Here is a 72,089-nt window from a genome sequence, read left to right as displayed (position 1 = left end):
TTTGCAGATGAGTATGTTGCTTGTGTAAAAAAATATTAATCTAACTTAATTATTTTTTAAATAATTGAGCCAAAACCAAAATGTGTTAGGTTGTGCCCTGCTCTCCCCTACTTTGGGATGTGTTTAATGATTAATTCATTACGTCTCACTTTAGCACATGCAGTAATATGTAGTAAAATGTTGTTTTTATATTATTTTAAACGATAGATAGCGTATTTTATGGCCTCATTTTGATTATTTTATATTATTTACCTTTATATGATTGTACATAATTTGCCATTGGTAATCAAGTGTTTTTGAGTATGATTGTATATGAACTGCTGTTATATAAAATCACAGTTCTTTAGATTGGTGGTTTTCAGCTGGTTTTACTTTAGGACCCAGACCAAAATATTTGATCATCAAAAATCTCCTTAAAGTTGAAAGTGAAGTGCACCAATATTAACAGCAATTGCATAAGCCATGCAAATATATTAATGTTGTGACAAGCTGATTTCAAAAATGGGTATAAAACTGCAGATGTGATTAACACATAAAACAAACATTGTGCCAATTATTGAATTGTTTATTACTGAATATGAGAACCACAGATCTACAAGATGAAACAACTTTAACCGACTCCGAAGAAGCTGTATAATTTCTTTGTTTCTTCCACCTGTTTTTGCTGTTGTTGTAAACGTGTTGTTGTCCTTTAAACAGCTGGTGCCATCCACGTAACGAGACTGATAATGTGTGTCACGGCCTTTGAGTTCCCTTTGGGAACGAGGGGAAGGTGTTTGGATCAGGGAGGTGTTTCTACCTCTGCCGAAACACACAGCTGCCTCGTGCCGGGGTCACGGCCCTCAGAATCACTCAGAGAGCAAGTGCTAACACACGGATGGATACACAGAGATGTGTGTGTCCCACAGCAGGTGTGCTGAGAGCAGAACAACACCTGAACTGAGATTGACCCGACACACTAACCCATTGATCAGAGCAGGGAATCCATCCATCCGTCCATCCATCCATCTGTCCATCCGTCCATCCGAAACCTTGACGCTGCTTTTCTGCATGGTAAATAGAAGCCACACAAGCCTCACTTGCTCCACATGTAGTGCGAAACACTCGGCATTGCCCTCTATTGCTGACTCGATCACCAGCTCTGTCTCTACCGAAACCAAATCCACATGCATAAATATACCAGGTCTTCAATTACTCCTGACAGTCCGAGTGTTGCGGATTGGGAGGTTGGCAAGGTGAGTGTATTTTTAAGGCTGGAAAATTTTAAAGGATAGAAAAATAAGGTGTTCTGTGAGATACAGAGAGAGAGAGAGACAGACAGTGATTCAGCGTTTGTGCTGGAAGCAAAAAACAAAAGCCTGTTTGTGTGTAAATTAAACAATTCTATCATTATTTACTGGCCCCGTTGTACCAAACCTGTCATACTTTTGCCTATAAAAAGGCTATAAAAAGACCATAAAATCATCATAGACGTAGCTCATACTCATTTTTATGTTCAAATGGTCATACACTGGAAATCTTGTCTTAATCCCTGAGATCTTATTTGTATTTCCAATATGCTATTTTATTTTAAATTGTAATAATATTTAATAATATTACTGTAATAATATTATAATATTTTTAAATTAAAAAAAGATGCAGCCTTGGTGAATATAAGACACTTATGAGAGATATAAAAAGACAAAATAAAACCGGAGTTTATATATAATTTTGTGCTTCACAGAAGAAAATTCTGATGAGTGAATGAGGATTTTTTTTATTTTTGGGCAAACTGTCCCTTTAAATAGAATTCTCCCATTTTAATGACCACATCTATTCCACACAAACACTCAGAGACATAAGAAATAATCCCCTTCTTTGCTTAATTAGTTTTCATACATGATTGGGTAACCATCCCCTGAGATTTTGTTACAGGTTAAATTATCTGTATAAAGAGGCAGAAGATGACGAGAGCTAATAATAAACCAAAGCTTATTGGAAGTGTAAGAACGTTCCTGAATATCCCAAATGAGAGTAATTACAAGTAAAACCATCTGTAGACTGACAGAGACCACCGGCACATGTGGGCCGGTCCATGCAAGTTAATAAAAAATGATTTACATTTTCAAAGCTATAATTTCAACATGTGAACCTTTCATCTGTAGAAAGTTGTTAGGAGACCGTAAATGAAAATGAGCGAGTTTGAGTAAGGCTGATGTCTTCTGATGTAGGCTAGCCTACTAATAAACAGAGGTGGAAAGTAACGAATTACATTTACTCGCGTTACGTAATTGAGTCGTTTTTTGTGTACTTCTACTTTTTTAAGTAGTTTTTAAAATCTGTAATTTTACTTTTACTTAAGTACGTTTTGTTTGAAGTATTGTACTTCGCTACATTTGAAATCATATCCGTTACTAAGTAAAAAAATAATAATACAAGGGAGGAAAAAATATCACACTCCGGAAACTACTGCATTGCTTGAAGGGCGGGAGAACAAACACGCAAAAATGGTGACGCAGACCCAGCTGAAGCTGAAAGCGAAGCGCCCTCGAATTCTTATGAAGCGAATTATGGCCAGTATGGAAATACTGTGGATGTAAAAAAGTGTGGTTGTCCTCGAGGATAGATATCCAATTTGCAAAAAATGTGGACACAAAGTGGCTGCAAATGGAGGATACATATTAGGACACCATCCCTCCTGTATGGAGGACCAAACCTGCAGAAATTAAAAATTAATAAATGAATAAATAAACAAATAAATATGCGAATACATGTAAAAATAAATAAATAAATTACTATTTATACTTTTATTTCCTTATTTATGTATAATTATATTTTTTTCCACATTTATTTATTTTTTCATTTATTTATTTATGCATTTATTTATTTTCAATTTTATTTATTTTCACATTTATTTATGTATATATGTATTTATGTCTACATTTATTTATTTATACATTTATTTATTTATACATTTATTGCTCTAGTATGCTAATGAGGGGGGCGTGTTTTACCTAAGGCATAGCAATCGATCTCAGAGTGGCAGTACTGAAGCATTGAGGCCACAGTGACACCTTGTGGTGTGACCAAACAATACGCAAGAGGTTTGTGGACGTGACTTTACAGGTCACGCAGGAAATAAATGACTTAGAGATGGGCAATATGGCCAAAATCTTATAACATGGTTTATGTCCTTTAATATGCCCTAACTACTCGGTTACTCACGTAACCTCAGTTCCCTGAGTTAGGGAACGAGTATTGCGTAGCTATACGCAGTGGGGGAAACTCCTTTTCCTCGATTTACTGAAGCCTTTATGTAAAGCGCATTTGCAGCTGCACAGCTAGAACATGAGCGTCTGGCTCGCTCATAGGCTGCGCTGCGGCAACTGCACATCCAATGGCGCAGGCGCCTCTGACGTGCAACCAATGAGATCACTCTGCGTCATACACGTCAGAGCCCGCCAAGGGGGCGTGACCTCAGTCTATAATAGTCCCCGAATTCGCCATTATAGCAGGTTTAACGACTGAAGCGACAACTTGCCATGTTACTATAGTGCGGCTGGCTACGCAATACTCGTTCCCTAACTCAGGGAACTGAGGTTACGTGAGTAACCGAGTAGTTCCCTTTCGAACGGTCACTTCGTATTGCGTAGCTATACGCAGGGGGGACGCCATGCAAAACGCCGCACTGAGTAACTGGCTGCCACTGCAACTCAGGCCCCTGAGCATACAGAACAAGCCATAACCGCATAATTATGTATAAATAGACCAGACACCGTCAGGTCTAAAATAGTACACATCAGTTAGAAATAACCCAACATACTACACCAATGAACCCAGACACTGTCGGGGTTATTGGTATATGAACATATAACCAGTCAAGTGGGTTTATATATGAAATTATAACCGGCCAAAGCAGGTTTTATATATGTATGGAATATAACCGGCAAAAGCGGGTTTTATATATGTCATATAACCGGCCAAAGCGGGTTTTATATATATGTAAATATAACCGGCAACAGCGGGTTTATGCATGAATACAACCAGCCAGCAGCGGGTTTTATATATATATGTGAATGTGATAGTGCACAGTAATATATGACAAGACCAGCCACCGACGGGTCTTAATCATACCGAAAGCACCTTCGCCTGCAGGGAAGGCACTTCCCTATTATAGAAACTCATAAATGTGGAAGGCGAGGACCAGCCGGCCGCATCACAAATATCACTAATGGGAATGCCAGATGACCAAGCCCATGACGAGACATACCTCTGGTCGTATGGGCCTTGATACCTATAGGGCAAACTTGACCCGCTGCGGTATAAGCCATAGAAATAGCATCCACTATCCATCTAGACAGTCTTTGCTTAGTGACTGGATCCCCCTTGGATCTACCACCAAAGCAGACAAAAAGCTGTTCTGATTGTCTAAAAGACGCAGAAAGCTCCCGATAGATTCTCAGCGCTCAGACAGGGCAGAGAAGATTAACCTCTCCATCCTCTGCAGAAGGAGGGAGGGCTGATAATGTCACCACCTGTGCTCTGAACAGTGTTGAGAGCACTTTAGGAACGTAACCATGTCTGGGCTTGAGGATGACTCTGGAGTCATCTGGACCCAACTCCAAACATGCAGGGCTCACAGAGAGCGCCTGCAGATCTCCCACTCGTTTGATAGATGCCAACGCCATAAGGAGAGCGGTCTTCAGCGAGAGGGTTTTTAGATCAACCGATTGGAGCGGTTCGAAAGGCGGACCTTTCAGAGCCCCCAGGACCGTGGAGAGGTCCAGAGGCGGCACAGACGGAGGCCTGGAGGGGTTCATTCTCCTCGCACCTTTCAGGAATCTTACGACCAGGTCGTTTCTTCCCAGTGACTGGCCAGCCGTCAGAACATGATGTGCTGCTATGGCTACCACATACACTTTGAGCGTGGACGGGGAGCAACCCGCGTCCAGCAGCTCCTGTAAGAATGAGCGAACCACTGATATCACACATGACTCTGGGTCAGCCTGATTTTTCGAGCACCAGCTGGAAAAACCTGACCATTTTGAAGCATACAGGCGCCGAGTCGACGGGGCCCTGGCTTCAGATATAGTGCTTAAAACCTTCTCAGGAAGGTCCTTGGGTACCCGTTGAGGGGCCAAACATGAAGGGCCCATAAATCGGGTCTCGGATGCCACAATGTCCCGTTCACCTGTGTGAGGAGGTCTTTCCTCAGTGGGACAGGCCATGGGATTGTGTCCGATAACTGAACTAGTTCCGGGAACCACGATCTGGTTTTCCAGAGAGGGGCCACCAGAAGGACTGGGCACCCGCTCTCTCTGACCCGTTTGATGACTTGTGGAATCATCGAGACGGGGGGGGGGGGGGGGGGGGGGGGGGAAAGGCATAAAAGGGACGGTTGGGCCAGACATGGGCCAGCGCGTCCCTGTTCATCGAGAAGAACAATTTGCAGTGGGTGTTGATTCTCGAGGCGAAAAGGTCGATTTCGGCCTCGCCAAACACCTTCCATATTAGACTGACCGTCTGTGGGTTCAGGGACCACTCGCCGAGGGGAGTGTTGTCCCATGAAAGCATATTCGCGCCCACATTCTGGACGCCCGGGATATGCGCTGCTCTCAGAGAGCTCAGGTTGGTTTGTGCCCATATAGAGGAGGTCTCTCGCCATCGCATGCAGGTTCCCTGACCTGATGCCCCCCTGGCGATTCATGTAGGCCACCACTGACGTATTGTCTGTGCGGACTAAGACGTAGTGACCTCTGAGGTTCGACAGAAATGCCTTCAGGGCCAACCCAACTGCTTTCATCTCCAGACAGTTGATATGTAAGCTCTGCTCCGTGCTCGACCAGAGGCCGGATGCAGGCATGCCCTCGTGCAGCGCTCCCCAACCCAGGTTGGACGCATCTGTAAGAACCACTTTCCTCCTGGAAATTGTTCCCATTGTCACCCCCTCGTGGTGCCAGTTCTGAGCCCGCCAGGGAATCAGGGTTCTTAAACAACCGTGATTCACCATAACGTGCAAGCTGCCTGACTGCCATGCATGAGTTGGCCCACAGCGTTTCAGCCAATGCTGCATCGGGCGCATGCGCAGTAATCCCATGCGGAGTACTGGCGATGCTGCTGCCATGAGACCAAGCAGTTTCTGAAATTTCTTCAGTGGCGCGCGCTCGCGCAATCTGAAAGTGCCTGCAAGCGCTCGCACCGAGAGCGCGCGCTCTGTGTGAGTCACGCTGTCATAGCTCTCGAGTCTAAAACTGTGCCCAGAAAGATCATGCTCTGGCTGGGGGTTAGTTTGCTTTTTGAAACATTGATTGTGAAACCCAGGCATTTTAGATGGCCGAGAATCAAATCCCTGTGAGCTAATAGCTCGATTCTCGACTGTGCCCGCACCAGCCAGTCGTCGAGATAATTTAACATGCGCACTCCCTGAAATCTCAGAGGAGAAAGCGCTGCATCCATACACTTCGTGAATGTACGGGGTGCCAACGATAGACCGATCGGCAGAACGGTGTATTGATAAGCCCGGCCCTCGAAGGCGAATCTCAAGAATGGCCTGTGACGAGGATTTATTTGAATGTGAAAGTAAGCATCTTTCAGATCCATTGTGACAAACCAATCCCCCGGGCGCACTTGCGCGAGGATATGTTTGATAGTTAACAATTTGAACGGCCGTCTCATGAGAGCTTTGTTCAAATGTCTCAAATCTAGAATGGGTCTGAGACCGCCGTCTTTTTTCGGAATCAGAAAATAGCGGCTGTAAAAACCCATATTTTTTAGCGCGGGGGGGACTAATTCTATCGCCCCTTTTGCTAATAGATTTTGTACTTCGGTGCGAAGCACGTGACCCACGTTGCTTCTCACCGAAGTCTCGAGAACCGCCTGAAATTCTGGGGGTCTGCGAGCGAATTGGAGCGAGTAACCTCGCTTTATAGTGTTTATGACCCAACTCGACACATCTGGGATAGCTTGCCAGGCTAGAACCCGTGTGGCTAGGGCTTGACACACTGATTGGGGCTGGTCGCCTAACGTAGGGGGACCTGATACCCTTATATTGTGATTTGTGCACACATTGAGTATTGGACTGACTGTACAAGCATTTGCGTGTGGGGAAGTCAGTGTTACAACGGGGGATGGGCCACCTAGTGAAGGGGGACCGTGAACCCATATATTGTGATTTGTGCACACATTGAATGTTGGACTGACTGCACAAGCATTTGCGTGTGGGGAAGTCAATGTTACAACAGGGGAGGGACCGCCTAGTGAAGGGGAACCGTGAACCCATGTGTTGTGCTTGTGAAACTGATAGCTAACATTTTGAACGGCCGTCTCATGAGAGCTTTGTTCAAATGTCTCAGATCTAGAGTGGGTCTGAGGCCGCCGTCATTTTTCGGAATTAGAAAATAGCGGCTGTAAAAACCCGTATGTTTTAGCACAGGGGGGACTAATTCTATCACCCCTTTTGCTAATGAATTCTGTACATCGGTGCGAAGCATGTGACCCACGTTGCTTCTCACCGAAGTCTCGAGAACCGCCTGAAACTTTGGGGGTCTGCGAGCGAATTGGAGCGAGTTGCCTCGCTTTATAGCGTTTATAACTCAACTCGACACATCGGGGATAGCTTGCCAGGCTATAACCCGTGTGGCTAGGGCTTGACACACTGATTGGGACGGGCCGCCTAACATAGGGGGACCTGATGCCCTTATATTGTGATTTTTGCACACATTGAGTGTTGGACTGACTGTACAAGCATTTGCGCGTGGGGAAGTCAGTGTTACAACAGGGGAGGGGCCGCCTAGTGAAGGGGGACCGTGAACCCATATATTGTGATTTGTGCACACATTGAATGTTGGACTGACTGCACAAGCATTTGCGTGTGGGGAAGTCAGTGTTAAAACAGGGGAGGGGCCGCCTAGTGAAGGGGGACCGTGAACCCATATATTGTGATTTGTGCACACATTGAATGTTGGACTGACTGCACAAGCATTTGCGTGTGGGGAAGTCAGTGTTAAAACAGGGGAGGGGCCGCCTAGTGAAGGGGGACCGTGAACCCATATATTGTGATTTGTGCACACATTGAATGTTGGACTGACTGCACAAGCATTTGCGTGTGGGGAAGTCAGTGTTACAACAAGGGAGGGGCCGCCTAGTGAAGGGGGACCGTGAACCCATTTGTTGTGCTCGTGTGCTTTATTTGGGTCGCCGTGAAAACGGCGTTTGTTTGCAAAGACGCGCTCACTGCTGCGGGCCTGTTTACAATAATAAAATCCCCAGCCGCCTGAACTGTACAGGGGGCCGTGGGAAGTTTTGCTGGCTTCTTTGAGGGTGGTCCGGCAAGCGCGGGACACGTGCCCTCTCTTTCCTTTGCGTGCTAGGACGGCTTTGGCGGGAAGCGTTCGGCATCAGCCGCAGGGCGGGGCTGAGAGGCCTGTTTCGCGGGCTTTGCTGGTCGGCGCCAGCTAGCACGGTTAGTTCCACTCGAGCTCGAGGTCCGCGACGGCCTGTGTTAGGATCCGAAGCATTTCAGCGTCGGAGTTAGTCCTGCCTCGCTGGGTCCGCCGAAAGAGACGAGGCCCGCCACGTGGTGGTGGGGGGGCGCTGATCTCCCTCGAACGGGACCGGAGATGACTGAGCTGGAGTGAGTGAAGCACGCGGGGACGTGGCCGGCGTGCATTCACAAACGTCCGTGCTCTCTGGATGCCGTTGGCTGCGGCGCTTCTTCTTCCTCGGCTGAAGTAGGGCCGGAGAAGGGAGCGCGGGTGATGCGGCGCCGCCGTCTCGAGAGAGAGCTAACGTTAGCCGAGTTCGCAGCACGGAGATAGGCATGCACGCGCAGGCCGCACATCCGCCGACAGAGAGTGCATTCTCTGCGTGTTAGAGTCCCAGGCATGAATGCAGCTCGCGTGTTCGTAGGCCTCGCATAACACGAGGCATATGGAACAACGCTGATACAGATATAAACACATAATAAACAGATATTGAAAAGGATATCGCCGGATAGCCACAGGAGAGACGGCGTCAGGAGAAACACGGTTGAGATGTGTAGTCTGCTGAACTGTAGCTCGCTCAGGCTGAAGGCTTGTTCGACGGCGAAGGCTCAATAAATGGTCAGAGACGTGAAGTTTGTCACTGAAGGAGTAAAATCTGCTATAATGGCGAATTCGGGGACTATTATAGACTGAGGTCACGCCCCCTTGGCGGGCTCTGACGTGTATGACGCAGAGTGATCTCATTGGTTGCACGTCAGAGGCGCCTGCGCCATTGGATGTGCAGTTGCCGCAGCGCAGCCTATGAGCGAGCCAGACGCTCATGTTCTAGCTGTGCAGCTGCAAATGCGCTTTACATAAAGGCTTCAGTAAATCGAGGAAAAGGAGTTTCCCCCACTGCGTATAGCTACGCAATACGAAGTGACCGTTCGAAAGGGAACTGTATATAGCTATATAGGTTTACCATACATAGGCCTACTCTTTATTCCGGACATGGCCGTAAACATCAGCAGGTCGGGATTTCTAAAATGTCTGGGCACACATGAACAGAATCCGTAGATAACAGACACGGAAGCGGATCAAATGATCCACTATTAACCAAATTTTATTACATGCATTGTAGATCCGTACACAGAAGCTAACTGCATTTTTAATGTAGCCTATCTTCCAAAAACAATGTTGACAGCAACAAACTTTTCCATAAAGAGGTGATATTTCCGCTATAAATTGATTTCCTGGGGCATTTTTTAAAAACCTTATTATAGGCTATATGCATCATCATGTAGCCTATAAGTCCTTAAGTTTAACTGATCAATTCAGTTAATAAGGCACTACTATAGGGCTGTCACCTATGGAAGCTGGTTTCCGCCACAGAATGAAAAATAAAAAAAGGTAATTGCGGCTTTTTATCTCACAATTCTGACTTTATTTCTCAGAATTGCGAGATATAAAGTCAGAATTGACTTTGTTTCTTCAGAATTGACTTTATTTCTTCAGAATTGCGTGATATAAAGTCAGAATTGCGTGATATAAAGTCAGAATTGCGTGATATAAAGTCAGAATTGCGAGATATAAAGTCGCAATTGCGTGTTATAAAGTCAGAATTGCGAGATATAAAGTCAGAATTGCGTGATATAAAGTCGCAATTGCGTGTTATAAAGTCAGAATTGTGAGCAGAGCCGATCCGCCCTATACGCTCACTACGCAAGCTGCGTAGGGCCCCGCAAATTACTCAAGGCCCCGCCTCCCCCTCGTGCCATAGCGCGTCAATTAACGTTTACAACATCCATGACAAAATTTAGTGAAACTATTCTTCTGGTCACGAAAAGAGGGGGGAAAAAACATGAGAGTGAATTGCGGGAAAAACAATCAGGTAAACTTGTGTTCTCTCCTCTCCAAGTTTGATGTCAGCAAAGTTAAGTTTATGTGCATTTCTACTGTGTTTTTTCGGTCTTGCTAACTGTTAGAAATATCTTTCTCCTTCAGCATACAAAACAATAGTCTATGTATGATTTTTATATTAGGCAGCAAAACTGCCACGTCTGTACATTTTTCCTTTTGTGTTTAAGCTAAACATCTGGTATCCGTTAAGAGAGGACTACTTAGCCCCTCCTTTCTCAATGTTCGTTCCTTTCTATACATTGTGTGTTTGAAAAGCTCCTAGGACCCAAAGGATCCTGTGGAACTCTAACAGGATATTGCCCATATTAAGAAGCTGTTATATAACGTCTATATGATATCTATGATGTAATGTTTGATTTTATTGGTTAGACTTGTATTCTTTTGTTTAAGACTTTCACTATATAAACCCTAGACAAAGGATATTGGGTTGAGCTTCTACTCCAACTAGCGCTGGTTTATTGTATTATCTGTTCATAATAAAGAACCAAGAATTGGGGCACTTTTCGTTTGGACCATTTCATTTCCATTTCTAACAATTTGGGTTGCTCGTCCGGGATTTCTCCAGACAGGTAAGAATTAAATTTTTTTTTTTTTTACAAAAGAAAAGGTTGATTCTTCCTGTCTGCTGAGAAAATTTTACCTATAGTGCCGTGATTTTCACCATATTTGGTGAAATTTGTTTGTTTGTCCGTCGTATATGCGGGACGCCTGTCCGTCGTATATGCGGGACGCCTGTCCGTCGTATATGCGGGACGCCTGTCCGTCGTATATGCGGGACGCCTGTCCGTCGTATATGCGGGACGATTTGTCCGTCGTATATGCGGGACGTTTGTCCGTCGCATAAATAAATGCGGGACGTTTGTCCGTCGCATAAATAAATGCGGGACGTTTGTCCGTCGTATAAATAAATACGGGACGTTATCCTCGTGTTTGTGTTTGAACGCGGGAAGATCGGAAGGAAAACTGATCACTTTCCTCCGTTTGGAAATATAGATTTGACACGAGATATTCGGTTTTTCTCTTGCAAATTATATTTCGATTTACCTTTGGTCTTGGTTATGGATAGATAATACATTATTTTATTTTATTATTATTATTTTTTTATTTTTTTTATTTTTTCTCTCTCTCTCTCTCAGTTTTTCTCTTCTCTTATTTCTCTCTTTATTGGCCAATTTACTAACACAATTAATTTTCTACTGCATGTTTTTTATTTTTGCTTTCTATTTGGCCATACTTATTTGTTTAAGTTGCATCACGGAGAAATTTTTGTGTTGATAATGGGGAATAAAATTAGTCCACCGTTAAAAGATGAATCTCCGAAAGACTTTATGATTAGAAATAATCAAGCATTTTTTACGGAGCCATATTTGTCAAATTTAGCTGGCTGGTCAACTGGCAAAACACAATTAGATCCGTTTCCCCGTGACGGCTCATTCAAAGACGCGGATTTACGCGCAGCAAAAGATATGATTTTTGGAAATTGGGGCGACCCCGATTGGGATTATTCTTACATGAAACAATCTTATAAAATTTGGAAGGACATGCAATGTTATTGGAACAAAGGTCCACAAAGAGTTGACAATACAGGCAATAATATGATTCCACAAACTGAATTGGCTGTGAGAGAGAGTGTAGTTTCTGCCGTCCTTTCTTCTCCGGCCGAGAGAGACAGAAATTCTCTGCTAGGGGAGGGGCTCTCGCAGCCTATGGAGGAGAAAAAAAGGCTCTCACAGTCTGTGGAACAGAAAGTTGTCCCGCAGCCTGTTGTAGCAAAAACCCCACTACCTCCAAAATACGAGTGTATTCCGACTCTTTCTGAACCAACAAAAAATAGATTGTATCCCGATCTGACGACTGCGACTTTGTGTCCTTTTGTTGAAACTTCAGAAGGATTCAAAGTTCATCCGTTGCAAATTTCTGAAGTGATGGCAATTTCTAAGGAATTGCCAGACCCAGCACGGTCGCCACATCAATTTGTTTCGATGCTTAAACGCTTAACGGCGTACAGCCAACTTACTGGTCGTGACTATCGTTTTATTTTGACTAAAACGTTGCCTGCCGACATTACAGAGGAAGAATTAATTGCTGAGGTTGATTTGTTAGACCCAGTGAACGACTCACCACCCGTCCGGAGTATTGTGTTTAAAGATTCGGATCCTGTTGATTTGTCCGACCCCACAAGCGCATTTAGGATCGCTGATTACGGGGACTATAATCCCGACTGGATTTGGGCCAGTCCTGGTAAACTGAAACTATTTTTTAAACAACTGACTGCCTTTTTAGTGAAGTTGTCTTCTGCTAAACAGGACATTTCTCACGCAGCGAACACAAAGCAAAAGGTGGGAGAAAGTCCACTTGCATTTTTTAATCGATTTCGAAATGCTTGGATTCACGAATCTGCGATTCCTATTGATGAGGATAATTGTTTGTTGTTTGTGAACACGTTTTTGAATAACATGCACAACGAGACTGCACAAATGATTCGAATCACTACCACCAACATTAGTAACATTTCTGTTGATGAATTGGGCAGACGCTTGCGTGAACTTTCGTCTGCTGGGGCATTTGACCACTCCAGAGGAAAAGTTCCCGCAATGTTTCAAGTTAGTTCCGCTGTCCAAAATCGCCCGCCACCCAATGACGGAAGGGACATAAAGTGTTTTTTCTGTGGGTGTCGCGGACACACGCAACGCTTTTGTAAGAAAAGAGCTGAGAGATTTCAGCGAAATAATGATAAACAGATGTTCAGGCGCTCTGATGGCCCGATGCCAAAACCCCCTCCCTTCATTCCTCCCTCTGAAAGACAGAGACCTGTTTATCCGAACGCATGGCAAAAGCAATGACTGTGCCGAGAAAAGGTGCTGCATTTTTCTGATAACTTTTCACAGATTTCAATGAGTTATGCAAACAAGTCAAATGTTTTGCCCTTTATTGAATTGAATGTTGACCACAAGCCATATGTTTTTTTAATTGACAGCGGCGCCTCCATCTCATCGCTGTCTTCTACTGTGTATGAGGGACCAATTACAGGAAAAAAACTAAATTCTATAGGAATAGACAATGTTCCTGTGGTTTGTAATTTGACACCAACTTTACCAGTTACCTCTAATGATGTACCATCATTATTCAAAATGCATGAGTTTGCAATAATTCCCGATTCTCCATTCTGCTTGTTAGGAAGAGATTTAATGCACAAGATGGGTGTTAAATTGGAATTTGACTCTGACTCTTTGCAACTCATGTTTCCAGCAGCCTTTTCTCTTACGACCGACACAGGAAGTGCTCCCTTCGAGGATGTGTCTGCAACTGAGCTCGGACAGGAAGTTGCTGGGGTAAACCCGAAACTGTGGGCGGCGCATAAGGATGACGTAGGCCTACTCGACATTCAACCTTATGTGGCTAATTTGACAACGAATAGGCCTGTGTTTCAAAAACAATACCCGCTTTCAAAGGAAAAAGAGGAGGGAATTCGACTTCTCATTGATCAGTTTCTGGCTCAAGGCATTCTGGTCCCCACTCATTCACCTTACAACACACCAATTAATCCAATCAGGAAAGCAAATGGTTCTTGGCGCTTAACGCAAGATTTGAGAAAAATTAATGAATTGATAAAACCACTTGCTCCCATTGTGCCAGATGTACAGACTATTATTAATTCTATACCTTTGGAACATACATTTTTTTCTGTTATTGATTTATGCTCCGCCTTTTTCAGCATTCCTGTTGACCAACGAACACAGCCACTTTTTGCTTTCTGTTTTCAGAATTGCCAATACAGCTGGACTAGATTACCCCAGGGATTTAAGGACTCTCCTGCCGTTTTCTCCGCTGTAGTGTACGCAACGCTGAAGGATGTCAGACTCCCTCCTGACACCTGTCTGCTCCAATACGCTGATGACATTCTCGTCACTGGTGCTTCTGCGGACCTGTGTGCTGCTGCCACTACTATTGTCTGCAACGTTTTAGCAGAGGCTGGTTTCAAGGCATCTAAAGAGAAACTTCAGTGGGTGAAGAGGAAAGTCACTTACCTCGGCCATGAACTGTCACAAGGCCAAGTTCGCCTGTCGGCGGACAGAGTCAAAGCTATCGCTTCGTTCAAGCACCCATCAACACGAAAGCAAATGCAAAGCTTTCTGGGACTGGTCAATTACTGTCGATCATGGGTACCGAACTGTTCCATGTATGACAAAATCCTGCGAGATGCTACGCTGGATGACAAAGAGGACATTACATGGACAAGTGAAATGGACCAAGCGTTCAGACATTTAAAGTCCTCCCTGTTAAGGCCTCCTGCCCTCGGCCTTCCGTCCTATACCGACGATTTTCACCTGTACGTGCACGAAGGTGGGGGCACGGCCGCGGGAATCCTGGCCCAAGAGCATGGGGGTACCTTTCGTCCAGTAGCTTATTTGTCTAAAACTCTTGATCCAGTGGCTCGGGGACTCCCGGCCTGTTTACGTGCAGTGGCTGCTGCAGCGATCATGGTACAGGATGCTGAAAGGGTTGTTTTATCACATCCACTCACAGTTCACACATCACACCAAGTGGGAACAATTATGCGAAATATTTCTACTCAACACATGTCTGCTCAACGCCGTTCTGGATATGAGGCTATATTATTAGCAACTGATAATTTAACATTGAAAGTAACTTCTGTTATTCATGGCCCTACTGTACATCTGCACAGGTTGTTGACGGATGGTGAATTTGAGAGCGATGACCACGACTGCTTGACCAGACTCCAAACTTCGACCGCCTGCAGGCCAGATGTGTCTACATCTGTCCTGGAGGAGGGAGATAATTGGTATATAGACGGATCCTGTTTCAAGCCAAATGACAATTTATACTTGTGTGGATATGCTATTGTTGAATTACCTGATCGTGTAATTGAGGCATATTCGTTGCCATATAAATCAGCGCAAGTAGCAGAATTAATTGCTCTAACGAGAGCTTGTAAATTGGCAAAAGGTCAGTGCATCAATATATACACTGACTCCAAATATGCGTACGGCGTTGTCCATGATTTTGCTAAATTGTGGGAAGAAAGAAATTTCAAAACCTCCGACGGAAAACCAATTTCCCATCATAACATCGTGGCTGAGCTCATCAGTGCAGCACAGCAACCATCGAAACTTGCTGTTATTAAAGTACCTGGTCATAAAACAGGTGACTCAGATGAGGCTAAGGGAAACAGGTTTGCAGATGAAGTCGCGAAATGGGCTGCTAAAGAAGTAATACTTAGTCCATATGTAAATGAACAGAGCACCGAGGTGCCTATGATGAATTCGTCGCTAATTAATGATTTGGACATTAAAGTACTACAAGCTAACCCTACGCAAGCCGACCTAATTCATTGGGCCGCGAACGAAGTAAAACCAGATCAAGCTGGTATTTTAAGAGACAAGCAGGGTAGAATCGCTCTACCAGCATCCACCGTTGTAATGCTGTGCAGGCATTATCACGGGGTATCACACGTGTCAAAAGAAAAAGTGATCCAAAATTTGAATCAATCATACTGCATAGCAAATGTTCGAAAGAATACTTTGTTGATATTGGATGCTTGCTTGGTGTGTGCACAAACAAACAGACACAAGGCAACTCGCCATGACGCTTTACCGCATCCTGAGCTTCCTTTTCAATATTTACAGATCGATTTTACACATATGCCTCCATGTGGAAATAACAAATATTTGCTCGTGATTGTTGATCGATTTTCGAAGTGGCCAGAAGCTTTTCCGTGTGGTAAAGAAAACGCGCAGACGGTAGTAAAGGTTCTTGCAAAAGAAATTATACCGCGTTTCGGTATTCCAACCGTTATAGCAAGTGATAATGGAACTCCGTTTGCTTCAAAAGTCACACAGTTATTAGCCAAAGAACTTAATATTAATTGGCACTTCCATATTCCCTATTCTCCGCAATCCTCAGGGAATGTGGAACGGACCAATAAGACGATAAAAGAACGTCTGAATAAGGCGTGTCTAGATACAGGCAGAAATTGGGTTGATTTGCTGCCTACCGTATTGACGGAAATGAGAATGTCTCCATCGGCAACCACAAAAATGTCTCCATTTGAAATTCTAATGGGTAGACCTTTCCCGACCCCTTGGGTCAGAGGTCGCGCTGGCAATCTCTCCACAGGTGACACGGAGGTGATCATTGCAGATTACGTGGATTCCCTAGTTAGAACGTTGAATGGCATAAATGGTGATGTCTCTCTCTCTCTCCCTCTTCCTTCAGAAAAGCCAACGCACCCGTTTGTTCCAGGACAGCAGGTGCTCATAAAGTGTCTGAAGCCCACGAAACTCGGTGAGCCGAACTACTTAGGACCATCCACTGTTATCGCTGTGACGAGGACAGGTGTTCTGACTGATCTCCAGCCCCAGTGGATCCATGCTAGCCGAGTGAAAGCAGCTCCATCCCAGGGGAACGCATAAGCCTATGCGGAAGTGGTGATCGGAAGGAGAACGAGGAAGAGAAGTAGACGAAGAACGAGATTGCTGATTGAGATTAGCAATAATTATAACTGAATCCATTAAGATTCATCATGCTATGAATACTGTTGTATCCTCCCAATATGCTTTGATGAATAGAACTGTTAAGTATTAGTGATTTTGAAGGAAATGTTTGATTGAAGAATATCTCATGTATTATTGTACTAGAATGAGTATGCTGAAAAGTATGTGATACGATAATTCTATTATAATCATCTTATCAAAGTGGCCATTGTTAGAAATATCTTTCTCCTTCAGCATACAAAACAATAGTCTATGTATGATTTTTATATTAGGCAGCAAAACTGCCACGTCTGTACATTTTTCCTTTTGTGTTTAAGCTAAACATCTGGTATCCGTTAAGAGAGGACTACTTAGCCCCTCCTTTCTCAATGTTCGTTCCTTTCTATACATTGTGTGTTTGAAAAGCTCCTAGGACCCAAAGGATCCTGTGGAACTCTAACAGGATATTGCCCATATTAAGAAGCTGTTATATAACGTCTATATGATATCTATGATGTAATGTTTGATTTTATTGGTTAGACTTGTATTCTTTTGTTTAAGACTTTCACTATATAAACCCTAGACAAAGGATATTGGGTTGAGCTTCTACTCCAACTAGCGCTGGTTTATTGTATTATCTGTTCATAATAAAGAACCAAGAATTGGGGCACTTTTCGTTTGGACCATTTCATTTCCATTTCTAACACTAACCTAGCTGGGCAGGCAGTCAGTGCATCTCTTGCATCACTTTGTGCCTGACAAAAGTGAGAGTAAAATACAATTATTTATTACGTTTGTTTTTGATGAACGACAAAGTGCAACGGTGTTTGTTTACTGCAGCTCGGAAAAGATAACCGAGTCGCGTGTGTTATCATGCGTTCATATGCGCCCGCACGAAATGAAACGCGCATTTTTCAAGCAGAAATATATGTGGAGACCACGACCAGACATACTGTACAATATATGGGCGTGAATGATGGCACTCCTCATCAAAGTACACATTATACAGTAAATATACTTTTAAAACAAGACACTGATTATCTAGTCTCAGTCAATGTGTAGTTAAAAACTCTAAACAACTGCACTAATTATACAAGATGGAAAGCAATGTATTGACAATTTGACTACTGATTTATTGGCTATATTGAATTTTAAATGTTGAATAGCTAGCTGGACATACTGGTCAATATGGATGGACCTCCCTCAGTAAATATTAATCATAAATCAAAAATTGCTTCAACATGCATAATAAAAAAAACCTTTAACATGCTATGGCAAGCCATTTTAGATTTTATTCATTTACAGTTCATGCATTTTTGATATCAAGAATTTTTTTTTTTGCAATGTTAATTCTTGATTATTTTTACTATAGGGCCCCTTAGTTACATTTGTATTAACCAATGTCTATTTTTGATATCAGGAATTACATGTTCACTTGTACAAAAGTTAATTTTTTATATCAATGATGTCATCACTCACAGGGATTATTGATATCTGCATCACTAGTTCACTAGTTAAATATTACAAGAGCCAAGTCATAGTATTAATAGTATTTTATATTTGAAAATGAATAAAAGGAAATTGGGAGCCAGTTTGAATGGGTCTGATGCAGCTTATAAAATGAGTTATCTATAATTTGCAGGTGCTATGCTTAAGTTTGTCAGTAGAGGAGATGCTGGATCATCAGCCAATATTCTATAGAAATACTCTATTCAATAAATATTGGTTGTTTGAACCTCATTCTGTTCTATATTTTTGTACTTATTCTTTGACTGTTTTGTTTAAAGGAGGGAGGATTGTATTGGGAGCACTGAAGTGTCAGGTGTGACTGTGTGTAAATGGGTTTACATAGCTTTTGCCAAGTAAGACATGGTCCTGGATCAACATTCCTGTCCCAAAATGTAGTCCTTACCCAATCCCTACCCTTAAACATAACCCTACCCATAACTTTTCCCTAAAATCAGAGGGTAATGATCAGTGAATAACACTGATGTTTAAGGACTTCACCCTGATTCTAAGCCTAAACTTGACATAAACTGTAAACTTATCCCTCAAATCTGATTGGTTGATTGGAAAGTTGATCCAGGATCAACAAAGATGTTGATCCAGGAACATGTGGTACTTGGTGAAATCACGTTCACCCACGGGGTCAGGTAGAGGGCCCCTTAGCAGAATTTTGCTTAGGGCCCCAGGGAGGTCAGGATCGGCACTGATTGTGAGATATAAAGTCAGAATTGCGAGATATAAAGTCAGAATTGCGAGAAAAAAAGTCAGAATTCTTAGTTTTCTCTCTCGCAATTCTGACTTTATATCTCGCAATTCTGACTTTATATCTCGCAATTCTGACTTTATAACACGCAATTCTGACTTTATATCTCGCAATTCTGACTTTATAACACGCAATTCTGACTTTATATCTCGCAATTCTGACTTTATATCACGCAATTCTGACTTTATATATCACAATTCTGACTTTATATCTCACAATTCTGACTTTATATCTCGCAATTCTGACTTTATATCTCACAATTCTGACTTTATATCTCGCAATTCTGACTTTATATCTCACAATTCTGACTTTATATCACGCAATTCTGACTTTATATCTCGCAATTCTGACTTTATATCTCGCAATTCTGACTTTATATCTCACAATTCTGACTTTATATCTCGCAATTCTGACTTTATATCTCACAATTCTGACTTTATATCTCGCAATTCTGACTTTATATCTCGCAATTCTGACTTTATATCACACAATTCTGACTTTATATCTCGCAATTCTGACTTTATATCTCACAATTCTGACTTTATATCACACAATTCTGACTTTATATCTCGCAATTCTGACTTTATATCACGCAATTCTGACTTTATATCTCGCTATTCTGACTTTATATCTCGCAATTCTGACTTTATATCACGCAATTCTGACTTTATATCTCGCAATTCTGACTTTATATCACGCAATTCTGACTTTATATCTCGCAATTCTGAGAAATAAAGTCAGAATTGCGAGATGTAAACTCGCAATTGTGAGAAAAAAGTCAGAATTGTGAGATAAAAAGTCGCAATTATTATTAATTTATTTAGTGGCGGAAACAAGCTTCCATAGTCACCAGTAAAATCAGTTTCAACAAAATCCATCTTCACACTGCAGATGTGGGACTGACGCTGACTCTGAATGGCATTAGATATTATTTACACAGACTGTTAATGCAGAGGAGCCATGGATGCATTTACACTGCAATTACAGTTGTGTAAATAATGTTATGAGATTCATTTTTTAATATAATATTTTGAATATTAAAATATTTAATGATAGAATCGATGAAATTATACTTTTAAGTATAAAACTAAAACAGCCAGTAGGCCACCGTCTTAACGAGTGAGTTCAATCATTAATTCAGACGATTCGTTCAAATAGGCTACTGATTCGTTCAGTAAGAAAACACCACGTGTTGCTCAGAGTCGCAGCGGTTCTGTGGAGTTTGGAACATTTTTTCTTTTTCTGAAGAAACAGCAAAAAATAAAGAAAAAGTATTTTTCAACACTCTTCCCGTGTGCTAGTATATCATATTATGATATATAATAAAATTATCACATACATAGGCTTTTTTACACCATTTTTTATTGGGGCATTTATTTATTAATTTTGTTGTTTGCGAGGTGGCGGAAGTTTTTTTTGAGAAATAAACCAATGTACATACAAAATAGGCATTGAACAAACAATAGGCTATTAACAAAATTGTAATTTTTTACAATTCTCAAAAGGCCGACGTAGTTGCAAATTACAATAAATAACAGCAATGAAGTCTCAAATCATATTTACAACCATGAAAGGCAAGGAAGAGAAAATAAATAAATGAATTAAAATATTATAATTGTAATGTTGTAATACTATAATGTTGTTCTTTCAATGATTTCAATTATAATATTTTTAATTCATTTATTTATTTTCTCTTTATTTACCTTTATTTTAACTCTTTATGGAAAAGTTTGTTGCTGTCAACATTGTTTTTGGAAGATAGGCTACATTAAAAATGCAGTTAGATTCTGTGTACGGATCTACAATGCATGTCATAAAATTTGGTTAATAGTGGATCATTTGATGCGCTTCCGTGTCTGTTATCTACGGATTCTGTTCATGTGTGCCCAGACATTTTAGAAATCCCGACCTGCTGATGTTTTACGGCCATGATTTCCTGCGTGACCTGTAAAGTCACGTCCACAAACCTCTTGCGTATTGTTTGGTCACACCACAAGGTGTCACTGTGGCCTCAATGCTTCAGTACTGCCACTCTGAGATCGATTGCTATGCCTTAGGTAAAACACGCCCCCCTCATTAGCATACTAGAGCAATAAATGTATAAATAAATAAATGTATAAATAAATAAATGTATAGATAAATAAATGTATAAATAAATAAATAAATGTATAGATAAATAAATGTAGACATAAATACATATATACATAAATAAATGTGAAAATAAATAAAATTGAAAATAAATAAATGCATAAATAAATAAATGAAAAAATAAAGAAATGTGGAAAAAATATAATTATACATAAATAGGGAAATAAAAGTATAAATAGTCATTTATTTATTTATTTTTACATTTATTCGCATATTTATTTATTCATTTATAAATTTTTAATTTCTGCAGGTTTGGTCCTCCATACCTCCTACAGATAAAGGTATGTCCCGATTATAACGTAAGGCCGAATGATTTACGTGATGCAAAGGGAATCCTGGAATCCAGTCATGAAAATGGAATTTACATCACAGATGTCACGTAAAACAGGCAAAATGATGGATGGATGAATACATGGAAAGTAGAACTGTGCAATAAATCCAATCGCGACATGGTCTGTGAATATTTAAGCGCAAAAATACTGCTGTGTAAATTTATAACCTGCTTGTTCTGTGAATCGGTGTGAATGAGCTGCTCCACTTTGTCTACTACATACTCAAGTACGCGTGGTGTTTTCAGCGTCTCACAAACATGAACATTTCCAGAGCTGCTCTGAGAGAACGCCTAATGGGCATTTTCATCATTTTATTTGAGAAAAACCATTGTCAAATACACTTTGAAACAGGTCTTCTCTACAACCCGTCAAAATAAAAGTTTGGTTTAACTAGGAGAAATTATGACAGAAATATATTAGCCTACTATTGTAGGCATACAATAGAACGTACTTCTCAAAATAATAATAATAACAACAACAACAATAATACAATTTATTTAAACATTAATTAAGGCATATATTTTTTGTCCATGGTTTAATTTAGTAAATCTGTTTTTTGCAGCTCTTCCCTAAAAAATAAAAGGACACAAGTTTAAATTTTCATTTGATTGCCACCGTTTTTGATAATATATTTGGATTAAATCGTAAAAAAGAAACATTCATTTTCTGAATAAAATACATTTCATTGGACTATATTATTCTTAAAAAAATGCTATAAAAATGCAAAAATAAAATGCTATAAATACAGAAACGCGCTGCAAATACTCACAATGCAACTAAATACAGAAACATGCTGCAAATACTCACAACTCAACCAAATACAGACACACTGCAAATACTCACAACTCAACCAAATACAAAAACACGCTGCAAATACTCACAACTCAACCAAATACAGAAAAAAGCTGCAAATATGCACAACTCAACCAAATACAGACACACTGCAAATACTCACAACTCAACCCAATACAGACACACACGGCAAATACTCACAACTCAACCAAATACAGACACACACTGCAAATGCTCACAACTCAACCAAATACAGAAACACACTGCACATACTCACAACTCAACCCAATACAGACACACTGCAAATACTCACAACTCAACCCAATACAGACACACACTGCAAATACTCACAGCTCAACCAAATACAGACACACACTGCAAATACTCACAACTCAACCAAATACAGACACACTGCAAATACTCACAACTCAACCCAATACAGACACACACTGCAAATACTCACAACTCAACCCAATACAGACACACACTGCAAATACTCACAACTCAACCAAATACAGAAACACCCTGCAAATACTCACAACTCAACCAAATACAGACACACTGCAAATACTCACAACTCAACCCAATACAGACACACACTGCAAATACTCACAACTCAACCCAATACAGACACACACTGCAAATACTCACAACTCAACCCAATACAGACACACACTGCAAATACTCACAACTCAACCAAATACAGACACACGCTGCAAATACTCACAACTCAACCAAATACAGAAACACGCTGCAAATACTCACAACGCAACCAAATACAGAAACACGCTGCAAATACTCACAACGCAACCAAATACAGAAACACGCTGCAAATACTCACAACGCAACCAAATACAGAAACACGCTGCAAATACTCACAACGCAACCAAATACAGACACACACTGCGAATACTCACAACTCAACCAAATACAGACACACTGCAAATACTCACAACTCAACCCAATACAGACACACACTGCAAATACTCACAACTCAACCCAATACAGACACACACTGCAAATACTCACAACTCAACCAAATACAGACACACACTGCAAATACTCACAACTCAACCAAATACAGACACACGCTGCAAATACTCACAACTCAACCCAATACAGAAACACGCTGCAAATACTCACAACGCAACCAAATAAACGCGCTGCAAATACTCACAACGCAACCAAATACAGACAAACACTGCAAATACTCAACCAAATACAGACACACACTGCAAATACTCACAACTCAACCAAATACAGACACACACTGCAAATACTCACAACTCAACCAAATACAGACACACACTGCAAATACTCACAACTCAACCCAATACAGAAACACGCTGCAAATACTCACAACGCAACCGAATAAACGCGCTGGAAATACTCACAACGCAACCAAATACAGACAAACACTGCAAATACTCACAACTCAACCCAATACAGAAACACGCTGCAAATACTCACAACGCAACCAAATACAGACAAACACTGCAAATACTCACAACTCAACCCAATACAGAAACACGCTGCAAATACTCACAACGCAACCAAATACAGACACACGCTGCAAATACTCACAACTCAACCCAATACAGAAACACGCTGCAAATACTCACAACGCAACCAAATACAGACACACACTGCAAATACTCACAACTCAACCAAATACAGACACACGCTGCAAATACTCACAACTCAACCCAATACAGAAACACGCTGCAAATACTCACAACGCAACCAAATAAACGCGCTGCAAATACTCACAACGCAACCAAATACAGACAAACACTGCAAATACTCAACCAAATACAGACACACACTGCAAATACTCACAACTCAACCAAATACAGACACACACTGCAAATACTCACAACTCAACCAAATACAGACACACACTGCAAATACTCACAACTCAACCCAATACAGAAACACGCTGCAAATACTCACAACGCAACCGAATAAACGCGCTGGAAATACTCACAACGCAACCAAATACAGACAAACACTGCAAATACTCACAACTCAACCCAATACAGAAACACGCTGCAAATACTCACAACGCAACCAAATACAGACAAACACTGCAAATACTCACAACTCAACCCAATACAGAAACACGCTGCAAATACTCACAACGCAACCAAATAAACGCGCTGCAAATACTCACAACGCAACCAAATACAGACAAACACTGCAAATACTCAACCAAATACAGACACACACTGCAAATACTCACAACTCAACCAAATACAGACACACACTGCAAATACTCACAACTCAACCAAATACAGACACACACTGCAAATACTCACAACTCAACCCAATACAGAAACACGCTGCAAATACTCACAACGCAACCGAATAAACGCGCTGGAAATACTCACAACTCAACCAAATACAGACACACACTGCAAATACTCACAACTCAACCCAATACAGAAACACGCTGCAAATACTCACAACGCAACCGAATAAACGCGCTGGAAATACTCACAACGCAACCAAATACAGACACACACTGCAAATACTCACAACGCAACCAAATACAGAAAGACGCTGCAAATACTCACAACGCAACCAAATAAACGCGCTGCAAATACTCACACAACCAAATACAGAAACGTGATGCAAATACTCACAATGCAACATACAGAAACATAAAATGAAAACAGTTGCATTAAGTGTGGATGACTGTGTGCTCAATTTCAGGAGATAGAAAAAATTTGCCTTGGACACATTTTCTGACAAGTGATGAATTAGAGGTAAAAACAACCATGCTAATTACAGACGTGTGAAGAGCAGGAGAAATAACCTCAATTTAGCATCAACACCCACTTTTTTTAAAGAGAGAGAGAGAGAGAGAGAGAGAGAGAGAGAGAGAGAGAGAGACTTACAGACCATGAGAGTTCATTCAAAGTTTGTGTGTCGAGTGTGAATTTTCATTATTTTTGTGTGCGTGAGCGTTTCTTTTGATTAATAGAATAAGAATGCATGTATGTCAAATATGTACAAATAATCCCACTGCAAATAAACAGATGTATGTGTTGTACCAAAACAACACAGTACATCCTTTGTTTTCCAAGTTCACATATTGCTGTCCAAATCCATTTAGATGGATCTATAAACTAGAGTTGTGCTTGCTTGTGGAAAAATCATCACTGCAATGCCTTAGGTGTTTCGAGTGGATTTAAGTGTGCTACTATTTTCGCTATTTAGACCTGTCATTCCACAATCAAATAAAAATGTACACGAGATCACAAAAATAATTCACTGACACAAAATTGGCGGACATAGACAAATAGCCTATACTGATCCAATGGCTATGATATCAGGAGTTTTTGTCAAATGTTTTCTTTTTTAAATGGAAGAAACGTTGTTTTATATTATATGAATCATAAATATTTAAGATTCACCAAGGCTCCAATTATTTGATCAAAATGATCAGTAATAATCATTGTACTGTTTTAAATAACTGTTTTATATTTTATTTTGAAATTTTACTTTAGAATTATTTTGATTTTTTGAAAGAAATTAATAATTTATTTCAGAAAGAATGCATTAAATTGACCAAAAGCGACAGTAAAGTAACATTTATAATGTTAAAAAATATTTCTATTTCAAATAAATGTAGTTCTTTTGAACTTTCTAGTCATCAAAGAATCACAGTTTCCACAAAAATATTGATTACAAAACAGACTGATAGTTTGGACTCGATAGTTCGAAAACTAGCTGTGAATCACTAAATTGCATGTTTGATTCAACATGTAGTATTCACTTATATAAAAAAATATGATTATTTTGCAGCTTTCCTTTCATTCAAATTCAACAAATGAATTAAAAAATTAGTTTAATTTGTTTCCATTTGTACATTTGTCTCACTCTAAATCGAGTCAAAGGCGTTGCATTGTGAGATGCACTATTCTACACTCTGCTTGTATGCTGCACACTTTTCAGTAAGTAATCCTAGTATTACATAAATACTGACAATTTGCATTTTGTGCATAGTACACATAATGCTAATCTATCAGGTGTATAGTAGTATGTCATTCTGAACATGTATCCTTTAACGTGTCCAATAACATGTTGCTACCCTGTGAGGAAACATTAAGTCACCGTGAGAATCTGGATCAGATCTCTAGAGAGCGTTTTTCCCTCCCATTCGATGTATCACACCTCATCCTGTCCATCCCTGCTAGTGTTCAGTATTGGGAAGGCGGGTCTGTGAGAGAGGGATGGGGATGGGTTTGCCCAGTGGATATAGAAGACAAACACATGTAACGTTACATTAATCACACTGTATGCACACAGACCCGCCGCATGCAGAGGAAGATGCCATGATAAGGATTGAAAATGAAAGGGTGGGCGTCCACAGAGGAGGACCCAATGGGAAGACAAATACTCTCCGTAACGACAGACAGAAATGGCACAGGAGAGGGAGAGAGAATGAAGGAGGTGCTCTATTTCTGCGGATCTCAGGAGATAGTATGTTTGTATGGGTTCTCCTGGTCACATGACCCTTTTCCAATCTTGGAATGGAGAGAGAGAGAGAGAGAGAGAGAGAGAGAGAGTCTTCATTCCTTGTTAGTCGTCATGGTTTCTAATTTAATTACTCATTATTGCCACCTGTCTCTTGTTTAGTTTCCTTTGTTTCCACTGTGTATTTAAGCCCTGTATTTCTTTTGCTCCTGGTCAGTTCTTGTTAACACTTAGTGTGTTTTTTTATTCAATTTTTTACTAATATTTGCTCTTTTGATCGCCTGCGTGTGTTTAGTTTAATAAACGGTTTATCATCTTGGAATTCTCCTCGCAGCTTCATCGTCGTGCATGCTAGAAGCCAGACGGTACAACCCTTTCTATCTCCGCATTTATTTATGTAAATAGCTTTCAGAGGAATGTATTTTTCCCATGGGAAGTGTGTTTTTATATAAGATCAAGGCTGGTTGGTGCTTGATGGCCTGGAGGAACGTTTACGCCGCAGCATTTCTGCACAGAAACTCAAAGATGCGATTTCATTTAAACTCTGCTGCTTTCACACAGCGGCTCTCTGTGACCCTGAAAACACTACAAGAAACCAAACCCAGACTCCACTGATCCACTTGAGGACAGAACTTGGATGTAGAAGTCATTGAAAGAGCAGGTGAGTGATAAAATAAAGGGATGGACATGGAAAAAAAAATTTAAGCTGTGTAAAATAGGTAATGTAGATGAGTTTGAGTTCCATGTTAATGTATCATGCATATCTGCAAAAAAAAACACCTACAGTATTACATGGACAAATTAAATGTATTATTTAGTAAATAGCATAAAGCACCTTTTAGTGCCTTTTACTTAGAGGAAGAATTTCATTATTACTGACTAAAAAAATCTAAAAAAGATTTTTGCCAGGTGAATGATCAAACGGGCAAACGGGCCATAGATTTGACCAGAATATGTTTTGACTCGGGCCAGTAAATAATCTAGCAACCACCCAAGAAATCCCTAGCAACCACCTAGGGTGAATTGCCCTAATGTGGGACACCTAAGGTCTAGTGTTTGTAGGTCCCCCATAAATACATGAATGAATACATGGGTTAGACAAAGCTGTGGTGTCATGTGATCAAAATCACATGTACATTTTCTCACTCTAAGTCGAGTCAAAGGCGTTGCATTGTGAGATGCACTATTCTACACTCACAACTCACTCACTATCAAAATCACATGACCTATCAAATGTCCAATCATATTTGAGGGTGGAGCAATCATCACCAGGAGCCACCTTGTGTGAAGACCATCCGAAGATTAGTGACAGAGTTTTAACAAATTTGATGTTGAGTTAAATACATTTTAAACAAAGCAATCCTGCTACTTTTTAGCCTAATATGCTTATGCAATGTTTGTCTATCAAAAAATAGAGTAACTTTGTGTTTATAAACTATATATTTTATATTTTTATCAAATTTCCTAGTGTCCCACATTAGGAAATGTGGTTTCCAAATCCGGGACGGCATGATCAGCCTAATGTGGGACAGTACTTCAATGAGTCAAAAATGTGTGGTGGGGCATGGTTTGTGGGACAAACATGGTTATTTACATGGTTTTAGTCGTGTTATGCAATAATAGAATACTTTTAATGCAGATTTTTACAGTCATGTGAATTTTTTTTATTCTTGGAGTGCGGTTTGAAGTCTCTTTTTTGTGTGTGTCTCTGTGTATGTGAGTGTGAGTGTGTGTGTAATAGGTAGTTGACTTAAAATGAAAAATAGCTCTTAATTTAGAAACGCAGTAGAAAACCAATGAAGCCATTTCACTTTATTTTATGCATCTGATTAATTCAATGAAATGTATTTCAGATCACGATGGCAAAGGTGAGAAAGACGGACAGATTGTCAGACGCAGAAAGAGAGGCAGAAACAGGGAAAGGATAAGAGAAAGAAACTTAATCAGTGGAGGCAGGTTATTATTATCGGTCTGATGTTCAGTTATCCATGTTTCATCCATTCATAACCAAGAAAATTACTAACTAAGATTTAAGAGAGAATCTAAAATAAGATTTTACTATTCTACATGTATCAATGTGATTTTTGGTCTTTTATCATAGATTTTTCAGTGTCTCATATTGGGAACACAACTGTCCCACATTAGGAAGCGGCAGATTGTCTCAGACGACTTGCAATAAGAGCACTAATATGTCTATAATTTCTCTTATGAATGGGTTATCTGAATTTTCTCTTTTGATTTGATTAGGACACATACTGGGGGTTTTAAAATGTCATTGGGTATGGATTTAATGTTTTGGTTACACATCGCAATATGTCACAGAATTCTGAAGTGCAAAAAATGTCCCACATTAGGGCAATTCAACCTACATAATAAGGCCCTACAGTAACCAGGACACTTTTGTCATTGTGACGGAGAGTTTAGCATGGCACCTTTTTTTTTTTTTTTTTTTTTTTCCAGAGGTTTTTTTTTTAATCGTTCCTAATAGATCTGTTATTTTTATATTACTCTTTTAAGAGCTGTGTCATTTAGCAGATGCTTTTATACTAATGGATTTTACTATTAGCTGCAATAAAAAGGGTAAGCAATTTGTTTTATAAAAACTCTGTTATACTGTTTGAAGCTCTCTTCACATCCTGATAGCAATCATTAATAGAAGTGATACAAATATTTTTAAAAAATGTGTACATATATCTTCTGTGGAAGTCTCAGGACCAAAAGATTTTCGTCCAATCATTGCATTCGGCTTGAATCTGACTATTTTCTCATTCTGAAAAATAAAGAATACTTTGTACACATGCTTGTGTTTATGTATGTTTTACGCTTTTACCAACTTTATTTAGGTCTCCGTCCTATTAACGTAATGGAGGAGACTGAATATTAGCTAAAAAAAATCTCTTCTGACATAAGCAGCTTTCTTTTCGGATATGTCAAGGCAAAAACAACCAAGAAAATGTCCTGTGACATTATAGTGGGGGTTCTGAACTCGTTTTGTTACATAAAAACATATATGCGAATCGGATTGCAACATGTAGGATTCATATATAAGCAGTGCAGACTGTAATCAGCACAAAAAATACATGGACAAAAATAGCAGCATCAAAATGCACATTTCACGCAGGGAGCAGTTTAGTTTTGTTGAGAGTCACCGCCTCAGGGAAACAGTCTTATTGCCCATCATTGTTTTTTCTGATGGCTCTGAGTCGCTTTATGGAGGATAGTCGAAGATCTTGACTGGCGGGATAACCTCAAAAAAAAAAAAAGCCAGCCAATATGCCAGTAACTGCATTTTTATTAGCAGGATGAAGAAAACCACACAGAATGAGAATTTCTTTGAAACCGTCTGAGGTATTTTGAGAATTGCACAAGGCCTGTAAACATGTCTGACTCAGTCAAGAGACATGAGACATCCTTCAAATCCCAGCGGATCTTCACTCGTCGAGTGATTCGTTGCTCAGCATTCAGGACCTGGAGTTACAGAAATGAAATAGTGAAAATAAGACGACACGTTTAGGCTGCATTTAGCACAAGACAAGCAAAGACAAGCGTTCACAATAAAACTGTTTGTTTTAGACAAATGTGCAGTATTACAATCAGTGAATGATGAGAAAATATTATGCAAATGACTTACAGGTTTGGAACGACATGAGGGTGAGTAATTAATGACAGAAATTTATTTTTTGGTCGAACTAACCCTTTTAGATGCAAAAAATGAGCTACAGATTTGCAACTTTAATGTAAAACACAAAAACAAATGTGACATTTCAGAGGGAGAAAGTAGAAAACTTGGAATAACATAGGCTAAGTGTGCACACCCTATTATAATTGGGTGTGTGGTTGTGTTCAGAATGAACTAATCATGGGACTGATCTTTCATGATTTTTGTCATGATCTATAACTAAAAACATCTGTTTTAATAACTGGTGTTGAGTCGCACAGAAATCAATTCAGTCACATTAAAACTTTTGGGAGTGTTCTAAAAAAAAAAAAAACGGAAAAAACCCCGTATCTGAACAGTGAATGTCGACATCTTTACTGCTTTTGGTAAGTTACAGTATGTGTTGGTACTGTCCTGTTGATCTGAAGATGGAGCACTAGTGCCTTCTGGTGGAGAATATTCAACACTGCAGTGGCCCCTGATCCAAAGTATTGCAGGACAATGACCAATGGCGTGGGTCCAAGAAGTGTAATTTCAATACATGTATGACTTTCAATTTCAGCAAGGTATGCAAATTGAAATATGCAAAGCTGCATTGTTCATCTTTTTTTTTGCTTTATGAGTAGAATACTAAAACCATTAGTATGACAAACCAAAATTTTTTTTTAAATAAATAAATAAAATGGTTTAGCCTTATACTATACCTTGCATAGTATTTTTAACTTCTTATTTTAAACAGTTTTACCTAGATACAAATTTAAACAGTTTAAAAAAAATCATAAATCCAGATGTGACTGTTTGACCAATGTCAGCAGTACATCTAAAACACTTAAAATATTTGTTACATAATATTTTGGGTATTATAGCCTACATTTAGTATCTTTTAGATAATTTGTAATGACTTCGTACATCCAATTTTAAAGGAATAGATCGGCTTATATGAAAGTTGGATCCTATAGATAGAATTATATGAAATGCAGTGGCTGATGTAATGGTGTGTAATTCAATCATTTTTTTGAACAAGGTGTAGGCCTATATATTTTATTTAAAAATACATATTTAGGCATCCGAACATTTATTTCAACATATACACAGATTTTGAAACTCAAAAAGAAACGCTCTGAATAAAGCAAAGGCCTGTTCCTCCAAAGCTGACCGAAGGAATGACAAAGAAAAGTCTTTGTGCATCTTGGGAATTGTAGTTCCGTGAGTGCTTATAAAAGTAGTAAACATTTTCCCGCCCATAAGATTAAAAATAACACTCGGAGAGATTTTATTATCTCCCATGATTTGTATCCAGGTGTTTCGTTAATAACTCTTTGTTTAGCTTGATTTTATTTAGTCATTTATACAGTTGCAGTCGGACACAGGAAGAATGTGCTTTCGCCCCTTTCACACTCTCAACTCCATTTCCCAGAATGCCCTTCCCACTATTTGCTCTTCTCTCCCTGGCAATGCATTTTGGGAATTGTAGTTTAAACCGGCCGTGCCAGGTTGTTGCCTCACGTCTGGACGAGCATTATACATGAGGATCTGCAGAGGGAAGTCCATCATAGACATGAAAATAGAGGCCAGGTAATCTTACTTTTCTTACGATTTATACAGAAACATATGAGCACGTGGAAATAAGAGTATGTATGAAGACAAAACACGAAGGTAAAGCGGAGTTTACCGGTTGCGCAAAGGACAGAAACGCCAGCGTTTTATAGCTGCGTTGGTGTTTTCCATGTGAACCAGCAAAACGACCCGATTTTGTGGCTTTGTATAGACTCTAGCCACTCGTTTACTTGCATTACTGATGTCTGACATGTTAGTTATGATGTATATGTTATATTTTGGGCGATATATGTAGAAACAGCACAGCTTGCACCATTAAGACATGAAAAAATAAACCGGCCTCTATTATGCCGCAATATTGTGGACGTCTCATGTTCTACGTGGATTTCACATCAACTTTAACGCGATATTAAACCATAAACCCCTGAATATATGCCGCAGATTCGATGTAATTATGCAACACGGGTGCTGTTGAGTCATTGTCCAATCAGAGGACAGATTAATATGGCATTGCTATAAAATAACAAAAGATAACGTGGCGTTACATATGTAACATACCAATGTTACACCTGATTAACAAGACTTGAAGTATTGTAACATGAACAATGTTGCAGATTTAGCTTAAGGACTGAATGGAGCTGTCAAAACCATGTGGTCGACTACCACCATATGTTGACACTCCCATCAGTTTCAATATGCTGAAATGAAAGTATTATCTACTGCAGGCAATACTTTCATTTCATCATATAGAATATCTCTTAGCCCTAAAAGCAATCTAAAATAAACGTTGGGTATAGAGATAGGGAAAACATTTCAATTAACAGCTATCACTACACTTCCCCAGTTGATTAATCACAGTCCAATTGCTTTGTATCACATGATTTCTGTAAATTTGTTTAAATATGCAAATGAGGTATTATCTGATTATTAACATACATCTCCAGAACAGAAATCTAAACCATGAAACCTTAAAAATTATTTTTTCATTTTGTTGACATAGTTTTCATTTTGTTGATTCTTTTTATAAATCCAATAAAAATTGACACCATGTCTTTAGAAATAGAATAAATCAGGCAAATGTTTTACAAACAACCCTCTGTTTAAAATTAAATTGGTCAGAATATAGATAGGAATAAAATAAGACTAAACATTTAGTGTATGAAAGTGCTGCAAAAGTGGAGATTTCTGAAAACTAATTTTGAAATCGCCTTTAAAGATATAATTGAAATCTTTAGATGCAAATAAGTGTTTTATATATATATATATATATATATATATATATATATATATATATGAGCATAATAAAACAAGCACTTCAGTGTTTATTTTAAATGTTTTCTTTCCAGTAGTCTGAAAGCAAAATAGCCCAAAATTGATGATGAAGAAACACTGGTTTTACTTGTAGTGTCTTGCCAGAATACAAGTAAACCTATTGGTTTACTTATAATTCTGTCATTTTTCTCTTCTAGACGTGCTTGAGGTTTTGGAAACATGTCCAAGAAAAGGGGCAGGTGAGTAAATATAATATAAACACGCTTTAACATTGTACAATGATGGTATCAGAATGATGATACCATGGTACTTTGGTTTATGATGATATTGAAGGGATACCAAAATTCATGTAACTTGTAAATACCAAAGTAAATTAATTTTAGCGTGATAAATATGGAAGTGCCATAGTTTTTCATTACTGCCATAGTGATGTGCAATATGTAGATGAATGATTCTCTTGAGTTGATTTAAATTTTTTTTCAGTGAATTGGTTGAATCAGTTCTGATTCATTAGCAGATCAGTCTAAATCACATATATTTGATTGTGTTGAGTTAGGGATGTTTCTAGGGACACTCAAACCAGACCGATGAATCGGCCAATATTTGGTCATTTTGACATTATCACCAATAACCAGTTGGCTGGTCCACAGATTAACAGAAGTGTCAGTTATAGTCTCATATCAGTTCCCGAAACTACTTGTAGCCTTATCAGTGGATAAGGCTCATTGACTAATAAGTGTTCAAGTATAGATCTCATTTGCTGTAATTAAATTGTGTTATATAATACGTTGCTCTCCAGAAATTTGTTTCAGAATCTGCCCACATTGGTCGATCTCTAATATATGTCATATAGTCCAAAATTGACTAATAATGATTATCAGATTATCAACAGGACCAGACTGGAAATAATTTTTTTGGTGTCACGCTGGATTATGCTGTGATATTTTCCAGGAATGTGTTTTCAATGTTATAATTGTTGAGTGACAGACATACTCCAGTAGAAGTGAATTATTAAACTGAGCTCTGACTGAACTCGGCTGAACCAAAGTCAGTTGTTAGTGGTTGGTAGTTTTACTGACCATTGGGTCAGCCCAGTTTCTGTGTTGGCTTTAGTCGGACTCCATCGGGGCTTTTTGGCCGATTGAGCATGTTGAAAAGGCATCCGTTGGCATTGGCTTCATCGTTGAGAGAGAGAGAGAGAGAACTCTAATTGGCTGTTTAGCTTAAGGCAAGCTCACACTACATGATTTTTAACTGGATGTTGCTTTCACAGATACCTAGATTTCCAAAGTCTGCGACAAAAAAAACGGCCAAAACGGTGGATGTTGAGTTCACTGATGCTCGTTGAGTATGAGCCGGTCAGGGACGTGATCTCGAGCAGTCACAGACACTACGATATTTACAAACCTTTTTGATATTATCCCCACATAATCTTGTAGCGTGTCAAATGCAATGACAAGGTGGATCTAATCCAGCCAATCAAAGTGCAGATGGAATTAATCTCCTAATCACTTGCATGAATTTCTCGTGTGAGTTTATGTGAAAAAATGCCAATAACTGTCTCTTCACTCTCAGAAAAAAAAAGGTACAAAAGCTGTCACTGTGGCGGTACCTTTTCAAAAGGTACACCTTTGTACCTAAAGAGTGCATATTAGTCCCTCAAAGGTACATATTGGTACCAAAAGTGTACATATTAGAACCCTTTTGAAGGATACTGTCCCAGTGACAGCTTTTGTAACTTTTTTTCTGAGAGTGTTGACCAAATGTCTTGTGGTTTGTGCACCTTGTCAGTGTTGTGTTGTCGTATATGTGAGCTGCTGTGACAAGACGATGACAGATGACATGAAACCTTGTTGTGTGGTGTGAGCACCACAGTGATTCATGTAGTCTTACAGTCTTGTAGTGTGAGCTTGAGTCAGTGAAAGCCTAGGAGTCAAGACGGCACAGACAGAAGTCTGTTTTAATTTAAATACATAATCTTACTTGAGTATTCCAATGCGCAAATATTTTCATAATAACATGTGCTGACTGGAAGGAAGAAAGTGATTAGCATGATTGATTTTCAACATGATAAGGAAACGCTGCTTTGTTTACGGTTTGTATATCTGTAGACCCAGTTTTTGGTTTTCTTTTTGAATGACGTATATTAACTATTGATACTGGCTGATATTTACCTACACACAGCCGCAGAACACACATGTTAGTTGGGAGTCGCCTTTACTCCTTTCAGTGTGTTCAGCCGTCGAGGGGCGACAACACAGTCAACTTTTTACTACTAATTTCTATTAGGCGCCTGTAGAGTTCATGTGAACCCATTTTATTGAGGTAATCAGATGTATTTCTGAGTGAAATAGGATATTAAAGAAAGTTGTTTGGATTGTGAAAAATGGCTGTTACAGGTCAGAATAGATCAAGGTGGTTGAAAAATAGGAGGGCTTAGCAAGTTATTACATATTGATGAAAGATTATGATGATGTTTTTGTACACTGGATTCAGTAAGATTTTTAAAATGTTTTTGAAAGAAGTCTCTTCTGCTCACCAAGGCTGCATTATAACATTATTAGTGTCTTTACTGTCACTTTTGAACAATTTAGTGCATCCTTGATGAATAATCATGTCTTTAAAAATATAAAATTAGTGTGTAGTGTACTCTAAATCATGCAAAAATTTGATTTAATTCTTTATCAATTTTTGGTAACACTTTACAATAAGGTTTCATCACTTAATGAAGTCACTAACATGAACAAACAATGAGACTGTACATTTGTTACAGTATTTATTAATCTTTGTTAATGTTAGTTAATAAAAGTAGTCGTTCAGTATTTGTTCATGTTAGTTCACAGTGCATGAACTAATGTTAACAAATACAACTTATGATTTTAATAATGTATTAGTAAATGTTGAATTTCACATTAATTTAGATTAATAAATGCTGTTCATGCTAACTAATGAAACCTTATTGTAGTGTTACCAACAGTTTTATATCATGCCTAATTTTTAGATGGTCCTGATACTCATTTTAATACCACTTTAGATTAACGTACAGTATGTGTATCTGTTACGTGAGCCATATGCATTTGGTATCATCTAAGAGAGAATGCTGTGCAATATAAAATCGATGAACGGTAAAACGATCCTTGATTAGAAGTTCAGCCAGACTTTCAACAACCCATTAACTGTTTTTCTCCTCTCGTCAGGAAGCGCAGCAGTGGCGAGCTGAGCGACAGTCTCACTCCAGATCCCAACAACCTGCTGGGTCGACGCATCCAACACAGCTGGAGGGAGAAGGGCGCGCTGACCAAGTGGAAGGGCACCGTGCTGGACCGCCTCAGCGTCAACTCCTCCCTGTTCATGGTCAAGTACGACGGCTTTGATTGCGTCTATGGCATCGAGCTCTTTAAAGATGAGAGGGTCTCCAACCTGCAAGTTCTCACTGAGAAAGTGGGTGAGTAGGTGGATCTGTTGTGCTGCAAACAGGAAACAAGCCAGTGACAGGAAGTAGCACATCTGCAAGGATAAGCAGTTTTTATAGTGCATGAACGGTAACTAAAACATTTTGTGAGTATGTTTGACCAAAATGTCACGGTATGAGTAACTGTATATCCAGATAAGGATATATATCATGATATACAGAAAAAAAAATGTCTGCGTTATGAAAACAATTTCAACAGATGACTTGAATAGCTCTATTTGGAAATAATTAATCATTCTATTTGTAGGGGTAGTGAATCTGAATAGAAAATACACTAAGCATCAATAGCTATTCTCCCACCCTTGTTTACTGAACTTTTCAATGCGAAGCACTGCGCGCAATGACTCTGCACTTCTCTTGCTTCAAGCGCATCATTCTGCGCACGGGATGTGCATAAGCCACTCTGACGCTCTATATCGAAGCCTTTCATATTAGCCCTATAACACTTTTGCTCAAAGATTAAGATTATTAATGGCCTTTCTTGTTCTGTCCTATCTATCAAATGTTGTTGCCTCATGAAGAAGCTGCGCTGTACATTTAAATAAATGTATTTTCATTTTATAGTATAAATAATATATTTATTTGTTTTTCATCAATGGAACATTTGACCTTTTATTTGTTTTTCATTAATGGAACATTTGACCTTTTATTTGTTTCAAACTAAATGTTTTTTTTCCACTATAAAACATTTGCTGCTAAATTATCTACTAACCGCATTTATAATAGTATTTTAATGAAACGAGAGAGTGCGTCCGCGGTGATAGAAGAGATGTGCGCTGTTACAATATGTTGCTATTGACTACGGTCATATCATTTAATGTGTATACTTAAAAAAAAGTGCATAGAGCTGCTAATTTTATTTGTTTGTTGATTTCCAAATTTTCAGTGTGCGTATCAGTTCTTTTTGAACATTTTCATTTCATTTTAACGAAAAAGTGATAATTTTGGTCACTACAATCGTGATATGAAATTTTCATACCGTTACATCCCTAATGCAGTAATGATAATAAAGTAAAAATAGACAGAAGGGAAAATAAATGAACTGACTACCGAAGCACAAAATAAAAAAGACTGAATTGGAAGACGTTTGTTTTTGATAATGTTTGCAGTTGAAATAATGATGGAGACTGATTATCGTGTCAGGGTTATTTTAGTTAACTGAAACTAAAACAATTTTCATTGATTCATTCAGTTTTTATTAATAAAAACTATTATCGCATCATGGTGATACTCAAATAGCACTGTATTTTATGCATAGATTTAAGCTATCACAATTGAGAATATATGAAAACAGCACGATATGTTGCATAGCCTGGAAAGTAAATGAGGGTTTAATCTAGAAAAGGATGAATATGAAATATCATATTGTGACACGAATTTTGGTGCCTGTTTGTTTTGCACAGCTTTTAGTTTATATAAAACTTCAACGTTACTATATCTTAGTCTAACTATTTTGTATAGTGAAAGAATAGTTGTTAGATAGTTACAATAAATGCAATTATTTCATGAATGTACACTACTAAGATTTTTTTTAGAAGAATTTAATACTTGTAGTAGTAAATACATTTATATCTTATAAAAGATTTCTATTTCACTTAATAAATAAATGCTGTTCTTTTTGCTGCTGAAAATTTAGCTTTGCCATCACAGGAATAAATTTCACTTTATTTCCCTCCTTTTTATACTATGTAAAACATTTTCTTGAGAAATCAATATAAATATTTTACCGACCCCAGACATTTGAACGGTGTAGGTAACTTTGATCATATTGCTGTTTATAGTTGCTTTAATTCAACCAATTACACAATCAGAATTCAGAACTTTTATGCCACAAAAAGCAATATGCCACAAGAGCTCTTAACCAGGGTAAGATCACTGTGACACACACAACCTCTTTGTCATTTTGCTGTGTTTCCTAACCCTTCATAGTGAACAACAAGATCAAGGTTCCTCATGACGCAGAGGAGCTAGTGGGAAAAGCCGTGGAGCATCTGTTTGAGAAAGAGGACGGTGAGAAGAACGAGTGGAGGGGGATGGTCCTGTCCCGAGCGCCCATCATGACCAACTGGTACTACATCACATACGAGAAAGACCCTGTGCTCTACATGTACCAGCTCTGGGACGACTACAAAGACGGAGACCTCCGGATTTTACCTGAAGCAGGTAAATAAGCTGATGTTCTTCATAAAACCTTACTGAAGTTAATTCCGTTTGAAGGTTATTGAATCTGATATTACTCACCTTTTGCTTGATGAATTTCAAACTTTATATTATAATACTAGAAATTGTTACATTCGAATTTATGCAATTAGCAGACCAGTTTAAATTGCTGATCTGCCTTACAGAGCAATGCTTCAGATCCAAGATTGTTTTTTGGTTCTGTGCATCTCTTAGGCCCTGTTTACATCCGGTATTAAGATGCATTTCAGTCGATCGGATCACATGTAGACCCGTTTACACCTGGTGTTTTAATCCATCACTTGTCCACTTTCAACCACTTCTGTCCTGATTTCTTCGAGGGGAGGGTCTATGGGCGGAAACATTTATGTTTATTTTTTTTTTTAGATCTTTCGGTCTAATGGACGAAATGATCTTGCGCAATTTACATATGAACACGATCGGAGACGACGGAAAAACATACGGAAAGTAGGGGTGTAACAATATATCGTGTCACAATATATCGCAATACAAAAATGCAACAATATGTATCGTGGATAGTGACAATTTGTATCGTGGATAGTTCACCCAAAATAATAATTACTGCCAAATGTCTGATGTTACCAGTAAAAAGTGGCCTACATTATTTAAATGTATCTAGTCAGTGACAGAGTGCAAGCATATTCGTCTAAAATAAGTTGTAATTTTAAGCTGTATTTTCATCTTCAGAATCATGAATATTTTTATGTCTCTATTGTCCTGAGCATAGAGTTTCCAGCACCAAGTCCAAGCCTATTTATTTTCGCCCACAATGTAATAAAAAACTTACTATTGATTGAAATGCTACATTTTGATGTTTACCTTTTATCATATGTCTTGTAGTATCGCAATAATATCGTATCGTGAGTTCAGTATCGTGATATGTTTTGAATCGTGACATGAGGTTATCGTCACACCCCTAACGGAGAGCATCAGCTTTAGTTTCTGCTCTGACAGCCGCACGTGTGTGTTAGAAATCAGGAATGATGAGAGAACATTGTGATATGTTTTTCATCTTCAAACTAAACTTGGGTCTTCAGCTGACAGTTTAAATCTCGTTCGGCTAGAGCGCTTCACATAATGTGTACGCAGTCTTTTGTGGCTGTTCAAACACATTCGAACACACTGCAAAAGCAATCCGATCAAATGCATTTTCCACTACCTCTTTAAATGGTCGAAAGTGGACAAGCTCAAAATGTTTTCGACCCCGTTTACACCTGTATTCAGTGTCGTCCACTTGTGATCCGATCGGCCGAAACGCATCTCAACACCAGGTGTACACAGGGCCTAAGAGATCTTTTATCTTTATCTATTTGGCTCGATTTCTTTACGCTCTGTCAGTTTCTACATTATCAGCTACCTCATTATCTCAACCTTGATAATAAATGCTGTTCTTTTGAACTTTCTATTCACCATAGAATCCTGTCAAAAATGATAGGAAGTGTTTCTTGAGCAGCAAATCATCATATTAGAATGATTTCTGAAGGATCATGTGACACCGAAGACTGGAGTAATGATGCTGAAAATTCAGCTTTGATCACAGGAATAAATTACAGTTTACAATATATTCAAATATGAAACATTGTTATAATTTTACTGTAGTTCTCACTGTACTTTTGATCAAATAAAGGCAGTTATGGTGAGCATAAGAGACTTCTTTTTACAAATGTTTGAATTTTATATTATTGTTCTGTATATAATTATACAAAATACTAATATTTAAAGGTCCCATATTGTACAACTTTCTGAAGTTTTATTTTAGGTTTTGATGTCCTTAAGAATATATAATTCGGTATAAGTACCAAAAACCATCTCAATATATTTTTACAGCTCCTTTCTCAGGAGCTCTGCCAAGAACAGCTCGATTTTGGCCCGTTTACTTAATATTCATGAGCATCTCTTCTGATTGGCCTGTTGTTTTCTGAGTGACCCATCATTGGTGACTGAGTAGTTCTGACATCACATTTATACGGAAGTCACAACGGCTCGTGAAAAGGCACAGCTAATTTATGCAGGCTGTGTGCGTGTGTCTGTGGATCGACTGTTTTGAAACTTATATGGTAGTTTCATAGACCCTAGACCTCTGTTATCATGAAAAAAGCCAGGAAATTTCAGTCTTTACAATATGGGACCTTTAAATTAATAACATGCATATATATATATATAATTTTTAAATATTGCATTTATTCTATTCTATTAATAAAATAGGTAGGTTGAATTGAATCATTCATTCCGACTCCTGCAGTAAAGTGAAGTTTCAGTTTACTGTTTCCATTTCTTTGTCTCCGCAGAGAATAAACACCTGCTGCCCGCAGACAGGAAGCCCGGCGAGGAAACCGAGAGCCTTGTGGGTAAGCAGGTGGAGTATGTGACGGATAAAGGAGTAAAGAGAACAGGCCTCGTCATCTATCAAGTTCCAGCCAAGCCGTCTGTGTACTACATCAAATACGATGACGATTTCCACATCCACGTGTACGACCTGGTCAAGACCACCTAAAAGAAACAGACAAAACAAAGAAACCCGAAACAAACCCACTGCTTCACCTCTTCGTAGCTTAAGTTTCATCGCCTCTGTGTACAGTCTGCCATGCGAGGAGGGACTGTATGAAGCGTACGTGTACAGGGTTTGTTATTTTGAGTTGATGCCATTGTCCACAATTGTCATATCAAAACAGTGTATTTATACGTGCGAGTTGGGCATCATTTGGTGTTTATAATCCCATGGAATATCTTCGATTCAGCCGTAAGCCCTGGAAAAGGTCAGTCTCGTTTTTCGAGATTTGTGTATGAATGTTCGGTCTCGCGAGACTGCGAAGGAGTTTCTTGGTTTTGAATTGTAAATAGTTCTGGTAAAAAAAAAGAAGAAAAGACTAACACCAGAGACATTTGATTACAAATGAAACCGTCTAACTGATCTATTTATAGAACTAATATGCTTCTTAACAAACGTTTGCTCCCAGAAATGCATTTTGTAATGCATTGTGTCGCTCTTTTAGTTGCAATTTCCCCCAAATCAGACCAGATATGCAACGAGACGGATGTGTTTCTGTTTTCGGACACCTTTTAAAGATGTTTTTTTGATTTTAAAAGTGAAAATCCAGTCAGTAAAGTCATTTAATTAGGACTGGTTTTGAACGGACGTAGCATAGAGAAAGCACGTTTTTGAAATGGTTTTCTATAGTGATTTAACCTCAGATGGGTATTAAATGACTAAAGTGACACGAGCCTGATTGACGTCAGGTCCTGTATTGCAGCATCATACTGTAAAATGCTCTAGGAATAGGGTTGCCCGTTTTGTCCTGTGTGAAATCATCTGTTTCGTTACACATTTGTTTTTTGTTGACTGTAGAGCACTTGTTTCTAACACCAAGCCACATACTACAGCTGCGATTTTGAATGTCAAGCATAGCAAAAATGAATCCGGTCTCCTTTTTTGATTGTAGTAAGATGACCAATGCAATTAGATATGACAATGCACAGCAGTCTGAATATGTGTTTAATTGATTAACAATCAGTTATTGCAAAAACGAGATTTTGTCGCGTAGCCCAGTCTGATTTGACGTTTAATAGGCCTTGGTTTAGTAAAACACGAATCCAATCCAGCAGGCTGGATAGAGCTGTTAGACATCTATAAACATCAAACATATTCTCCATTGCCTTCACTGTGAATTAAAGGCAGGTCTTAAATGACGAGAAGCTCAAATTCCCCTTGCGTTATTGTCCCAGCTGATCTGAGCAAAGCTCCACGATAAAGACAATTTTGTTCTTTTATTTGACTTGGGGATAAGTTTCCCCTTGTGCACGACAGGCTTTATCATCACAGCACTATTAAAGTGATAAAACAGCAAAACTTTAAATGTCTTTTGTGGCTATTTTTTGCTATTCTTGCTTTTGGCATTGCGTCGCGTTTTGTTGTAAATACTGCACATGAGCAAGTTCATGTAGCTGATTTGGCCTTTTTTTGCTTGTAGTTTTTGCACTTTATTCTTACACTGTCAAGCATTTCTCCCGTATGTCTTGCAGGAAGTCAAATGAGTAAATTATATATGGAGTGTCTTACTGATTGGCATCACGGAAATGAAATATAAGGACACATTGCTTGAAAGCATCAAAACAAAATTTCTTGAAATTGAAATTGCATTCGTTGGTTTTTAATATGACCATAGTTTGCCAAGAATCTACTTAATGTTTATGCAAATTCTATCATTTTTATAATTAAATCTAACACTATTTTTTTTTTTGCTAATTCAATTTGATCACACCCAATTTAACCACTTCTTCCAAAAGACCTGTACATAAATGAATTTGGTTATGTAAATGTAATGTAAACAGACGATGATTTCATATGTAAATGTTGGATGTTCAGCGCTGCTCTCTGATTGGGTGTGTTTGCTGATCTTAACGCATTTTCCTGCTGTGGTTTGCATGTGGTTATTATCATCTCTCGGACAGACCGAAGGTTTTTGAAGTTTTTCAGTACATTAGCGCTTCGCTCAGATTCATCCGTTGTTTGTGTAGTTTTCTTCTTGTTAGATATTCAGTATGTCATTATCAAAAACACACAGCATGTTTAATTTATTTTTTGGAGAAGATAAATTGTTTGTCCTGACGCCAGTAAATCTTTTGGGCAGCCCAATTTGGGATTATGGGAAAGTATTGTTCAGTGAAATGCACATTTCTCTAAATGACTTGTTGAACTTTCAGCTGTGGATATGGATTGAGTTTCCGGTCAGTTTGCCATGACATCAGGTGGAATATTTTCTGTATGTTCTCCGTTGTGCTTTAAAAACACTTGTACTATATTTCTGCTTTCCCTGAGTAGACAAATCTTGATGATTTCAAGCCGTTGGAAGGTTTCACGAGCTCAACCGGCTTCTGCAGTTTTTCTTTCTTCTGACTGTGAACAAGTAATTCTCTTTCTGGCTTCTTTGTAAATGTGTTTTATTGTGTGGTCCGCGAGCTTCTGCCGGTTCCTCTGGTTCTTCTATTTAATCGGTTTAATCTTTTGCTGCTTTTTTACCAAAGTTACGTTTCAGTAGGTGACATTGACGACAAGTGTCAAACTATTCATCCTGTCTGTTTGTTTGATGTTATCGTAAATAATTAAAGAGATATTTTTTGCACTGAAAATTGTTGTTGGTGTTTTGCTGTTCATTGACTTTTTACTTGTAACTCACAATAAGACGCTCACGCCGTTTAATTCTTTCCCCACCATAGAGAGCAACAGTCGGGTTCTGGAAGTAAAAGCTCCATACATTTTTTTTCCATGGAGAAATTGACTTTGAAAGATAATTTATAAACCTTTAAAGACAGAAATTTAATCTACGAGGTTGTTAATGGATGGTATTTGCTTCTGTTGTAGCGGTCAGCCTGCATTATTTCAGCTTATTTAAAAAAAAATAATTGTCTAACAGTGGAATTCCTGTTGAAAAACTACATTACCCATAATGCTACACAGAAAATTCCACCAATCAGAGAGTCGAAAAAAGCAACGTGCCAAAATAGCTCTGTAGCTCCGCCCACTCCCATGAAGCACTGCGAATGACGTATTCGAGTCGATCTCTTGTCCAAACTTTCAAAATCAAAATACAGAAATGTTTGTATGCATGTTTTTCATATAATACAATATATATTGTTTTTATACATATTATTTGATTATGCTTCATGGGATTGTAGTTCTTTCCCTCACTTAAGAAGTTAAGTGCACAATCTTGTCTTTGTCAGATTTTCAAAAACTTTTGTAGTGTTGTGATTCACCTCGTAGCTGATTGGCTTGATTTATGGCTTATATAACTCTAACACAAATGATTTTATTTGACCTGGTGATAAGGCACATAGCTCGTGTTAGATCACCAGATGCAGTAAGTCATCCCGTTTGTTATGAAACTACAGTACATTTTTTTTGTAATTTTATTAAAGAGGAAGGGTTAAGGAAAGGTTTAGGGTTGGGTGATAGGTAATTACCAGATAGGTCTGTATTTTATTGCACAATTAATTTTGTGTTTTAGACTACTAATATAGTTCTTTCTTTCATAGTTCATAAGATTCGAAAGCCTTACAACATATGATAAATGTATTTGAAAAGATTATTTCGGTTAATGACTGTTTGTTTGTGGAAGGCGTAACTTGTAATTGTGTAACTTAATTGCTGTGACCTTTTTTATGATTTGTTAAAGCAGAATTGTTGTAAAGGTGTATCTTCACGACAAATTGTCCTGAGATTGACCCAGTTTTATTTTAGTTTTACTAATGTTTATATAAGCTTTTATGTTTTCAGTTTTCATGTTAAAACAATTTCATTGTTTTTTAATATTGCAATTTCATTTAATTGATTTAATTTTTTATTTATTTCCTGTTAATAATTTTAGTACTTCAACTTATTTCAGTTTATTACCAAGGCAACATTTTAAATTTTCATTCAGTTTAAGTTTTTCAAACATAATAATATAATATCAAACATAAACAAATCTAATATTTGTTTTATTTTATGTAAGCTTTATTCGATTAATCAAATGTTTTAAGTTTCAGTAAACGATAATAACCCTGATTTAAATCCACAAACAGTGCATAACTCAAAAAGAGTTCAGACAAAGCTATTTAAATGTCACACAGAACAATAGAGCAGTTTTCATTTTATCTGCATCAGTTTTTTCTTCTTTCATCTGTTTGTAAATGTAAACACTGAGAGACCTTCAGCCTCCTGAACTGTCAGGCAGGTTCAGTGGGTGATCAGTCAGGGTTTATGACTCTGTTCTGGATCTGCAGGAGGTGTAACACATAAACGCAGACATTTCTCAATGCACTCGCACAGGATTCAGACGCCAAGCTTCTGATCGAGGATACCAGTGAAAATGAAGGTGTATGTGAGCTTTATTCTGCTGAGCGCTGCCCTCGTGGCCTACATGTGGAGAGATACGTTTGATCCAGGTAAGGACAACACATTTACAATAATATATACTCATTTTTATTATTGCATCCCTTCAGATATTTGAGTTCTGTTATAGTAAATGTGTAATATAAAACATAACTCATACAGTCACCTACTTTGAGAAATCCTGAAAGCTATTTGTGTGGGGGAGTTTATGCATGTAAAAACACAATGAAAAATAACCAAGAATAAACCTGCAGAAAGCCTTGCATTTTACAATATATTTGTAGATGGTTTTGCACATGCTTTGTTAACAATCTTAAACTCAAAATGTTTGCAAGTATTTCACTAGAACATTAACCAGCTAAATTATTATATTGGCATCTAGTCATGAAAACTGTTGGCAGACTCATTTATTATGGTTAAGTAACTCCCATAACCTTGATGAAAATAGTATGCACTAATGATCTAGAGATTATATCTTTTGTAGTTATACTAAATCATTTTAAAAACACAGAATTGAAGCTGTCTTTTTGTAATGTATAGAATTAGAAGGACATTAGTAACTTTTTACCCCTGTAAAGTCTGACATGTGAAATAATATTCAGAAAAATCTGTATATTATTTTAAATGTTAGTCTATTGGACCATCTGACAGAAGATATATAAGAAATTTTATAAATATAGAAAGTGTTTTTGTTGAGTATCATATTTGATACATCAAGAGTGTATGGCTCATATAGTATGATATAATATGGAATATAGAATATGGAGGAAACCCAAATTGAGCAATTTTTTTGTCATTTGGTGCATTTCCTGATATTTATATTGACAAACCGTGAGATGAAATTCTGATAGCTTGTAATGTAAATCAATGAGATCTTTATAACAGTATATCAGACTACTGACATAAAATACATTTAAATGTCACTCATCACTATGTCTCCCTATATAATGTCTTAGTAAGATGATATTTAAATGCTTGTGATCAAAGATCATGCAATTCAATACAATAAAAGATGAACAAATAAAAGCCAGATGGAGCATATTTGATACTCAAACTTAAACATGATTTTTCTAAAATCATGATAATCAAATTAAGTTTCTTCAGTCTAGTAAGTGTTCATCTCGCAATATTACTAACAATATAATAGGCACTTGATAAAAATCAATGCAGATTTAACAGCAGAAAGACACGTGAACCACGAGCTGAAGGTGGACGTTTTTACAATTATACTAAAAGGCTTTTCCTTGCCTTTGGTAGTTTATACTTTTTTTTTTTTTTAGCATGTGTGCAACAGGGTTTCAGCATTTTTATCATGTTGATGATTTAGAGGCCTTAGAAATGCATGTATCAAATATGATACATAGGCTTTATAGTTAAAATGCTTCTAACTTTGTTTTAACCTTCATGGGAGTTCAAGCCTTAACGGTGCAGTGTGTGATTTTTAGCGGCATCTAGTGGTGAGGTTACGAATTGCAACGAACAAAAGATACGGTGGCCGATAGGAAAATATGTCATCGTCTGAGACAGCAGAGAATAGCAGTTCAGCAATGAGGTTTCTTTACAAGGATAAATTAAGAAATTATGTTTACTTAATTATTCAGTAAAACTATGTTATTGCGAATATTATTGTTACTTGTTCATCATTGTGTCAGTGTTTTATTCGCTGAACTAAGCTTGCTTCCTTGCACGAAGAGCAACATAGTAACGAAACGCGTTTGTCAGTTTATACAAAAAGAATATTAATATAACGGTTCATTAAAGGTGCAATGTGTAAACATTTTGAGTATCTATTAACAGAAATGCAATATGACATCCATAACTATGTGTTCAGTTGTGTATAAAGAACTTACTTAATAAACTGTAATGTTTTTATTACCTTAGAATGAGGCATTTATATCTACATAGGCGCGGGAATCCCCTACTATGAAGGTCGACATATTGTGACGTCATGTTTCTACCGTAGCCGACAGCGAACAAACAGCGTTACAGAGCGCGTTTCGTCACTACCTTGAAAGAGAAGCCACAGAAAGCTAGAAGCTAGCCATAAACACCGTGAGTAGTGACTTTTCCCTTGTCAGTGGTGTAAAATATGAGGTTGGATTGTTTCATGTAACTTAAATTCTTCTCCCTCGCTGTGTTATGGCTTTGCTATGTGGGGATAAATGTGCTGGTTACGTTCGTGAGACAGCTGATTAGTACTCTTGTCATTGACATTAAAACAGTTACAGGAATCACCAACCCGTCGATCTTGGAAGCATTTTAAGTCAATCGAGTTTCCAAAATCAGAGAAAAAAAAGCCTATTGTGTGTAGTAAATGGTGTATAGGGGATGCGGAGGCGCGCACGCTGTTACAATCACATTATTTTTGCCGCACGCACCTTTGGGCTCATGCGGACGCGTCCAGTATAAACAAGGCTTAACGCTTCAACCAGTTCAGCCACAGTAACAGCTCATATTAGCCAGCTAAACTTTTACTTCCCTGTTAGAAAAAATATATAGTTGCATAGTTTCATGTGGTTCTTCTCCCTCGCTGTATTATGGGTTTGCTATGTGGGGAGAAATGTGCTGGTTACGTTCGTGAGACAATCAACTAAATACTATTATTATATTACGTATTAAGACCCTTGATCCTCACCTGACTATGGCTTTGTAAACTTTATCCATGATGTGGTTTATAATGGACTGTGGTACAGAAACTTGGTTTACTCTGACTATTCTCTGCCGTCTCAGACGACGATGATTGTCCCGTTTTAGCCACCGTAGCTTCTTCGAAAGGGAGGGGTGAGCGGTGGGCTGAGCCCTTAGTGTAAACAACCGAACCGCTAGATGTCGCTAAAAGTCACACACTGCACCTTTAAGTAAGGTCTTTATACACCACTGAAAACTTCTTTTTCAAGGTAGTGAGGAAACGCGCTCTGTAGCGCTGTGTGTTCGCTGTCAGCTACGCTAGAAACATGACCACACAATATGTCGACCTCCATAAAAGGGGGCGCCTGCGGTTATGGAGATATAAATGTCTCATTCTAAGGTAAAAATGAGACATTTATAAAAACATAACGGTTCATTAAAAACATAACGGTTCATTATGCAAGGTCTTTATTCACCACTGAAAACAAAGTTATGGATCTTATATTGCATTTCTGTCAATAGATCCTCAGAAATATTACACAACCAACCCACCGCTTGACCTTCATCAGAAGATTTATTAAATGTGCATTAAGAGTTACTCTAAAATCAGTGTGTTGATGAGCACAGATTCAGTTCGTGGGGCCCGAGTGTTGATCACAGGGGCCAGTTCAGGGATCGGGGAGCAGATGGCCTACCATTACGCAAAGTTTGGGGCTAAGATCATCATCACTGCGAGACGAATAGAAGCTTTAAAAAAGGTCAGTTCGTTTTTCAAAAACACTGTAAGACATTCCCAATACTTTTTCAAGGTAGCCCTGTTTGTGTAATGACAACTTTGCCATTAATATGTTTATAAGCAACTGAAAAAAGCACAAATGTCAGGGCATGTCAATACATCCCAAGGACCCCAAAAACACCTTAGACCCCAGAGGGTTCATTATGGACTTTAATCAGTAGATGCCCACATTTTTATTTGTTGAAAGTAATGCAGAGGTTGTAAGGCTGTGATAGACTTTTAAGGGTAGCAATAAATGACGTTTTGTATGAAAGCAAAGGCTTTAATGAGCAAATGAAAGTGTTCTGCTAACATCTGTCCTGTGGATGTTCAGGTGGCGCAGAAGTGTGTGAAACTGGGCGCACAGAAGATGATGTATATGACCGGAGACATGTCTGACCCCGCTGACCCCGAGAGAGTCGTCAAATACGCTGTGGAAAAACTGGGTGAGAAACCATTCAATATATTATGCAATATATACACTACCAATAATTACGATTTTTTTAATGTTTTTGAAAAAAGCCTCACCAAGGCTGCGTTTATTTGTTATTAAAATTAGGAATGCAGGATATATCGGCCACCATATCAGTGTCATATTCATCTCAAGGTGTTTATCCTATTCAATAAACTTATATATATCAGTATCGGCCGATATATCTTCATTCTTAATATTAACGTTATTATCGGTCCAATAAGAATATTTGGCAGATATTTTAAAGATCAATAAATTATGGATTATTTCCTTCAGCTGAGACACTTCAGATGCGCACAATTTAAAATAACCATTACTCTATTTGAATATGAAAAATAAATTGATGTCAGCATATTAGAATGATTTCTGAAGGATCATGTGAGACTGAAGACTGGAGTAATGATGCTGAAAATTCAGCTTTGATCACAGAAATAAATTACATTTTAAAATATATTAAAATAAAAAAACAGTTATATCAAATGGTAATAATATTTCACAATATTACCATTTTTCCTGTATTTTTGAGCAAATAAATGCAGTCTTTGTGAGCATAAGAGACTTCTTTCAAAAAGTTTTGACTGGTAGTGTGTGTCGTGTGTTCCTGTCCTGCAGGAGGGCTGGACTTTCTAGTGTTGAATCATGTTGGAAACACTAACGTTGAGTTCTGGAACAGAGACGCAGACCACGTCAGGTCACTCATGCAGGTCAAACACTGAGAGAAGGGCTTCGGGTGTAATGTGTGGATTTCTTCGTTCTCTGTTCACACTGATCTGACTCGTTGCAGGTGAATTTTGTGAGTTACACACAGATGACGGCGGCAGCTCTGCCTGCGCTGGAAACATCCGCTGGTTCCATCATTGTAGTTTCCTCAATGGCAGGTGAGTCTAACTTTGTTGGTGCAAGTTTAGTTAATATAAATCTAGTTAAAAGCACTTTTGGCTATGATTTGGGCAGAGACAGCCTTTGCAATTCGGAGCCCAACCCAAATGAGGAAAAATTTACAGACAAAAGCATTGTTAACACTTTATTTTGATAGTCTACTTCAGACATTCTACTGACTATAAGTAACTTGGCCAACATTCAAAAACTTGGCCAACTAAAAGTCAACTTATTCTCCTAACCCGAACCCTAACCATAACCTAACAGTCTACTACAGCCTACTAATACTCTAACTTTTCAACTACATGTCAACTAACTCTCATTACTTATAGTTAGTGGAATGTCTAAAGTGGACTATCGAAATAAATTGTAACCAGAGCATTTCATGCAATGAAACTGCAATTACTTTATTATCTCTGTTATATTTTACATTTAACATCTCATACCTCACTAGTAATAGTCTATTTATATATGCATTCTATCTACCACTATCAACGCATTCTATCTCTAACCATAATGAAATACTTATAAATATGAAACTAAACCGCCAGGTAACAGCAAATCATCGTCTTAACAAGTGAGTCATTGAATCATTCAGTTAAACGATTCGTTTAAAGCCGCTAAATCTTTTAGGGACAAAGCACGTGACTGGCTGCGTCCGAAATCACATGCTCTCTTGAGTAGGTACTTATTTTGAATAAGTAATTTCTTTACGACAGCTAAAAAAGTATGTTTATAGTATGAATGTAATCTGGACGTACTACATTCAACATGTTGTATTTATCAGCATCAGTTGTTGTCGCTTCACCACCATTTGCAAATCCTCTCCCAGGGCCTCATTGGATAGTAAAGTATCCATTGTATCACACTTCAGAATCTCACCGTAAGTCGCAGGCCATCCGGGTACTTTTTTCCTACTCTTTCATGAGTACTGTGGAATCGGATTTAGCCTACTTTTGTCACATACCGTTTTTTGTCTACTATTGTAGGGAAGTATGAGATTTCAGACGCAGCCACTGTGTTTGTGAGTGAGTCGTCATTCATTAGAATGATTCCTTCAAAAACGCGGATTCATTCAGTAACGAAACATTACTGTGTTGCTCGGAGATGTGCTATGGCTGTGGATTTGTTAGGAATTGTTTTTATTTCCAAAATAGAGCAAAATCAGACAATATTCTGAGTCTTAAAGGGATAGTTCACCCAAAAATGAAAATTCTGTCAGTATTTACTCACCCTCATGTTGTTCAACCCCGTAAGACCTTCGTTCATCTTCAGAACACGAATTAAGATATTTTTGATTAAATCTGAGAGCTGGATCACTCCTCCATAGGCTTCTAAGGGATTGAAACTTGTTCCCAGAAAAGTTATTAAAGACATCGTTAAAATAGTCCAAGTGACTACAGTGTCTCAATCTTAAGTTTATCAAGCGACGAGAATACTTTTTGTGCGCAAAAAACACCAAAACAACGACTTTTTCAACTATTCATTTCCTTTCATGAACTATCCCTTTAAATATGTCATCTACAGTCATAATAACTTCATGTGTGTTGAATTGTATAAAATCAATATGACATTTGCAAATGTCCTGAACTTTAGCTTGTGTGGTATGGCCTTACTATAATCTTTATATATACTAAACATAAGACTCACACAGAGACATTTTTGGCCCCTTATCTTAATTTTTATTAATTTTGGTGGCATTTCTTTGAGCACAAATGGAGGCCCCTTCTTTTTTCAAGTGAAACACAGCAAAGGCCGCTACTAGATTTGGGACACAATCACACATGTGAACTGGGATTCATTTCTTTGTGTAAAGTGTTTGTTGTTGTCAGTTCCACACAGTTATTAATGACAAAAGGTTAACGCTGTTTTCAGGTAAATTGGCGAGTCCGTTTGTGGCTCCGTACACCTCTACTAAGTTTGCGATGAACGGATTCTTCGGAGCGATGCAGAGTGAACTGGCAATCCAGAAGAGCAACGTGTCGGTGTCCATCATGATCCTCGGACTGATCGACACCGAGTCGGCCATGGAGAAGATCAGGTTAGTTTCCCACTACAGACTGAACTGATGACACTGACTAAATCCAGCACTTCTGATACCGCAAACTTTAAGAAAACATCCCTTTTATTGATTATCACCTTCATCAAGTAATTCATAATTGGTTTGGATCTTGCAACCATTTTCTTGAATCAACTTTCTATCATATAGTAATAAATGCTGAATTTACAATTTGCTTCTTAAATGTTACATCAGGTTAATGGCAATTTTCATAAGAGTTTTTATTTTAATAATCATTATGTACTATTTTATGGAATATCTTTTCTTTAAAATGGTAAGAATGATTTATGTATTTTATTTCTATTATATATTTACAATGATTGATATATTAAAAATAAAATTTTTTAGCTCAATTGTTTGACAAAGATCACATTAAGACAAAGAAAAAAGTACCACTTTGGTTCTAATTATGCAGTTTGTGTACGTTTAAAATGACTAAAGTTTTTTTTTAGTTACACTTTGCAAAAAGGTTCCAATTGTTAACAATAGTTATATGCATAAATAAACTATGAAAAAATACTTGAAAAAGCATTTATTTATCTTGATGTTAATCTCAACATTTACCAATACCTTCAAATCAAAAGTTACATGCGTCAATTTAATGGTTAATGATCGATAAATGTTAACAATGATAAATGTTAAGTAGTGCATCAGCTAATGTTACCTAAAGGGACCTTATTGTAAAGTTTTACAGTTTTTGTTTTTATAATTTTTATAAATGTTTGTTCTGTCCAAACGTTTCGAGGACATTGGTGTGGTCAAAAATGCAATCAGCGTTTCCAATGTTTTCTGTGCATCACTCAAGATATTTTAGGAAGCAGGTTATGAATTCATTTGCAGTTTGTCCTCAGCACATTTATCCTGGTGATCTATTCATAGATCATGAATAATCAATCTAGCAACTTAACACACACTGACACAACTGAAGCACATTTTCAGCTGTCAATTCGCATATGTAATGGCTCCATTTCAGTGACTCAATTATTTTTTTTCTAACCACACATTAACATGATTTTCTCAAAAATACAAAATTTGACATGCGTTACATGCTGCTCACTTCTTATCACTAATTATTACGCCATCCTTCAGTGTCACATGATCCTTGAGAAATCATTCTAATATGAAGATTTACTGCTCAAGACACATTTCTTATTATTAACAGTTGTGCTGTTGCTTCATATTTTTTGATGAACAAAATGATACATTTTTGTCAGCATTCTTTGACAAATCTTTTGTTACATTATACATGTCTTTACTGTCACTTTTGATCAATTTAATGCATCTTTGCTGAATAAAAGTATTCATTTCTTAAAAAAAACACATACCCCCAGCTTTTGAATGGTAGTGTATACATACACACTGTACAACACACACACGGACTGTACAACATACAGTAGTGGCCAAAAGTGAAGTTCGGCCTAGGAAATTTTGCATCGTCACCCTAAATATTGGTTAGATTGTGTAAGCATATTGCATAGCATAGATTGTTTTATTTGTGATACTGCAATAAAACATGCCAAATTAATGCAGCCTAATTTTTGACCAGGCTCTTACAAATTATAAACCAATGCAAAAACAAGAGAGAACCAATGAAATAGTAATGACTGATTATGTTAAAGTGAATGTATGCTTTTTTTTATATATAGGCTTAGTAAAATAAAACCTGTAGCTGTAGTTTGCATTTTTCCAAATAATTTAGTCAGATAAATGCCTTAACCAAGTTTAATGTTTTTCTAATATTTTTATGGTTAGGGTCATAAAAACAAATATCCCCCTCGAACATCACTTTTGGCCACTATTGTATGGCTTTATTAAAGTGTTTGGTTGATGCTTTTAATCCATAGCATGTTGCTTGTGTGATGAAAATGACCTGGATGTGTTTTCATGAGAATCCCCCATAACTGTTGTCTCTCAGAGGATTCAGCACGATGACGGCCTATCCCGCGAGTGAAGCGGCTCTGAGCATCATCAAAGCCGGGGCGTCCCGTCAGAAAGAGGCCTTCTACCCCTGGTTCCACTATTTCACCTGTCTGATCAATAACATCTTCCCCTTCCTGAAAGATCTTGTGCTGTCAGGCCTCAGCATGGACAACAAAGACTAATACATGTGCACAATTCAGACATTAACGGGAGTTTCTATTATTCCATGAGAACGTATAGCGAGGAGTGAATGATGTATGCACACTTGAGTCACTTTTACATAGTGTGTTTAGGAAATTGAAAAATCTTTATTTTTATTAATTGTATTGTATTTTGTACCCCAATTTAAAGACCCAAAACACAAGCAAATCCTTGTAAATATTAGTAAAATATAACCAATTCATCACAAAATCAGTTACAGAACAAATAAGATTTCATTTATTTACTATAACATGAACTAACATTGGACAATATTTATACAGCATTTATTAATCTTCGTTAATGTCAATCAAATGCATTTAAGATCAAAAGTTGTATATGTTAACATTAATGCACTGTGACCTAACATGAACATTAACATTTTTATTAACTAACATCAACAAAGGCTTTTAAATGTATTGCTCATTATTAGTTCATGTTAGTTGATGCATTAACTGATATTAACATGAGAGCTTATTGAAAAAGTGTTACCTAAATATCATTCAGCACAAGATGAACAAAATGCTTTTAATCACAATTATGGAACTATTTTCGCAATTTTTTCTTAGACTTCTGAGAGAGCCACTGTTTATTATTCAAATGTTGTTATATTTATTTGTCTGACATTTTCAATTAATTTTTGTACCAAGACACAATGCATTTGGGATTTTACACTTCCAGTGATATTAAAGTGTGTGTGTGTTTAACTAATTAAACATGACGTCAGTCAGTGATTCTGTGTCTGTATCCGCAGTCTTTTTTCTATTAAAACAAATGCTGAAGTAATAACATCAGACCTGTGGGCTTTGCAAAAACATAAAAAGATCTTTCCTATGTGTGAATATTTTTTCTCCTAAAAAAGAAATCTAAATGGAGACCCAAAGCGTTTCCCATGAGTGCCGTGGGACTCTGAGCACGAGTTTCTCAAAACCACTGAAGCATGTGAAATCTCAAATTAAACTCTTGTTCTTCTGCTTATTCTCAGACACTCAATTGGGACAATTATTTTCCATTTGTATAATTTATAATTAAAATTTATGAAAGTCTCCAGCCGTTAAAGGAGAACTCCGGGCAATTTTTAAGTTAATCTTGATCGTTAGACCTTTGTGAGTACTGACTATAGAAAAAAAAACGAACCGGATTGGTGCTTGCTACGCGGAGCTGCGACCGCGAATGCCCAGAGCTCCCACCCAGCTGAAACGGCAGCTATGGGGGCATCGACATAAAGAGCGTTTTTGAACCTCTTAACAGACACAAAATGCAATTAAAATGTCTGTCCAACATGAACAGGGACCCTACATGTGAACAATATGCGTTTAGCAACTTAGCCATTGTTTCAACTCACCTAAATAGTCTTTTAGACGGCAAGCTGTAGTCTCGCGCTGCAGTCCCGTGCTGTAGCCGGAAAAGGTAAACAATGTCCAGGTGGGAGGCGCGTTGATCATGTGCGACTGTATTGCATACTTGCAGCCTCGCTCTCGCCTTTCCCGCCTCCCCTCACAGACGCGCAACTGCCGCTCACGAGCCGCAAAAAAAAAAAAAAAAAGTAGGCAGTTCTGAGATCGCGGCCAGCTTTCTTGCGTACAGAAAGCAAACGCGCCCTCCTGAGCGGCCCGTGCGCATGCGTCACCGGCGAAATGAGGAAAGAGTGTGTTTTAGTCCCGCTGAGGCCGGACTATCCCCCATTTCTAAAACATTTCTCAGCTCCTCTTAATTTGAGCGGCTGGTAATGTCAATATTGCAGCATGAAACTGTTATATAACACGCACACCTGCAAACAAACGGCGACACACAGAAACTGTGATGACGCTCTCTTTATCTGCTCGTGCTAACTGAAGCTGATGTCATTCCCCCCTGTGGCTCAGTGGCGAAATCCACAGCTTTCGCGGGAGACCCGTGTTCGATCCCGGCTCCCGCAGCAGAAAAAAATTATGCGGCTCTCCTCAGCGAGCTGCCGTATTCAGATCCGGCTCTCGCCGATGGTGTTTCAGTGTAGAAAGATGCCCACACCTCAGTGTTCACCCCTACACACAAGCACAACACTTCCCGTGTCACTCAAAGAGCCCACTCCCATAAAGCGGTAAATATCCGCTTGAGTGTTAAACGTAGGAAATGTGTCCACGAGTCCGTGCCCACGCCTACTTTCTGCCCGCTCTTTCACACGGCCATTAAAACTCGTATCAGTCAGAATATAAACGTCAGAACACATCTCTCCCCAAGCGCTGCCCGCGCATTCTAGAGTTGTCACAAAACGCCGCCCATCACGGTGTCCATATAAATGTAAGTCTCGTGCCTGCTCACGCTTACTTATGAACACTCTGCTCAAAGCGCAGCGCGCGTCACAGAGTTATCATAAAACGATCCCCATCCAAGCGATCGGGACGTCAAATATGTATGTAAGTTTCATGCCTGCTCACAAGCATTCAAGCTTACTAATAAACAATTTGCCCAAAGCGCCTTGCGCGCGTCTCAGGGCTATCATAAAACGCTCCCCATCCAAAGTGATCGGGACGTCAAAGTTATGTGTAAGTCTTGTGCCCGCACAAAAGCGCTCACGCCTGCTAATAAACACTCTGCCCAAGGCTCCGCTCGCGCATCACAAAGTGATAAAGGGCGCTTCCCATTGACGGAAATCGGGACGCCTCTTATGTATCAGCCTGTCACGGCTGTCAGCGAGCTGCCGCTTGCAAGCACCGAGGGCGCGCGATCAGAACCTGGAGACCATTCGCCCCCTAGCTACATATATAAAAGCATGGGAAGCCATTCCAGGGGTTTCAGAATGGGTGCTGAGCACAATAAGGCACAGCTATTCGCTACAGTTCACTCGCCGTCCTCCGCGCTTTCAAGCACGGACCGCGACAACTGTGAATGCAGAATTAACACATCTACTTCGCGCAGACATAGCGAAGCTGCTGTGCAAAGGGGCCATAGAATTGGTACCGCCTTCTCTGAGCGAGTCAGGCTTCTATAGCCTTTATTTTCTCGTACGCAAGAAGGACAGAACCCTCAGACCCATCTTAAATCTGAGATGTTTGAACGAGGTGCTTATGAAAAGACCGTTCAAAGTGTTTACAACCAGAAAAATCCTCGCGCACGTTCGCCCGAGGGACTGGTTTATTTCTCTATCTGAAGGGATGCCTATTTCAAGATTCAGATAATACCCCGACACAGGCCATTCTTGAAGTTAAGGGAAGCATCATTCCTCTGAAGACATTCCAGAGGATGCTGGGCTGTATGGCCTCAGCTGCAGCAGTGCTTCAGATGGGCTTACTGTGCATGCGCCCGCTTCAACGCTGGTTCAATGCTCATGTGTCTCGCCGAGCTTGGGCTGCTGGCTGCGAACGAATCAGAGTGACTCAGACCTGTATTACGGCTCTGCAGCCCCGGTTAACAGCCGGCTGGTAACAGCGGGGTGTGATGATGGGAGCGGTCTCGTACTGAAAGCTCATCTCGGTCAGACCAGGAGAACCTCCTTCACCTAAACTGTCTGGAAATGATTAGCGGTCGAGAACGCGCTGAAGCGCTTCCTCCCGCTCATACAAGACCACCATGTTTTAGTCTGATCAGACAACATGTCAGTGGGTTTCCTACGTGAACCGTCAGGGCGGCGTCAGATCCAGGAACCTCTGCGATCTGACAGACCGCTTCCTCACGTAGTTCCATCACCTGCGCTCGCTGAGAGCTGCACATGTGCCAGGCCACCTGAATGACGGCCCAAACAAACTATCCAGGGACAACGTTCCCCCAGGGGAATGGTGCCTGCACCCCCAAACGGTCCAGAAATTATGGCGCCTGTTCAGCAAAGCGGAAGTCGACCTATTTGCGTCAGAAGACAACGCTCACTGCCCAATGTTCTTTTTTGAAGAATGAGGACGCGCTGGCCCAAGTCTGGCCCAGCCGCCCTCTGTATGCCTTCCCTCCGATCTCTCTGCTACCGCAGGTAATCAAGAGGATCAGGGAAACGCGGCACTCGGTGCTCCTCATAGCCCTGCGTTGGGAGAATCAGATTTGATTCCCGGAGCTGACTAGGCTGTCACTGACAGCCCCGTGGCCGATTCCGGTGAGAACGGATCTCCTCTCACAAGCTCGCGGCTCAATCTGGCATCCCCATCCAGAGCGCTGGTCTCCTCACGCATGGGTAATCAACGGGTACCCGTTGCCCTGCCAGAAGGAGTGATGAACACGATCACGCAGTCTAGAGCTCCCTCTACTAGAAAGCTTTACGCGTCTAAATGGTCAGTGTTCTCCAAATGGTGCACTGACAAAAACCTGGACCCACGGACGTGTGGGGTCTCGCGGCTGCTCAGTTTCCTACAAGAGCTGTTGGATAAGGGGAGGTCCCCATCCACGCTCAAAGTCTATGTGGCGGCCGTTGCAGCGTTCGCTGAGTCGACGCGCGGCCGGTCGCTAGGGAAAAATGAGCTTGTCATCCGCTTCCTCAGAGGAGCCAGAAGGATGAACCCTCCGCGCCCCCCGTCGGTTCCTATGTGGGATCTTTCATTGGTCCTCGAGGCCCTGAAAGCTTTCCCCTTTGAACCACTAGACTCCGTGGAGTTAAAGTACCTATCACTCAAAACCGTTTTCCTGACAGCACTGTCATCAGTGAAACGTGTGGGGGACTTACACGTGCTGTCTGTCAGCGCCGCGTGTCTCGAGTTCCGAGCCAAATGACTTAAAAGTCATCCTCAAACCTAGAGACGGTTATGTTCCTAAAGTGATTGGCACTCCATTCAGAGCGCAGGTCATTCCTCTATCGGCTCTGCCTTCATTGGATAATGTGCCTCTGCCCATTCAGGGCACTGAGGACTTACACTGCGCGCTCCGCCCCTTTCAGGCGCTCGGAGCAGCTTTTCGTTTCGTTGGTGGGCACACCAATGGTCTCCCCGCCTCGAAACAAAGCCTATCCAGATGGATTGTGGACGCTATAGCAGCCACTTACGCGTCGACAGGTCTGCAATGCCCCCTGGGCATCAGGGCTCATTCCATCAGAGCCATGGCCTCTTCGTGGGAATGGTCCAGCGGAATTTTTATTCACGACATATGTGTGGTGGCGGGCTGGGCCTCCCCGTCCACCTTTGTCAGGTTTTATAACCTAGAAGTTCCCGCTCTGCAGGCAAAACTTCTGTCAGTTTAAGTGAGATGTACGTTCTGTCCACAGATGTTCGTGCGCAGGCTACTCTCTCGTATACTAGCTCTTCTGGTTGAGGTGCACTATTGGGTATGTGCTATATGCTTATACAGACCGGCGACGCAGCTCTGTATTCCCTATGAGTGCTTATGTACAAGTGCTGGCCCGCGTTGCTGGCCACCTTATTGCCCACTTATTTGGGTTCCCCGGAAAGCCCTGGGACTCATTGTGGATGCTTGGCGCGCACGGCGTTGACAAAGGGTTCCCGTAGCATAAGCTAACTTACGCAATACGAGAGAACCTCTCGTAAGAGAACGTATCGGTTACCTAACGTAACCTCGGTTCTCTCTAGAAGAGGGAACGAGTATTGTGTAACCTGCCGTGCTTGCGCCACGAGCGTTTTTCGCTTCAGTCGATGAAAACCAGAGAATACAGCCTACGAGCACTGCTTATATACGCTAAGCCACGCCCATTCTGACGGGCTTTGACACTGTGAAGGCGCGAGCGCCCTTCATTGGACGTGATGTCATGTCGGGCTCAGTGGTAGGCTGCTGCAGTTCCCGCAGGGCAGACCATGAGCACGCTAGACAGCCTGCTCTAGGTCTGCTAGCTGCTGCACTGCGTTGACAATGGATACAAAGGCTATATTAAAAAGTGGGCCAATTGACCTTTCGCAAAGACCCGCCCCCCTTAGTTAATGTCGCTATGTCCGACAAGCTACGCCGCTCTCACGCACACACCATGTTCTCACGCAGGGAAAAATACATCGCGGATCAGAGAGGAGACTGACAATACGCTGACAGACAGGACAGACCAGGTTACTTTTCGGTTACTTTTGATATTAAACATATTAAACAAAGTCTCACCTTTCAAATTTGGTCATTTTTAAAAAGAAATTTAAACACGAAATACCGTTTTGTGGCTCTTTAATGTGTCGTGACAGATCGCTGTAGAGCCTCAGTTAAAGCTGTTCGTGAACCGATCATCCCTTCCTTCTAGTTCATTTATAGCATCAAATAAACATGAATGAACATAAGAAGGAATGTTGTTTTAACCGCGGAAAGGCGTCGGCATATTCAGTTTTTCAAGTTCAAATCCTCCCATGTGAATCTACTAACTCTCCTGACTGCTTTGTCGGACAAAATGGCGGATGGCGAAGTATGATTGGTCAGATCACCTGTCAATCAAGCTCCCTGCGAAGGGTCAATTTAGACCCAAGTAGTATTGAAACAGTACACTTACAAGTATATTTCGATACATTGATATTAGTAAACTATCTACATAAAGAATAGGCAACTTAAAAATATACTCACCTTTTTCTAAAAGCTACTTATTTTTCATGAGGGTTCTGCAGTAAAAATATCTGCATGAATGTATATTTTTGAAACACCTTGGAAACGCTGGTTTAAATGTTGAGTTTTGTTTTACTCACCATCATCTCCCAAAAAGTGTGTTTTTGTTGCTTTCACGCATTGACTATCACTGAATTGAATGCACAAGAATATAAATGACAACATAAGGGCTTGTGTGGAACTATGATAAATCAGCCACTGGAAAAACATCTACTAATCTAAAAACACACAGAGAAGAACAGATCTCCTTTTAAATGGCCGTCTTTGAGAAAGAAAGCTGCTGTCAGCATCAGGTTGATGAGATCGCCACTGCCTCTAGTGGACGAGCACGGGAACTGCGCTCAGAACATGTGACCGAGGGTCCCTGTGTGTCACAACTGCTGGAGCTCGTTGCCATGGTGACCTCACCTCATTCAAGAGTTCTCTGCCAAGTGTGATGATGTTGCCAAAATTCCAAATCAGCAATACAATAAACCACACTGTTCAACAGCACAGGAAAACATGTACATCGTTCCATTAAAAAAAGAGAGTAGCATTAAACATCATGATAGATTAAAATATAATCAAATGAAATGCATTGTTTTTCAAATGCATCCATTGCTAATTTCATCAATTCGTCTCTATAATGAGCAATGTTAAGAAAATAATTATTATGGTTGACCCAAAACGATTTAATCTATTTTAATTCAAAACATATTTGGACACTTAAAGGGACAGTTCACCTAAAAATGAAACATTTGTCATCATTTACACTACTTAACCTCAACCTGTATGAGTTTCTTTCTTCTGTTGAACACAAAAGAAGATATTTTGCAGAATGTTGGTAATCAAACAGTTGATGGACTCCAGTGTCCATCAGCAGGAAAAAATACTATTAACAACATTCTGCAAAATATCTTCTTTTGTGTTCAACAGAGGAAAGAAAGTCATACAGGTTGGAACAACAAAACGGCGAGTAAATGATGACAGATTTTTCATTTTTTGGGTGAACTATCCCTTTAAGCATTGCTTCAAAATGTCTGCATGATTGCATTACATACAAATTATAAAAGAAAGCGTGGTTATTGTAAAGAAAGATGGACAAACACACTTTGCAAGTAAACATTTGACAATATGACCACAAAAAGATAACCAAACCACCAGTTAAAAAAAAAGACCCTAAGCAAAAATTAAGAAACAAATAAAAGCCGGAGAAGAGAAAGGATCCTGCAGAATTTGAGTGATTTAAGTGTCCAAATACTCTATAGTTCTATAAAATATGAGAACATTAAATTGCACAGTTAACCACACAGTGGCACTATAGGGTAAAAGATTAGTGAGCAAAGGAAATCAATGAGTTGGGAATTATATTTTTACCCCGTCACCGCTAGTATTTCTTGCTAAAGGACATGTCAGAATTTACATCATGAGATATTTTTAGGCAGAACTGAGGCGGTGAATGCTGTTCCTCTTAGATTTGTGCAACTAATTTTACGTCAGCTGAAATATTAAATCTTGTAAATCGCTGTAGTATATTTGCCAGCTTTTCTGTGATAGTGCACGGCTGGTTTAAGGACAAATCTGTATTCATACAGGCTATATGTTTAGAGTAACGTTTCCTTGCCATTACTAGTCAGACATCCGGAGGTCATGACCTCGTATGGTGTGTCCCTGATAAAGCTTGTAAACGGATCAATGTCTCATTTAAACAATCTCTTTACGAATGATAAAGAATAGCAAGAGGGGAAAGGATGTTCTTCGCAGAGAGATTGATTCTCATCTAACGGCTGAATCCTCTGGTTGTGGGATCTCTGTTGTCCAAAACACAGTTTTTGTCGATTCAGGATGAAGTAGCCGATGACAGAGTCAGAGATCAGCAAATTAACACTTCATCTGAGCAGAGATCCATCCCCGTACAAACAAAGTTCATTTTATTAAGTTTACTTTAGTAAAGTTCAAGTAGATTTGTAAGTATACTTTATGTAGTAAGTATACTAATATCAATGTGCTAGACTTTTAAGTGTCCTGTTTCAATACTACTTAGAACTAAATTGACCCACTTTTTAGTGTATAGAAGTATGGATACTTTGAAGAGTAACTAAAGCCTAAACCAACTTTTTTTAGTTAATGATCTGTAAGAATGGGGCTTTATTAGTACTGTTCATTGATTCGAGTAACTTTTTTGACATTTGTGTATAAAGTGTTTTAATTCTACAATATATGGTGTAAAAACGTCTGAGTGCTGCCCTCTTCAGGTTGAACGGTGGCTACTGCAGTTGAATTTTCCTATTGGATGTTTGGGGTGGTTCGTGACTTAAGGGGTTGTTGGTGACGTAGGCAAGTTCCATACAGACAGATGTGTCTCAGGTGCACGCCCCCCTCCACTGGGCTCTGCCCACTTTTTCAGCATTTTTCAAATATTGCAAGTGGGTGGAGTCAGGCTCTGACCAGGGGTTTAGTTACCCTTTAAAGGGTTAGTTCGCCCATTTAAGACATGAAGTTGTATGCAATCCTTACCAGCACTATAGTGTATACACACTGACCCACTCTGTTGTCACCCCCCTGGTCCGAGTTCTGACCGCTGGAAGTTTTTGAATGAAGTAATCCCGGCTACTTTCCGGGGCCACAAAACTGTGCGTTTTTACGTGAAAAAAAAGATTTGCGTTTCAAAGCTTGATTAATTTAACACAAAAAAAACACGCCGGGCAAAATTCATACCTCAGTTTTAATGCGGCACTATTTTCCTTCCGTTTCTATCAATCCGCGCTGCTGTCAATGTCAACAGTGCGCACGTGACGATTAGCTGTTGATAGCGCGACTCGCCGACAACATGTCCGACTACAAAACTTCAGATGATGAAACTAATTTTAGCACAGTGTCAGACGGATCAGATGAAGACAGTAATTTTAACTCAACGACAAAGGGATATCTTTATGAACCGGAGTATACCGATGCCGAACTTGAGCAGATGGACAAAGAACGGGAAGAGAGAGAGCGAGAGGACAGAGAAGTTGTCCAATCTGATGCTGGGCCCACCACAGCTGTAGCAAGAGGCAGGATGAATGACAAATGGTGTGTTCAATCAAATATTTTTCACAGCAAATTGTAACAATATATATATATATATATATTTTACACATCTTTTCACGTGTTTTATAATGGAGTCTAAACATCATCTTGTTTACCGTACAGTTTAGACATGGGATCATAAAGTTAGTAAATAGAGCTTACCCGTGGTACTGGTACAGCAAAACTCTTTAAAATCATGTTTTTTCCTTTTCCTCCTTGGTTGGAGATGTAATCGTCTTCGCTGAAGTGAGCACTACACACACGAAAATCCTTTATTCGAGATAATTTAGCTCCCGCTGAGTAGCCGATGGCAACCAGCCAAAGCTGTCTCATATTCATATTTGATACAGGAAAACGATGAAATTTGAACTTTGATCCCGGCACATCCTTGTTGTCACAGCCTGGGAATTTACAAGTTCGCACCATTGTTAATTTAATATTTTTTACCTTGTTGTCGATCGATTGTGTAAACACTATGGAAGAGCTGATCGTCACGTGCGCACTGTTGACATTGACAGCAGCGCGGATTGATAGAAACGGAAGGAAAATAGTGCCGCATTAAAACTGAGGTATGAATTTTGCCCGGCGTGTTTTTTTTGTGTTAAATTAATCAAGCTTTGAAACGCAAATCTTTTTTTCACGTAAAAACGCACAGTTTTGTGGCCCCGGAAAGTAGCCGGGATTACTTCATTCAAAAACTTCCAGCGGTCAGAACTCGGACCAGGGGGGTGACAACAGAGTGGGTCAGTGTGTATACACTTTAGTGCTGGTAATGATTGCATACAACTTCATGTCTTAAATGGGCGAACTAACCCTTTAAGTATAACACTAGTAAACTTTGAGAACACAACTAGTTTACAACTAAGTTTTTCATTTGTACTTAACTTGAGAACTTAAAGGTATACTGATAGTTTACAAGTCAAATACGTGTAGCACATTTTTAAGTTTATGAAAGTATACTCTCAGTAAACTACTAGTTTAGTAGTTTTATACTTCAAGTATATACTTGTATGTTTTCTTTAAAGGGATAGTTCACCCAAAAATGAAAATTCTGTCAGTAGTTACTCACCCTCATGTTGTTCAACCCCGTAAGACCTTCGTTCATCTTCAGAACACAAATTAAGATATTTTTGATTAAATCTGAGAGCTGGATCACTCCTCCATAGGCTTCTAAGGGATTGAAACTTGTTCCCCGAAAAGTTATTAAAGACGTCGTTAAAATAGTCCAAGTGGCTACAGTGGCTCAATCTTAAGTTTATCAAGTGACGAGAATACTTTTTGTGCGCAAAACAAAACAAAAATAATGACTTTATTTCAACTATTCATTTCCTTCTCTGTGGGCCTCGAGTCAGTTCACTAGTGTAACAGCGCAGTGCTTCTGTGTTGTACGTCACACGCATCACACACATGACCAGCGTCGGCCAATAGTGAGCCTACGTGTGACGTACAACACAGAAGCGCTGCGCTGTTACACTAGTGAACTGACTCGAGGCCCACAGAGAAAGAAATGAATAGTTGAAATAAAGTCGTTATTTTTGTTGTTTTTTTGCGTACAAAAAGTATTCTTGTTGCTTGATAAACTTAAGATTGAGCCACTGTAGTCACTTGGACTATTTTATTGACAGAATTTTCCTTTTTTGGTGAACTATCCCTTTAAATGAACATGACTTATAGTTCACTATCCACAACTGATCTGTCATGGAGTCAGTGCTTTAAGTGGGCCGGTACGCGCCGGTACTCAGTACCGCCACTTCCAAATATTGCTCTTGAGCATACTGCCACCTCTCTGTGCGCCCAGAACGTGCTTTTAGCGTACCGGTACGCTCATTTGCACATCTGTTTTAATCATTTGGCTGCGCTGCCGCTTTTCAGAGCGCCCTTCACAATGCACGGCACGCTTCCTAATTCGTCCCACCGAGAGCAGAGACTACATTACCCAAACACCCTTGAGTTTTACAAGTGAAAAGAGCATAAAACGCTTTTGCCGCTGTCAGTTGCTACGTTTACATGGACACAATCGGAATGAAATCAATAAGATTGATGTATCCGAACAAGGTGTTTACATGAATGATAAATAAAGTAATCGGGTTGATGTGCACGTTTATATGTCACAAGTTTCAAATATGATCTGATTTTTTGACATGCGCAAACTGCACAAATATACATTTCCCTTTCGTTGTCACTCGGAGTTATGTCGGATGACGACGAATGGGGTTTCGCTTAGAAAGCCTATCAACTTCGAGTATTACAAAACGAGCCAATGGCAAAGAAATGCCATGGGTCTGCGGAATTTGCATAGCGTATCTCCGCCTTACCTTGTGGGTATAAAAGGAGGACGCCGGCAACATGCAGATATGTTTTCGCTTCGGAGCCAAGTTGATTCTTCGTCCCACAAGCCATCTCTGAACTGTCAGCTTCTTACAGACGAGCGAGTTTCTCTGGTGTTGGTGTGACGGCGATCTCCCGGCGAGTGCGCGCTTCCTACTTATCTGTGCAGTGGTTTGCCAGTGAGTGTGTTTCTCCCCGGGCGCTTCAACACTCTCAGAGTTTTCTTTCTCTCACAAAAGAGCTCGCACGCGGCACGTCTCTTTAAAGACGGCTCGCCCGTGCATTTCTGGTTGCGGTTGACTCATTTCCGATTTTGATGGGCACATTCTCTGCTCTGTGTGCTTGGGCTTGATCACGCTAGAGCAGCGTTTGTGGATGACTCACGTTCTCCTCGCGGGAACGTGACCATCGCGTCATTATGGTCAAGACTCAATTATCTCGTTTGAGAGAGAGTCCCCTCATCCACATCCCGATCTAACACTCTCCACGTGAGGTGCTACTTCGGCTGGTTGCCAGGATGACCTGAGGGTTTTGGTGTGGAACAAAGGCGCCGACTATCCGTCCGTGCCCCATGCCCCCCTCTTTATTGACACAACCCGGGAGCGATCATGGGACGCCCGTGGGCCCGTCTTTGGACCCCCCGCGGGTTTCCTTTGATGTTCCAGGCAACACGTTGAGGAGACCGTTCCGGAGACGTTGAGGCAAGATGGCGCCAGTGTACATGTCGGCAAGCCGTCGCCTGGCGTTTGTGTTTGTCCTTTTTATACTCTTCTGTCTATCTGTACAAGGAATCGCCACAGTCCATATATATGATCGCAAATATTTGCTTAGCATTCGGAATATTTTCACGGATGTGCATGGTTGGAATTCATGTGGACAAAAGCCATTGGAGTCTGCACTCCTAGCCCGTTTACCGGCAAACATCTGTTGCATACCGGATTGCTCACTTCATCGGAAGAAACGACATAGGAAACGGGGGAGGCGAGGTGGTGTCCTGGTGAGATTAAAAAAATCTACCGGAGTCTTTGTCAGATGTTCGGAGTTGTCAGCAGTGGATGACATCAGTCGCTGTTTATCATCAAGCAGACGCTATACTTCGTCCTCCCTTGCAGCAAGGTACTCTTCTCTTCACTATGTTTCCCCGGAGCATCCAGAATCAACGCTCTATCACAGAACAGTGCGCACGAGATTTCGTGGAGGTGGAGTAAACTTCTATAATCTTAGAGCGCTGGAGTTTGTCTCAAATCAGAGATTGTCTATCAACAACCTCCCAATTGTATCTACAGCCAACAATCTGAAGATGGCTTTAATAAACGCCAGGTCCATCTCAAATAAGACCTTTATATTAAATGATTTTATTTCATCTCGGAAGCTGGACTTTATGTTTGTGACTGAGACTTGGCTAAATACTGGTGATCTTGACTATTTATCTGAAACCTCTCCAAGTGATTTTAACTTTTTAAGTACTCCACGGACATCTGGTAGAGGGGGAGGGGTTGCTACTATATTTAATAATAGTTTCAAATGTCGCTTGTTAACAGTACAGGATTATTCTAGTTTTGAGCTACAACTGGTTAATGTAGATTCAAATTGTCCAGTAGTTTGTGCCCTTATATATAGACCTCCGAAATATAACAAATTGTTTATTCAAGAATTTTCTGAGTTTTTAACCACAGTTGTGCCAAGTTTTGAGAGGATCCTAATACTTGGTGATTTCAACTTGCATATCTGTTGCCCTAATCAGCCCATGGTAAAAGAGTTTCTAGATCTAATTGAGTCATTTAATTTGAATCAATTAGTCTCAAGCCCTACCCATAAACTTGGTCATACGTTGGATTTGATTTTAACTCTGGGTGTTCCTGTCTTGAATATAGATGTTGAGGATGCCTGTTTCTCTGATCATAATCCAGTTATTTTTAATATTTCAGTTTCTTGTTCCTCTTTAAATTGTAAGCTTCTAGGCCAGTACGTACGTCCTATAAAACCTTCAACAGCCAGTGAGTTTTCGAATGCCTATACATTATCTTCTGTACTGCGCACTACAGGGTCCCTATCTTTTGGTCTGGATTTAAATGATACAGTGCCAATGTTTAATTCCATCTGCAATGAAATTATGGACACGTGTGCTCCTTTTAAATTCATAAGTGCAAAACCCAAACCACAGCCATGGCTCAATAATGATTAGGCCTTTTTAAAGCAGAGAGGCAATGGAAGAAAGATAAGTTGCATGTGTCCTATGACATATTGAAGGATGCCATGATTAAATATCAGAAGGCCATTAAAACTACAAAGATAAAATATTTCTCTGATCTTATAAAGAAGATTCCTAATAATCCTAAAACATTATTTAAGACAATAGACTCAGTTTTAAATCCTGACATAAAAACAGGCCTTGAGATTAATCAGATAACATGTGAAAGCTTTTTAGACTATTTTATTAACAAAATTGATGCTCTTACAGCTAGTATTATACCTTCAAGCATCATCCTTGATTATGTCATTCCACCCTCATTAGTACAACATTTAAGTGAGTTTAAACAAATTTCATTCCCTGATCTGGTGGACATAGTCTGCAAAATGAAGCCCACTCAGTGTTCTTTAGATATTGTTCCCCCGCGCCTCCTTGTTCAGGTTTTAGATGTGGTTGGTTTAGATCTTTTGTCGATTGTGAACTCCAGCTTATTGAGTGGTGTTGTGCCGTCCTGCTTCAAGCATGCAGTGGTGCAACCCCTTTTAGAAAAGCCCAACTTGGACCCATCTGATTTAAAGAACTATCGTCCAATCTCAAAGTTGTCTTTCCTCTCAAAAATTCTAGAGAGGGCTGTCTTTCAACAGCTTTCTATTTATTTAAATGAAAATGGTATTTTTGATTAAGTTCCAATCGGGATTTAGGGTTAAACACAGTACAGAGTCAGCCCTTCTCAAAGTGTCAAACGACTTGTTTTTAGCAGTCGATTCAGGAAAGTGTGCAATCTTAGTTTTAATTGATCTGACTGCTGCATTTGATACTATAGTACATGCTATACTACTGGAGCGTCTAAGAGAGTGGGCAGGGATTCAGGGAAAAGCTCTTAATTGGTTTAACTCATATCTTTCTGGGAGAACGTTTTCTGTTGAATTAGGTAATTTTTCGTCTACGTCTGCTCTAATGAAGTGTGGGGTTCCACAAGGATCAATATTGGGTCCGGTCCTATTCTCTATTTACATGCTTCCATTGGCGGATATTTGTAAAAAACATAATATATATTATCATCTTTATGCCGACGATACTCAGCTTTATCTACCTATAAAAATGGGGGATAATTCAGCCCTGCAGTCTCTTTTTGATTGTTTTAGTGATATTAAGGAGTGGATGTCTGCCAATTTCCTCCACTTAAACGATTCAAAAACTGAAGTGATAGTGTTTGGCCCTCCTAGTTCTACTAAACATATAATTAATCAATTAGGCCTTTTTAAACCGAAGGTTCATAATCAAGCTAGGAGTCTTGGAGTTATTTTTGATGCAGAGTTAATATTTGATAAGCATATTAATTCTGTGGTTAGAGGTGGCTTCTTCCAATTAAGGAATATAGCGAAACTGAAACCTTTTCTGTCTTTTCATGATTTGGAAGTTGTTATGCATGCTTTTATTACGTCCAGACTGGACTATTGTAATTCATTGTACTATGGTATTTCTCATGCATCACTTTCACGTCTGCAGTTAGTGCAAAATGCTGCCGCAAGGCTTTTAACCGGGACAAGAAAGTATGAGAGTATAACACCTGTACTAGCATCCCTTCATTGGCTTCCAGTCAAATTTAGGATTAGGTATAAGATTTTATTATTTGCTTTTAAGGGCTTACATGGGATGGCACCAAGTTACATTAGTGAACTTCTTCAGCAACATACATCCTCTAGGCCGTTAAGATCTGTACATAGGTTTCAGTTAACCACTCCAAAGTCTCGACTTAAATCAAAAGGAGACAGGGCCTTCTCTGTTGCAGCTCCCTGTTTATGGAACAGTCTACCCCTCCATGTAAGAACTTGTGCCACCCTTGATGCATTTAAATCTCTTTTAAAGACTTATCTCTTCTCTCTTGCTTTTGACTGTAATTAAATTCTTGCAATTGTTTTATACTTTGTTTTATAATCTTAGATAATATGTGCTGGGCTACATGTAAAGCACTTTGGCCAACGTGTGTTGTTTTTAAACGTGCTATATAAATAAATGTGATTTGATTTGATTTGATTCCAGAATCGGATCTGTTGTCCATTGCAGCATCACAGGGCAGGCAAGAATCTTAAGGAAGTGAAGATTTGACAGTGCTGCCACTTTCGGGTGTGCATATGGCATTTGTCGTGTCAGATCCTGAGATGACCGCCATGTTTTCCCGGGACGATTGGTTTTGGGGTGGGCGCTGACTCTCGTCGCCGTCTAACCCCAATTCCTTTCTTCCCGGATGTGCATCAGGAGATCTCGAAATCCTCGAAGACCCCATGTCTTCCAGCGATCCCTCGTTGATCTCCTCCGCCCTTCCTTCCCTCGACGGGCCGCTGCCCATGGGTACACTGGGGTCCCCCCGGTTGAACGCTCTGTTGCGATGCTCATGTGTCCTCAGGGTGCTTCTTCTCGGCGCGATCCTAAGCACCCGTCCGAAGCCTGTAGTTTTTCGTCTACACTTCTGGCGAAATCCTATAGCGCCCAGGACAGGCAGCCGCCTTATTGCATGCCATGGCCATTCTGCTGGTCTACCTGGCCCAGGTGTTCATGGACATGCAGGAGGGTAGGACTGACCCAGGGCTCTTCATTGAGCTGCGCGCCGCCACTGACCTTGCTCCCCGAGTGACGAAAAGTGGCCGCACGCTCCCTGGGTCAGGTGATGTCCACCATTCAGGCCTGTGGCTTAACTTGTTCGATGTGCAGGATGTCCGGCGGACCCGTCTGCTCGACACCCTCATATCCCAATTCAGCCCTTCGGCTGTGCGCTTGAGAGCTGTACATCAGTTCTCAACCGCCCATGAGCAGACTGAGGCATTCTGCCCCGACGGCCCCGCCGTCCGCTAAGATCCCTCGGTCTTCCCAACGCCGAAGGCGCCACCCCGCAGCTCCCTCCCCGCCCGTTCACCCGGGCTGGCTCTGGAGGCCGCAGGGGGACGCCACAGCCCTCTCCTGCCCCGCCTCCCGCTAAACCCCGGGCCAAGCGGCGCTCCTGAGACGGGCTGCTCAGGGATGATGGTTACTTCTCAGGAAATGGTAGCAGGACCACTCCTTCCCCCGGTGGAGGACCGGGGGAGAATCTTTTGTTCTCCACTCCCCGCTGCTAACCCCCGGGTGGTCAGCACTCTAATGTGGTTAAAGAAAGAAGTGACATGTTCATCCCTGAGCACACAGAGTTCTCGGACGACACAGTGCGCC

The 72,089-nt window shown here is 39.7% G+C and overlaps 2 protein-coding genes across 7 annotated transcripts; both read left to right on the top strand.

Annotated features, from left to right (window-relative positions):
* Window positions 1-31,985: 31,985 nt before the first annotated feature.
* On the top strand, window positions 31,986-44,163 carry LOC143731353 (spindlin-W). Its single transcript, XM_077222227.1, has 5 exons — window positions 31,986-32,111; window positions 33,563-33,604; window positions 36,563-36,810; window positions 38,767-39,000; window positions 41,325-44,163. The coding sequence occupies exons 2-5, from the start codon at window positions 33,585-33,587 to the stop codon at window positions 41,528-41,530; spliced, it is 708 nt and encodes a 235-aa protein (XP_077078342.1). The 5' UTR covers window positions 31,986-32,111; window positions 33,563-33,584; the 3' UTR covers window positions 41,531-44,163.
* Window positions 44,164-44,338: 175 nt separating this feature from the next.
* On the top strand, window positions 44,339-55,572 carry hsd11b1lb (hydroxysteroid (11-beta) dehydrogenase 1-like b). Of its 6 annotated transcripts, none has more exons than XM_077222210.1 (8): window positions 44,339-44,629; window positions 45,845-45,960; window positions 49,163-49,293; window positions 49,645-49,756; window positions 50,395-50,486; window positions 50,567-50,660; window positions 52,537-52,702; window positions 54,636-55,572. In XM_077222210.1, exons 2-8 carry the CDS (start codon window positions 45,885-45,887, stop codon window positions 54,820-54,822), a joined length of 858 nt encoding a protein of 285 aa, XP_077078325.1. In that variant the 5' UTR covers window positions 44,339-44,629; window positions 45,845-45,884; the 3' UTR covers window positions 54,823-55,572. The 6 variants fall into 6 exon arrangements, with proteins under 6 accessions (XP_077078325.1, XP_077078323.1, XP_077078324.1 ...); XM_077222208.1 differs by having other exon boundaries at window positions 44,347-44,629; window positions 45,799-45,960; XM_077222209.1 differs by having other exon boundaries at window positions 44,347-44,633; window positions 45,799-45,960.
* Window positions 55,573-72,089: the final 16,517 nt, after the last annotated feature.

Source organism: Siphateles boraxobius, unplaced genomic scaffold, assembly GCF_051911475.1.
Source record: "Siphateles boraxobius isolate OS27281-9 unplaced genomic scaffold, OSU_SipBor_1 86, whole genome shotgun sequence".
In the NCBI taxonomy this organism is placed as follows: domain Eukaryota; kingdom Metazoa; phylum Chordata; class Actinopteri; order Cypriniformes; family Leuciscidae; genus Siphateles; species Siphateles boraxobius.
The sequence above is the reverse complement of the archived record's forward strand: the minus strand, read 5'-3'. Positions and strand labels throughout refer to the sequence as shown.

Excerpts from the sequence above, each read along its gene's own strand:
- hsd11b1lb (XM_077222210.1), top strand. The coding sequence starts at position 45,885 with ATGAAGGTGTATGTGAGCTTTATTCTGCTGAGCGCTGCCCTCGTGGCC. Across the intron at positions 45,961-49,162 it reads GAGAGATACGTTTGATCCAG|ATTCAGTTCGTGGGGCCCGA; the intron begins GTAAGGACAACA and ends TGATGAGCACAG. Across the intron at positions 50,487-50,566 it reads ACGTCAGGTCACTCATGCAG|GTGAATTTTGTGAGTTACAC; the intron begins GTCAAACACTGA and ends GACTCGTTGCAG.
- LOC143731353 (XM_077222227.1), top strand. The coding sequence starts at position 33,585 with ATGTCCAAGAAAAGGGGCAG. Across the intron at positions 33,605-36,562 it reads ATGTCCAAGAAAAGGGGCAG|GAAGCGCAGCAGTGGCGAGC; the intron begins GTGAGTAAATAT and ends TCCTCTCGTCAG. Across the intron at positions 36,811-38,766 it reads AGTTCTCACTGAGAAAGTGG|TGAACAACAAGATCAAGGTT; the intron begins GTGAGTAGGTGG and ends AACCCTTCATAG.